The 72,089-nt window shown below is 40.3% G+C and overlaps 2 protein-coding genes across 7 annotated transcripts in view; one reads left to right on the forward strand and one right to left on the reverse strand.

Moving 5' to 3' along the window:
* Positions 1-12,410: 12,410 nt before the first annotated feature.
* Positions 12,411-53,108, reverse strand: ARMC1 (armadillo repeat containing 1). Of its 2 annotated transcripts, none has more exons than XM_082282349.1 (7): positions 52,975-53,108; positions 50,279-50,479; positions 46,052-46,143; positions 18,866-19,055; positions 15,418-15,534; positions 15,261-15,335; positions 12,411-14,714 (listed from the first exon to the last, which is right to left on the reverse strand). In XM_082282349.1, exons 2-7 carry the CDS (start codon positions 50,468-50,470, stop codon positions 14,523-14,525), a joined length of 858 nt encoding a protein of 285 aa, XP_082138475.1. In that variant the 5' UTR covers positions 50,471-50,479; positions 52,975-53,108; the 3' UTR covers positions 12,411-14,522. The 2 variants fall into 2 exon arrangements, with proteins under 2 accessions (XP_082138475.1, XP_082138476.1); XM_082282350.1 differs by having other exon boundaries at positions 50,279-50,482; positions 52,975-53,094.
* A 1,486-nt stretch (positions 53,109-54,594) lies between these two features.
* The window catches only part of MTFR1 (mitochondrial fission regulator 1), a 25,722-nt gene continuing 8,227 nt past the window's right edge, over positions 54,595-72,089 (forward strand). For 2 of the 5 annotated variants that reach the window (XM_082291757.1, XM_082291753.1), the window contains exons 1-4: positions 54,655-54,784; positions 60,959-61,101; positions 64,416-64,514; positions 69,795-69,913. In XM_082291757.1, the coding sequence (XP_082147883.1) occupies positions 61,036-61,101; positions 64,416-64,514; positions 69,795-69,913 (284 nt within the window). In that variant the 5' untranslated portion in view covers positions 54,655-54,784; positions 60,959-61,035. The other 3 variants (XM_082291754.1, XM_082291755.1, XM_082291756.1) reach the window with 3 other exon arrangements.

A 72,089-nucleotide genomic window follows, 5' to 3' on the forward strand; every position in this document is an offset into this window, starting at 1 on the left:
GGAAAGAAGATTAAGACTGATCTGATCCAATTAGCAGGGATTTGAAGAAGAAACAAAAAAAAAGTTGTAGATTAACCTTTAATAAGTCCTCAGACGCACGTCTGAAGAATTGATACAGATTCTGCATAGCTGTACAAGTATGTGTTCATTTTGGTATGTGTGGTCTCAACGGGATCACTGCCGCAAGGGGCTTTGCCCTCCAATAAAGTTTCCCTTTTTGGTGCGTGTACCTGAGTTGAGATGGCACAGAGCATCCAGCTCCCTCTGCAGCTACATCCAGTCCAGAACACTGTCATTAACCACCCAGGGGGAAAACCTGATGCCTTCATTTGCCCAGGTTAGGGCTGAAGGGTGAAGCATTGGATGACTTCCCTAAGTCACACAGGTACAGCAGGGAATATAGCCCTGGCATCACCAAACAAAAATTACTGCCCACAACAGAGAACTTTTCTACCTGGAGATAGAAGAGGCAATGAGAGTTAATCCTAAAGTAGTATCACAAAGACCATCCGGAAATGGGCACAAGTTTCTATTGCACAAAGGTATTTGTAGAAAAAGCATCCCCTATACTTCAGTTTTAAGTGTTGCTGCTAAAATTCCATGAAATCTAACTGTAACACTTAAACTAATGAAGATCCAGCAGATGTTGGATCTGTGATATTTTACAGCATTATTTTAATTGGGGAAAGAATCCAGTTTTGCTAAAATATTAATGAAAGCATGCTCATTTTGCTTCTGGATTCACTAAATGCCTCTGTTCAATAGCTTGTTCCTGTTTCCAGCTCCCACTGTTGCTTCTTCATCTTACTGGTAAGACAGCAGTAGGCAAAACCAAAGAACTAATAGTCTTTGTGCACTGAACTGTTGAATGTATTCTGTGAAGAGGACAATATAGAGGCTGACATGAATATATTTTTCCCTCTATGAGTGCACCTTGGAAACATGTCCAACTGAAGCCAAAGTGAATTCAGACCCCTCAAATTTCCTTTTGATTATGTCCATACTGTGTGAAAAAAAGTCACAGGAGGCTTTCCAAGTCTTGAGCTTCAAACTGCAAATCTCATTTTGGACAAAATACTCCACAGTAAATTGGGAGGTTTTCATATAACAACTATGTTCAACTTACTATGAAAAGATTAAAAAAAGCCTCAAGTTTTGCACTCAGCCTAAGTCACAGGATCACAACCATCTAGGCTTGCCATGAATCCTTGCCACTTGGAACATTTCTAGAGGCCAGGAGTAAATTCTCATTTCTGACTGACTGAAGAGAAGTTCTCTTTTCTGTCCCCACAACAGAAACCTCAAATTCTCTCATTTCCCTAACAAGCAATCCTGTGCCTTTTTTTTTCTGAATCACCCTGCTATACGTGCCTCTCTTGTTATACATCTGCTGTGGCACAAGCTCATTTCCCCACTGTCATTTTCTGAGTCAGTATTTGTACTTCTGTCTCATATTATGAAGAAAACATCTCTAGTGGCACTACATTTTAATTGGTATGAAAATATTTGGTAGCACAGTCAGTAACACCCACAAGTTTCATTTATTGCTTCTCTCTCTATGGAATATTGGTATCATCATCCACTTTTAAATGGCATTACTCTATCCCAATTTTTTGTTTCAGCGATGGGACTCCTGGTTTTGAGCAGTCCATTCTACTCAAATGTCAGCCTCTTTTCAGAGAAGTATCCTAGAGACATGAGAAGGGAATTTAATCACGCCACAAAGATCAATAGACTTTTCACAAACATCTTCAGTTGCACTTAGAACCGGGGCCTGACACAAGGTAAGCTAGGACCATAACACAAACCTGTTCCTGAAATTTCTGTGGGCAGGTCTTCTTGGTCAGTAGCTGTGACCACAGACCAAGCTGACTTCTATTGGAAAGGTCCCATGAGGGAAATAACCATGGTCATGTGTCCTGTGTATTACACACTGCTAGAATATCAGAGCCTTTACACCTGCAGAAATTTTATGAAATTTAACTTTTATATAAAACATAGGTTATGGTAATCAATATGCACTGTGTGTGGCAGTTTATAGAGGAAGTCTATAAACAGACTGTTGTCTGGTCACAAGCATTCAGCTAACAAGAAGAGCCCTTTGAACTAATACGCACAGCATTTCTCTCTCCTACACATACATGCATCCGTATCCACAAAGGCAACTGATCTTCCACTAACCCATTTTAAATATGGCCTACAACAGGAAAAAATGTTTCTGCTTGCTGTCCTTTGGAATAAAGTGCATACAGGGCATTGTGAAAAAGATCTTCTAGGTTCTAAATTAAAATACCTTTTTGTGCCACTTCTGTACTGATTGTCTCAATAACAGTGGCACTGGTTTTCTCTAATTCCACAGTTAATTCCTCTGTTTTTTAGAAGCTAAGCCAAACAGTGTGGAAGGGCATCACTTTCTAAAGAAGAAATTTGGAGTTCAAATTTTGGCTGCATTAACCTGTGCCTAACTTTACATATACCAGCACAGCTAAAGGGTGCAGACCTCTCCTTTGCCCCGCTCAACCTTCCACATACCCATGGACCAACCCCACAGCCACAGCAGCCAGCAGGCACTCGTGGTGCCAGCACCATCCCGGCAGGGGAATCAGCTCTCCCTAGGAAGGGAGGAGCCAGGCTGCCATCCCTGCTTCCAATGATGAATGAGGCACAGCACAGTCCAAAAGAAAAATAAACAGAGACAAAACCTTAGCCACTTCCAGGAAACACTTTTTTGTGCTTCTCACCAATTCTTCATTTAGATGGATGTTCTTTCCTCAGGTATCACCATGAGAAACACCAGAATAGATGCGGAAGAGAGGCACTGCTCACATTCCTGTATTTTAAAGACAGAACCAAGGACAGTGATGGGGCACTGGGTGAAAACCTGTTACAGCAGCCTTAGCCATGTGCTGGGCGGGTCTGAGAGCCGACCACCAGCCTCTGTGACTGTTCACACAAACTAAACCTACAAACTCCTGGGCAATACCTGGGGCCTGGCTCAAACATGAGTCTGGAGATTGAAGCAAAAGGAATGTCCCTTGCTCTGGAACCAAAGCATGACCTAGAAGGGGACATTTATTTGCAAAGAACCTGGGCTGAATTCTGATTTCTGTTACATTCAGGATAAAACTAAGATTAAGTTATCCTGTGTTTGCACTGCTGTCAGGTAGATCAGTTCAGGACTTCTGTCACTCAAGCAGGTGGCACACAGAGCATAAATCTGCAGATTTTTACACACAGATATACAAAACCCACTATCCATTCCATTTCATGGGTCATTAAGATTGTCTGCAGCGCTTTATATGCAGTTATGAATAAATTAATTGCAAAAAATAAACAGTGGTCTTTAGTTAGAGACAAAAACTCACTTCCAGGAGTTTTTCTAAAAACAAACAAACAAACAAACAAAAAACAACAACAACAAACCAACAAAAAAACCCCGCCCCAACAAAATAAAAAATTGAAGAAATGTAAGTGTGAGATCCATATGAGAACAAAGAAAGCGTAATACTCCATCTATGAAAACCACGCAAAGTTCGGCAGAAAAGTGTAAGAATGCCTTTTAAAAGAAACAAAAAACCAAAAAGAGTCAAAGATGGGGAGACATCTACAGCCTCGCACCCCAGCCGGGAAGGCGCCGGGGGCTGGGGTGCCAGCATCCCCCGGCGGGCTCCCCTCTCTCTCGCTCGTTCCCTCCCTCCCTCGCTCCCTCCTGGCTCCCGGCCGCCTCCCGGCCATCGGCACGTCCATGCTGCCATCTAGTGCTGCCGCCCCGCCGCGCACCCGCCGCGCCCGACACCGCCCGGCGCCGCCGCAGCGCCGCAACAGGTGCCCGAGTGACGGGAAGCCGCGGCTCGGGAAGGACACTGGGGAGCTGCAGCGGCTCCAGAGAAGGGAAACGGAGCTGGTGGAGGGTCTGGAGCACAGATGATGAGGAGCGGCTGAGGGAGCTGGGGGTGTTTAGCCTGGAGAAAGGAGGTTCAGGGGTGACGTTATCACTCTCTACAACTCCCTGAGAGGAGGCTGTGGCAAGGTGGGGTTCGGCCTCTTCTCGCAGGCAGCTAGAGAGAGTATGAGAGGTCACAGTCTTAAGCTGCACTAGGGGACCTTCTGGCCAGACATCAGGAAGAATTTCTTCATAGAAAGGGTGATTAGACATTGGAATGGGCTGCCCAGGGAAGTGGTGGAGTCACCATCCCTGGAGGTGTTTAAGGAAAGACTGGATATGGCACTTTGCCATGGTCTAGTTGTCAAGGTGGTGTTCAGTCACAGGTTGGACTCAGTGATCTCAGAGGTCTGTTCCAACCTGTGATTCTGTGACTTCTTAGCTTTCCTTCTTGCTTAATGTGCAGAAGGGGTTTCAACAGGACAACAGAACATCTTCTCAGAGCTGGCAGTACCAACAGCCAGCCAAGGGAAACAACTCTCACTGGCATTTCTGAGGCCCAGGATACAACTCTGGTGTTTGACACAGGTCCAGGCAAACCATAATGGGAATGGGCACAGGCAGCAGCCAAAAGGGATGCAAACACCTGAGATACAATGCAAGTGGAGTTTCTTCCTAAAGTCTCTACCCATGCAGCGGGAGACCAGCATGGCCATGCAGCCCTTTTATGACTTTAGGACTCCAGAGGCTGAATTAGCCTTAGGTGTTGCTGCAAGCATCTGTTTAGATGGGGAGTCAGTCAGTCCCTCCTTCCCACTGCCCCTTCACACAGGAGGTTTAGCATGGTCAGTGAGATCGAGATGGAGCATCAGCCAAGCCAGCACTGTGGGTCCAGAGGCTGGCAGAGGAAGAGGTGGGGAGAGTTTTCGTTTTGCATCAGAACTGCCCTTTAAAAGTCCCTCTTCAGAAGCTCCATAACATTTACACAGTCATCAATCACTAAGTAGCAGCTTGGGGAATAAGGCCAGACCAGCAACTACCAAGAATACCCAAACTGGTGGTAGTAGAAGTGCAGGAGTCTGTCCTGCCAGCACTAGTGGGTTGCACTAGCGGCCACCCAGGATCCTGGCAGGAGGACAGACCAATATTTCAAACTGAGAATAAAGGGGTTTCCTGGTATCCCACATTTTCATTTATACAAGAATCACCTAGGAGGGGAGGTGATACAACTTCTCTTCATAATCTTCACATCTCAGAGACAATTTCTGTGATTTCATAAAATGTGTGGGGTGAGATTTACTAACAGCCCCCTTGTATCTTGGCCCTTACATCCTAGTGCTGCTCAGTCAAGTCTCTCTGACTTGGTTCAAATACTTCACTTTACCAAATCCAAAAGGAGCAGAAACTCTCTGCGCTGTTATCCTGCTTTGCCTGGTTGAAAAGTGAGATGCAGAGTTATGGCAAGCAAAGCAGGCAAAAGAAAATAAAGCAAAACACAATCCAGAAGACAGAATGCTTCAAAACCACCAAGCCAGGGAAACAGGAAAAGGTTGCATAAAACAGTGGAATGAAGCTGAGGCCAGTGAGGAATTCGCAAAGTAAGAAGGGTGGAAAACTGTTTTAACGTTTTAGTTTGTTTTGTTTTTCTGATGCAAAACCCTAATTTGTAAGGAAAAGAGTTCTACAAAGTCACAATTTTCATTAAAAAAACAAGCATCCCTAATCCTCACAGGTGCAGAGATGATGGGAAAAAAACTTGGAACTGCACTCTAGCATTCCCAAACAGCAGGTGAAAACAAGCAAGAAACACAATTATTTGGTTTGAATCCTCAGGGAATTTAAATCCAGTTTCTTGTGGGATCTACATTTCCATATTTAGTATTATAAGGAATGAATGGATGAAAGACTACAAGGATGACAACAGGTGTATTGTAATAAGAGCAAAAGCAAGGAACAAAGTGTGCACTAAAAGAAGCAGGTTTGTACAAAAGAAAAATACTTACTTGCTTAAGGATCTCCCACTCTGTGCTGATAGATGCTGCCCCAAGACTGGAAGTCCAAACATCCTTGGATTTATTTTTTCCTATGAAGGGAACTGTTAAATTTAAGTATTTGGAGTCAAGGTCCTGAAGAGCAAGAAGCTCAGGTCGCAGAACCCAAATCAATTTCCCTGTTTCATGTTGATCAAACCAGCACTTTGCAGGATGGCCCAGCAGGAAGCACTGCACAATTTTGGTGTCTGTCCAGTTTGCTGAACAGCTCTCCCCTTGGCAGGGGACAGATTTGGTTCTTAGTTTTGCCTTTCGATGTCTTATACAGGAACTTTCTTCATGTAACTAGATACCTTCATCCACTTGATATTATTTCATAATTCTCGGGTTTAGAGAGTGGAGGCTCTTGGTTATGCTGCAATTCAGTTAACACTGTAGGACAGTCCTAGTTGTACTGCACTCTACTATAGGAAAAAGGGAAAACTCCTTTATGGAGGCCAGTACTGGTCATTTCTTAAAAGCTGGTGCAAGGAGCAATCACCAGTAACTTTCTTCAGATTTGAAACTTTTGCCTGCCAGGGTCCAGCCTCAGAAAAGTATGAAGGAAATATGTTCCTGCCAAGACACTATTATTAGAAAAGTCTATTCATGGAACAGCTATTGCTTTGGGGTGGCACTGCAAACTGCTACTGGTAATTAATAAGTGGCTTATAAGAGCTTTGTCTTAGAAAAGTGAGACCACATTTACCATGGATGAAATAAAAACATTTTTACATTATTTATTCCTATCAAAGAAAGTTTCCCACAAATAGCAAGGGAAGATGTTGATCAGCTCACAGACTTCTTTAAAATCAGCTTAAGGACAACATTGCAATCACAACAGCATTATGTGGGGGCATTTTTGTCAGCATTGACAATTTTTATCCTGTACAAATGGTGGTGTTTAACAAAGACATATGTTTACACAGATGGAGGAGGGAGGTTGTAGTAATGGTGTGATTGAAAGTAAGTTGGATTGGTTGAGTAGCCGATGCCAGCTGCCGTTTCAATCTAGGAGTAGGTGGGTACTTGAGATGGGCTGTAGTCACTGGGACCAGATATTGGAAGTTTGCTGGGTACCTGTTATCATCCATTTAGATAATCCTAAACCCATCACTGAGCAGCTGAGAGCTGGCTCAGGATTCAGTGAGGCATTTTGGGTTTGGGTGTTCCTATCCTGAAGGAAGGAATGGCATTTAAATACACATCTCTTTAGAAGTGGGCACACAGCACATAGGTGAAGGCTAGACTTAAGTATCCTTACAGCTCTCCAAAAGGAGAATTTATACAAAAACCACCCTGTCTCTCTTCCCCTGTGGTGGCTGACTGCCCAACAAGCCACACACACAGACAACTGTACTGTTGTTTAGCCAAAATAGCAGAACATTGACCTTGCAGAAGAAGCACTGGTGCTAGAGTGCTAATGTTTTGGCTGGTCAGAGGGGTTTCTAAAGACAGAGGCTCATTTTCAGAATTTTGGACTTTATGAGCTACAATTACTGGAATATTGAAGTACCACAGAGCTAATGAGAATGACAACTTTTTCCACTTAGTGCCAGTCTCACATGAGCAAAGGGTCTGCTCCTCCCTACATCTCTGTTTACAGACCCTGCTGCAGTCTGGTGGTGATGGTGCTGGGACAAGGGACAGAAAAGAACCAGGGAGGGCTGGGCTGGGCTTCAAGCTTTCACTTCATTTTGTGGCATTAGGTTTTTTCCTTCTCTTCTTCCTACTCAATTAATTTAAATAATGAAGGAAACTTTTACACACTCAGCATCTTCACAAATAATAGTCAGGTGTAGCTGTCACTGTAGTTAAGCAGATGTCCATCCAGTCTACAAAAAGGTCTGCATCATGCTTCCCTATGTATTTCCTTGTATATTATGAACAGTGTCTCAAAAAAGCATTTTTTAAAATTCAGACACATTACAATTTTTTAAAATTCTAAAGCTATTTTTGGTGCTTTACTCAAGTAACTACCATTTCCTTTTCATAAGTTATGGACCCTTGATTTACCTAATTGCAACAGACTATTTAGCTTTACCTGCATCAGGTTAATTACACTGGGGGTGGTGTGTGTGCAAGGCTGAAGAAAAAGGAAAACAGCACAATATGACATTCTTAACCTCTTTAGCCTGTCACACAAATATGAACTACAAACATAATATTCGAGAGGGCATGACTTCTGAGACATCCCAGGTGAAGAACAAGCCAGCTTTCATTTACAGCTTTGAAGAGGGTAACAAACCCCTATTTGATAATACGCACCATGAAATTATGTTTCAAGAAGCTGTTTTCACAGCGAAAGCTTATACACAAAAAAACTATTTACTTTCTTAGAACAAAATTTTGCAGAATGGCACAGAGAATTTTCATTGTTGAAGCTATTACAGTGAAAAAAGGTTTCAAAGACCAGTCATTATTTATTTTATATTTGCTTAGTCTGTTGAAAGGTTCAGATAAAACTTCATTTACACAGCAGGAGTATCCTTCCAGCACGTGTAATTTACTGTTACAAACAGCAATGCATTTTATACACCAGAACATCTACACATATGGAGAAACAAAACCAGCTACATTGACTGTAACAATAAGATTGCTTCAGCAACCTAAATGACAGAGTTAATGGTCACCTATGTTAAATGGTTGCTATTTCCCTATTATAGTGGGTGATATATCTTCATTGTTTCAGTAATGTAGCCAACATTTGAGAGCTAAGTAGTAGCCACTCTTCACCTTCAGTAAGCTTTACAGGTATTTTATATGCAAAGAAATAGACTCCTTAAAATATGCCATTTACTACATCCCACTGAATTACAGTGTATAAACAATAATGGTTATTTGCTAAAACATTACAGCACATATTTGTAGCAAAGGAGGTAAAGCCATGAAACCCAAGGACAATGTATAAGCTTCTAGTTTTATACCCAGATTGTGAACCTGAATGGCATTGTCAATATTAAGGGTGGGACTTCCATAGGAATAATACAGGGATTTACAATCAAAAATCTATGCGGCAGTTTAAGTTTTTATTCAGAAAAAAACATTAATCTTGCAGTAATACAAATTAAATCCTCAGCTTTAGGCAGTCTCATGTAATGCTAAATTACAGCTGTTCCTCTGGCCAAGAGGAGCAGCCTTTTGCAGATGGAAAGCCTCCTCGTCTGTGAATTGCCTTCCAGCTTCCTTCCACTCCCTCCCAGCCTTCCCAAAACCAGGATTGCCTGTGCTGGATCATCTACCTACCCTTTAAAGTTAAATACAAAACAATGCACCACAGATACTTGCCCAGTGAGGGAAGCAAAAGGGACACAAAAGTTGGTGTGCCATCACTTTCCACCTGTGCTACACACAGGGGCAGGAAGGGAGTTTAACCAAAACATGCTCTTGGCAAGTAATTAAAAATAAACATACTATTTATAAGATATATAATATTGTGTATACAGGGAGTCTAGAAAGGAGACCACACCTCCTTAGAGCAATGTTGAAGATCGAAACCCACTAATAACATTAACTGCTGGAAAGAACACAAATACCATGGTCAGGGTGGTGTTTAACTCCGGTGACAGCAGCAGATGCCTTGGGCACCTTATGCAGGCAGCACTGCTGAAATAGATCATGTTGTGCAAAGCTTTTGAAAGGTAGCATATGCAAAGATAGCCAATTTTTTTTTTCTAAACAATTCAAAAGGGTATTTCTTACTAAAAGGTTTTTGCTACCTAGAACTTCAACAAATCAGTAAGGACTATTTTGAGATGCAAATTGGCTTTTGACCATCCCTTTCAACATCATGATGCAGCCAATGTATAGCTCAATAAGGAAAGTTGCTTGTGACAGGTTTGACTTTCCTACTCCAGCCCAGAGAAGTTGACAGTGCAAAGGTCCCTCTTAAAATGGAAGGTGTTTCAGTTTATTTATGAAGTGAAGCATGAACTAAGAATCAGAGACAGCTCACAAAATTTTGCACTTCCCAGGATTCCTGAGCAATTTAGGTAAACAGACCCAGTTATGCAGTCTGTAAAATGAGGCCAGTAGAAAAACCCTTTTTTAGACCTTGTGTTAAAGTATGTTCACGTGTCTGTGGGATCTTAGGTGTGAACAGTGTGCCAGCTGCTCCCTGCTAGCTCGCCATGGGCTGATGTGGGATTTCACCCTCCCCTTTCACCAGCAAACATCCGGAGGGGCAGTTCCCATGGAGAAGCTGATACAGCAATTCCCTGCACCGGTGGGTTAGCATGCCATGTCCCTGAAGGACCTCAAAGAGAAGAGGTCTGAAACAGCAAAATATCACCTCAAACAGTACCCCCTTACTTTCAGTATTTAAACTTAACTCAGTGCTCCGATAGGGAAATGAAAGCACAATCCTGTCATATGGCAGGTTTGTGGTATTCAGATTTTTGTATCTGCTAGTTAAAAGACCTTTGTTATGCCAGTCAGACATATTGCCATGCACTGCTGGCACAGAAGTGCTTTTGACATAAGAAGTTTGGTTCTGCTTGTGATTTTACTCAGCTCCTTGGAAACGGTGGTCAGACTAGCACAAGCAGCGCTGACTAATCAACCTGAACTGTAGCCACTGGGCAAGTATTAAACACTGCAGAAATTATTCAGCCACCAAGTTCTGTAGCTTGGTAGCCACGAAGAGAGAGAGCTGCTGGGAACTTGATCCAGATAGCAGCCTTCAGATCCTAACATAATAAACAACTTCTACCATGACAACTGGCACAAAAATCTGTTAACAGTGTGCATCTCCTCTGAGATGTGTTTGTATCTTGAGACTTTAACTGCTTTAAGGGATCTTAATTTATTCCACGAAGGAAGCTCTAACTCCTGTAGTCACTAACAAGCGTAGTGCAACATGCACATAAATGAACAGTAACATGAAGAAACTTTAAAATAATGTAATTCTGCTGTGGCACATGCATCAGCTTAGAGATAGACCTTGCTCTCCGTGTGCATATATATATGCAAAGTGCTGCAAATTTAAATCAGCTTTTTTCAACCCGATTCAAAATCCGCAACGCAGGCTAAACAAAGACCATTGCCTGCCCTGTGTAAACTACAAATAGGACAATTTCTTTTTATAACAGCTTTATACTAGGCTTTAGAGCAGGAATCTCAACAGGCAGTCACCCCTGGGCCTAATCAGATGCTGTATCTCACTGAAGAAGTCTCCAGTAACCCCTCCACTCACTCCCTTTTGCCACATCATGTGCTTTCAACTTTTCCCAAAGTATTACAATCAGCATCAGAGATGGGTTGAGAGGTTATTCTCATCTCTATCCATTTTCGAGCCTTAATTTTAACAGACAGGGTTGTTAACATTTTAGGAACTCAGAATAATTAGGTACAGACAAAGAAACAGGAAAGACTATAGCCTTCTGTAAAGGAATACAGCAAGGAATGCTGCTGCTAATTTTTATTAGGTGTGTTTTTAAACTCTGGTAGTTGACAGCTAGAACGTTGTCACAGGCAAAAAGGCGCACCCACATTTTATTTTACATTGCAGGCAGTTACAGGAGTACTTCACACCTGCCAGCTTGCATCTGCCTAGGTACTCAGTGTTTTCTTCCAAATTAGCCCCACACAGTACTCCCCTCACCAGTTTACACAGCCTGTGGCAAAACTCAGCCACATCAGCTATTTTTGTACAGAATAAGCCATAGGTGATGTGGAGTGGGAAAGCCAGAGTATAATGTGTTTCACTGTACTGCAGAATGCTTACAGTGCTTTGACAGCTGCTCACAGAGGCACAACTATGAGCCTCAATTTTGCCTCTACCTATCCCATCAGCATTTACTGTTATTATGAGGAAACATGGTAGTGATTACTCCATTATGCTGTACACAGCCATAACCCTAGGACAATTCAGGAGCTTCCACCATGATGTAAGCTGGGACTTCCTAGGCAACTGAGTTTTGCAACTTTGCAATGCAATACCAGTGCTGGGTCTCCCAGTTCAGCTCCTTTTTAGAAGGCTCTAATTTTGTAGTAATTTTTTTTTTTTGGTCATGTCCTTAGGTCAGAGCAAATAGGTTTTCTTACTCTTCATCTGACCTCTGAAAAAGCACAAGCATAAAATTAATGAGTGTGCTATGAGTTACCCCCCACCCCTAGTTTTTCTCAAATTTCTCCAGAAGTGTTGATTCTTCTTAATTTCCCTAATGAAATATGACCTATATAGCATCAGTTATTAAAAAAAAAAAAGCTAATGTCCAAAAAAGCCCCCTAAGAATGAATTTGAGATAATATCCTCAAATATATTCTGCTTACCCACTTTTTACAAAAACTTTGTTTGAAATGTAAGCATGTTCTACACAAATACAAAAGCCCTGCTGAGATATACAGCAAAGGACTCACTATGATTGGACATCTGCATTCCTCTCCGTTAGATTAAAGATGAATAAATACACTTCTAAAACCACAAATAGCTTAAAAGAATGTCAGAACTTTTAAGAAGGTACCAGGTTTTCTTCAGACAGTTGAAAAGGCACCAGTCATGTTTTGTTTAGTTATATTATCCTTTATTATTTTACAGTGTATTTCAAAAACTTTTACAGATGCCTTAAACTGTTCTACAAGAGCTGCAATACTGTCATAAAAGCACACCTACAGACTGAATGCACAAACAAACTGTAATACCTACTGGTATTGAACCATTAATATCCAAAAGGTGTAGTCTTTTAGCAAATAGATGTGCAGTAATGCAAATGCAAACAGATGTTAATGCAGAAAAACAAAACTCTGCATTCATGGCTATAGAACAGAGGACTTTTCAAACACATTTGGTACTGTAACATTCTAGACAGCAATATGCGTAGTATTACATACTTAAAGCAATACATGCCCTGAAAAGCCTGTATTTTCAATCTGTGCGTGTAAACCTGAATCAAAAATAAACTAGATATATTAAAAAACATGAGATATCTAGTCTGCCAACAGGATTCTGTTTCTTTTTTTTTCCCTAGAATGACAATTAACCTGGGTGGGTGAACTCTGACCTGCATTATTATTTTACATTATCGTATCCTCAGCATTTCTGTAGTATTATGACAGCCTGTGGGGTTTTTTATTTATTCCTTGTGCATAGGCACAGGAGAATAAGTTTGATGCATTAATTTTCTTTTCTGAGTCTCCAAGTGGTAAATATGATTCATATTATAGCAAATACATTACCACAAAAAAGCACTGTATAACGACGTTTATAACATGTTTCAAAGTTCTCAGCTGTATTTCTCTGGTGCAACAAAGCAGGGGCACTGCAGTTTTCAAGCACTGTGTATTGAATCCTCTCACACACAGTGAGCTCAGATATATGTTATTCTCTATCTACAGAAGTTTTGCTCTTATCACTTCTGCTCACAGGAATTACTAAGACATCTTTAAACTTATACTGTCTGTAAGTTACAGGGCAAAGCCAATCGTTTGCATATGTTTTTAAGCCAAGCTGATGTACTTTCATGGGAGTCTCATGAAAGACATTAGGAGGAAACAGTAATTGCATGTAAGAATTGTTAGGGGAAAACAAAGAGTTAAAGTCAAAATTTTTAAGTGTGGCACTGTGGCAAAAGAGGCATTCTGTCCTGCTTTATACTTCAAGTTTAAAGTTTTAGTTACCATTAAATACTTCCTAACAGTAAACACCATTTCTTAATCAAATATAGTCTACATTCCTCTATTTTCTGCGGGCAGAGCTGCAACGGGTCATCACTACATTAGACCACAGCTTCTTCTGCTGGTCTTCCCAGCTAGCCTGAACAGCAGTCAGTGGTATTTATTAGTTATACATTTGTGTGTGTGTATATATATATACACACTGATATATATATATATATATACACATATATATATATATATATGTCAGTCACACCCATCATTACAAATATGTTCTAGTTTATTTACTGTACAATGTATGTATACATATTTGTGTTTATTCAGTCCCTTTTTTCTTATCTTAAGCACTCCAATAGTTAAGGGCAGGCTGGGAAAAAAATCAATATACATAAAAAGGCTACACATTTCAAGTCTGTAGTGATTCTAGTTTAACAGCAAAAGGGGATCCTCATGTTCATGCTGTGAACACAGCTGGTAAAAACAAAGGCAAAAAAGAGGCAGACTGTATTTTTCTCTGGAGTCAAAATCTAGAATTTGAACAAAATAATGTTAGTCCAAAGGGATGTAGAAATGAAAAGGGCATTTCATTTAATGTACAACTGGAGCTATTAAGAATTTTCTTTCACAGAGGCCCTGAGACTTGAGTTGAATGGATTCTCCCTAGCATGTGTTTCACGTGAAGTCAAACTTAACTTAAAGCTCTATATGTATAGCATACACATTTGGTATATAACAGTGGACCCAGTTTTAAAAAGTGAAGCAATAAAATCTACATGAAAAATTAATGAAAGAACAATTTGATTGGAGGCCTCTGTCCTTTGACCCCTGCCCTATCAGGCCAAATGTCCAATAAAATGTAAAATGCAGCATACATTTGCTTAATCTAAAATTTTCGTGATGATTTATTGCAAATTGCACCTGGCAGTTCACCACACCAATGGAAAACTGGCCCCCTTGTTGGTTCATTCACACAGTCTTTTAACACCAAATACAAGTCACCAGTAGAAAGATCTTGATAGAAAGTTTGCTGCTGTGCTGAGCCAGCTTGCTGCACCTTCTGGGTGTGACCCAACACGAGACACTGCTTTGTCCTGTTCCTTAGTAGGGCTCTCATCTTCTGGCAAATACTCAGGTAGATCTGTGTTCTGCTCTACTTCCACTGGAGTATCTTGGAATGGAACTAGCATCTGGTAAAACACAACAGATTAAAATTATGTCAAATCTTGTAACTTAAAAGAATGAATCAAAGTTATAATAGATACATGTTCAGGGTGACAGGCATGCACATTGTGAGACTCCTCCCCATTGCCCTATAGAGCAAGAACATAAATGGACCCTACTATGCTTAGAAGATACACAAGAAAAGCTTTGGCTTAACAGGGAAGAGAAAGTATCAGATAAATACAGACTACCTTTTAGTGTAGCTGTGAAACAAAAGCACAGCAGCAACTCCAACCAAGAAAACCCACCACGTTCATTATGACCCTTTTCATATCACTACGGAGCTAATCAATTACAGCACTTTTGTCCTTCTTCTGAACAATAATTTCTGCATAACTGTTCTATGGATTCATATCCTGACATAGGATACCCTTGATTCCCCCTGTACTGGATGTGTAGCACTCATGCTTAAAAAATTTTGCCTACCATCAGATGTGATGGGCACAGAGGTGCTGATACTAAAGATACAGCTGAGCTGTAACAATTGGTATTTAGGAAGATACAGATCTTACCTCCTCACCACTTTCACTTTTCACAACTTGCTGTGCCTTCATAACTTTGGTTGATGCTATTGCCGTTGCCAGTGCCTACAAGTACACAAAAAAAAGCAAGAGCTCAGTGCAACAGAATGCAATAACATGAGGATCTGGAGGGTTACCAAGCACTTACCTCTGCTTTTAAATCTGAGCGAATTCGGACCACGCACCTTTGAACAGCCATTTGAAAGGTAAAACTAATAACACCTTTAATTTTCAACAAGGCTTCTTCACAAAGATTCCTTCGAGACTGAAAAACAAACAAAAGTCCCACAACTAAAAAACATATCATGTGAAAATGCTCACAATTAATTATTAAGGTGTTCCTGGATGTCTCCAAGCACATGGTTACAAAAGTGTGGTTGAGTAACAGAAAAACTAAGACTTACATTTTAGAGTACAAATATTAGACTCTCTTGCCACAAAAAAAAAAAAAATTGCTTACACTTAAGAAGTCAAAGAAGGATGGAATCAACTGTAAATAATTAGAGAAAAGTGCTGAAAAGCAAAGAATGTTTTTCTCCGTGTGATCAGCTAAACAGTTCCCTCTGGTAAAGTTCTGATTGACTGAAGTGCTCATTGATGAGTAGGTAGTGTTTAAGTTGCTATTTATCAGACACCTTGGCTCCATACTGACTGAATGCATCAAAGCAACTGTTGTATCTTTCAGCTGCTTTATCTGTGGCAGCTCACAGACATCATGGCACAGCATACACTTAATTCTTATTTTAAGAAGAAAATATTTGGTTGATAACCCACAGAATGTTATGTATAAAGCAAGTGACATCACCTACTGTGCTGTAACATTACATTGACCTGTAGTAGTTGCATCTGCTACATTACCTTAGAATGTTCTATTTTTTCCTTTTAATATTTGCACAAGATGATTGTAACAAAAAGAATTAAAGTATACTTCTGCTAGCTCAGAAGGGGATAAAAAGAGATGGACTGTATCAGAAATAAACTGACAGCCTTCACGTAGGTTTAAAACAATGATATACTTAGTTTTTTCCTGTAAAGTTTTAAGTAATTAGTTATTTCAAAGCATATTTACATTAGTTACCAAATAATCACTGGTGAGTATTCACTGTATGCACAACAAGCAAAATAAATTTGTTTAATCTGTGGAAGAACCAACTGAAGCAGTTAGGGGTTTTTTTTTAGCAGTGTAGCATATATATTGAAACAATTCATTTGTGTAAGTTTATGTATTGAAATTGTTAACATTTTTGCATTTTACAAAAAATAGCTTTGTCAGATAGGCTACCTTTACTATACAAAGTATATATAATTGATGCAAAGATGATAGGCTGCCTTACACAAGTGAAAGTTGAAACCTAATTCTGGACACATGAAGCAACACATTCATAGCTTCTTAGCCTAAAGAAATAAATTTATACTTGGGTGTATAGTAAGTCTGTGACAGAATTCGGCTTTTTACTCTTAAGATCCCAGATGAATCACAGACACCTCAGTTTAATTCGAAATGAGGCTTTCAGTGATCAGATAACTGGTAAATCATTTCTTAGAAGACAAAGCTTATCAAGGTCCACATAAACTCCTTAAAAAGCTGGCAGCTCAGCAGCCACCAGCTTTGCTGCACAGACATACTTTGCAAAAGACATTTGACTGGCAGGTAGCCACAAACCCCAGCAATACACAACTAAACGTCTTTCTGCATGGTACTCCTGAAGCATGGGCATAGGCAAGATTTAGGTTATTTCCTTGCACACCAAACCCTGATTACCATGCCCCTCAAAAATACTACTAAAATGTACAGACTGAGAGGCATGCCACAAACTCCTGCATTATTGCCTTGTTTTTTTACCTTTATCACCAAATTTGGTAATTAGATCTTAAAATTAAAACACCCAACACCACATTAAACAACAACCAACCTTTCCCCTCTCTTCCTAAAACAATCAGTATCTACTATTTGAGGTTTTGAAATCCACAAGCATTTGTAGGATCTGCAACCATTCCTAACAGCAGCTTCCATTTACAAATGTATATCACTGAGAACACCATGTCTAAAGATCTGTGCTTACACTCCACACCTTTTCAAACTCATATATGCAATCTAATATTCTCTGCTACTTAAGTCAGGAATAAACTATTGAATGAAACTAAATGGCTTTTGTTGCTCACAAGCTTTATCACCCTCCCAGTCCCAATTTATCACAACATTTAAAACAGCATTACAGGCATGTTTAACTTCTGGTGAGCACCTCCAGTATCACTAACATTTCTTTAATCATCTGATGAAATACAGAGCTACGTACATCAGCTCAGTCTCTGCACAGCCAGATTTTCCTTTAACAATGAGCTAGGAAAACATGCTGCTGTTATCTACCTGCAGTTTTGCTCTCTAGAGATGAATATCTAAATACTCTATGCTTTTTCACAATACCTTTACCTCAGCATTGCAGAGAGAAAACTCCACAAATATTGCTAAGTTCAATTTGTTGAAGAAAACAAAGGCACACTTTTAAGACAGAATTGGACTACAGGCAAAATATCTAAACTCACGAAGTAGAAGTGGATGAAATTTCTTGCTTGGAGATACCTGTGAACAAACACACCAACTACAAGCTTAAAAACAACAACCTATTGGACTGAATTTTAAAAATTTCACAGAGTAGAAAAGCCAATGGTGTTGACAAAGCACTGCCTTTCTAGATAGAGCAAGTGCTGGAAGGACAAAACTGTAAAAAATATTTGTATAAAGTGAGCTAGAGCAGCATGTTATTTCTAAAGGAATTAACTATGGTCTTATGAAAACACAACAGTGGGTATGCTGTTGGTAAACTGGGCCCGTGGACATGCTTACTTGGCAGAATGTAAAGCAACAAAGCAAAGGATCAGGTTTGATCATTTAAAATGGGTACAAAACTGAAAGATACAGAGTCCGGAGGGCACTTGTGGATAACGTGCTTAAACAGCCTACATGCTGTTTGGCAGCCGTAAAAAGGCAAACATGGCCCTGGGGTGTTATCTACAGGAGTATGGTAGATAAATCTGTAGAAGTATTCTGACATTACATAAAGACTCAGTGAGACCTCATTAATTCAAATGCCATTCTAGTCACTACAGTAGAAAAGATCTCACAGACAATGAAAAGATGCAGGAAAACCAACTCAAAGAACATACAGCATTTCTAAATTAAGAATAGTAAAAAAAATCCCTAGTGTCTTAAATCTCTCATAACTAAAAGGAAACTTTTTTTAGATAAACACACTTATATGATCACAAGATATCCTTAAGTGAAAAATGCTGAAGGCACATTGTTCATTCTATTCTTTCTTGAAAAAGGAAAGAAAATTAGGAGAGGTAGAAACAGAATAGTGTTTTTAGAGTAATTAAAAAACCATCAAGAAAACTGCCTTAAAACATCATCTTTAGGTATTCTAAGTAAGCTCAATTTATGCAAGATTTTACACATATTTCATGATTCAAAATACAATTCACAGAAATGGCTGACAATTGATGATGCCACACAAGTAGCTTGACTGGGTTTCTGTGGTTAAAATACACCTCAGTACAGCATGCTTTACTTACACAAACTCTGAAGGTTTCCTTACCGAATCATCAAGGCCATCTATATGCAAAACCACCGTCTTGGCACGCTTATTTGTGCTGCCGAGGAAAAACTGTGCTTTCCGCCGACGATAATTCATCTCATTCACACTGTCCATGTCTGACATGTTGGAAGACTGAAGGACATCATAGACTTCAGAAGCCAGAAGTTTAGTCTCTCCTGGTGTAGTGGTCCTTAAAGAACAAAAGGGACTAAGATTTCCAAGTATTTGTTTTCACATTAGTATTCCAAAGAGCTATTGATTACATCTTGCAACTGGAATACTCCATGTGGTACAGTAAAAACATGGCAAAAATGTTAAGTGGGGAGAGAAGAAATTGGGTAAAACTATTTTCTTTTCCCGACTCCAATTTTTATGTCGATTTGTTGATTCCATGATCATTATAGACAAGTCTGTTCTCAAACAACATGAACAGTTTATACCAGTTTGACAAGTACAAACCAAACACGGTAGTAGATGGTCAGTGCTCCAGGGTTACTTTGTGTTGAGCTTTTTTTTTTTATAATGAAACTTCTCCAATTGCCTTGTGACATGTTTTGTTTCCCACTTTCCTTGCTACACAATAAAAATAATTTCTCTGTAGAACTGGCATCTTTCCAAATGTTTTCTTCTCCAAAGTTACTGAGCATCAGCAGCACAGCAGAAACGCAAATTTTCTTAAAGAATCCAAAGGTTATTCCTGATTAAACTAAAATTTACGGCATGAATTATATGATAGCATTTTTTTAGATAGAAAAAAAAGTAGATAATAGACTCAACATATATTAAATTCTTATGATTAATTAAAACTAATTTTAATAAGGTACTAACATAAATCTGTTGTCCAAATTCAGCCCTGTTCTAATTTTGCCAGTGATTTAAAGCTTTGTGTAGAAACAAAATTATTACTGCATCAACTGGCAATTAATCTTAAAATGATGAATGACAGCTTTGATGCTTTGTTTAGCAACACTAAGCAAGTAACAAGTACCTTTAGATTTATTTTTTTTTTCCATTTGACTTCCTTAATTACCAGACATTAAACACATTTTCCATCCTACCATATGGACAAGAGAGAACACTAAAGCAAGCATGTTAGGAGTTCTCAGCTTGTGGTGGTCTCAGCTAGCCTTTTTTTTTTTTTACTTCTCCGCACCTTGTTTTGAACAGCACCCATTTGGAAAGGAAGATGTCAGTTCGTGTGATAATTCAGTAGGTTAACAACACTCAAAGGAAAAAAAAAAAAAGAGAAAAAGAAAAAAAAAAGAAAAAAGTGGTAATAAGCAAATAATCAAGACCTAAAAAGGGAAAAGCATTCCAACATATGTTCAGTTTTAAATACATGCTTATGTTCTGCTTTCCTATACTGAAAAATCACTTATGTTAATTCACAGAAACAAGTGCTGGGAAATCACAAAGATTTCAACATCATCCTTCCATAATTTATTAGATAAAGTAATAGAACTGATGATAAAGCCATGCAAGTGGATGTCTTGAGGTAGTAATAAATCAGCTTTTGCTAAAGTGACATCTTATCAAGAGACTATTAGTTTTGCCAGTTTCTTTCAATAACAACAATCCTGTCCATATAAAGTGATTTACAATAGAGAAGTTTTATTTTTTGGTAAGTTTAAATACAACTCACTAAGCAAACTATTGAAAATGTCACTATTCCACCTACAGCACCCACTATGCGGTTGGTTAACAGGTTTTGCTTGAAAACAACTGTACTACTGCATCACAGATTAAAAAAAAAGTCAGAAAGACAAATGAGAAATAAAGCATCCTTAATGTTTGCCATAATAGATATGTATATATATATATGCATATATATATACACACACCTACACAAAAGAAAGAGACTTTAAAGCTGTCACTATGTCAGCAAATATAAAATATTCAAGTGCCTAAAAGCAAAAAACCAACAGTGATTCTAAAATATGTTCTATTCTCCCAACATTACAGTTGGCACAGTTCTTGCAAAACTAATGACCTGCTATTAACTGTACTACTGAAACAACCTGTTGACTTTAAAACATAAAAGTAAATTGGGTCTTATTTGACACAGTTATTCCAAGATCTTCCTAAAACAAGTCTATACTGGTAAATTTTATGTGCATACACACATATGCACACACACTCAAACAAGATACTCAGATAATTTCCTGTATTTTTCCAAACAGAGGATTACTACTATATACCACTCAGTTACCCCTATTACCTTTAAAAAAAAAACCCAAATGCAAGACTTTAATCTTTATATAAAGAGAATCTGTAATAAGCAACTGACTGTGTAATAAAAAGCAGCAAGAAACTCAGACACTACACTACAGGGGCAAGGACAATGGCTGCCACATAGAAATATCAGATTGCAAAACAATCCCAAGTAAAGGCATAAATCAGTTTTATTCTGCAGAAACAAAATACTATACTTTCAGCAACTCAGTTAAACAAAGATGCTCAAAATTCCCAACAAAACCTTCTACAGTTTTAAGTGTACTGGTAAAATGAGTGAATGCAAGTTCTTGGCAACCCGTTACTCTTTCACTAAAGCAATTTCTGCAACAGTTGTAAAAATAATAGACCTTTGTAACTTAATATCAGACTAGATGAAAGGAAACTTTTTATGATAAGGGTGGTGAAACACTGGCACAGATCACCCATAGAAACAGTAGATGCCCTATCCCTGGAACCATTCAATGTCAAATTGGACAATACAGTCACAGATATCTCTGCTCATTGCAGGGGGTTTAGACTAGAGGACATTTGAAGGTCCCTCCCAACCCAAACTATTCTATGATTCTATGATTTTTAAGGAAAAAAAGTACCTATCTGGAAACAAGTATAATACACCCTCTTTATTGCAAAACCAAGGTGATGTTCAATGCTGAGTCTGTTTCTTTATGCCCTATATTGCTAATAAAAACAAATACAATGAAACTGCACATAAAATTAAACCACAGAACAGTGTAAGTTTTTTTAGAAAATCTACTTTAACTCACAGGCTGTGGTTTCGTTGCCTAAAATGAAAAAACTTTAGGAGAAGAGTTCTGAGGGCACTGACACCAGCCCTCCCAGCACCTGTGTGTCAGCAGTTTCAGATAACACTGCCCACAGCTGTCTGACCCAGTCTCCTGCCACCACCAGAGCCAGCACAAGGGAACTCTTGCTCTCTCTCCCACTCCAGCAGAGCACTTTAGTCACCACTGAAGGTGCAGGTACATTCTATGAAGTCACTGTGCAGCTAGAGCTTGTTTGAGAACAATCAATCACTGGAACAATCTCACCAAGGCACACGGTACAGCCCCCATTGCTGAAGGTTTTCAAGATACAGTTGGACAGGGCACGAGATAGTCTCATCTAGGCCCCCCTTCCCAGGAAAGGTTGAACCAGATGATCTTTTGAGGTCCCTTCCAACCTGGGCTGTTCTGTGATTCTATGACTAGTGTTCTGCTATCCTGCTACAGAAATGGTAGCATCTACTTAGAGCAGAGCAACAGTTGGCAGGAGTTGGTTACCATCTCTTTCAGAGGCAGTAACATCTTACATTACTTCAGCAAGATTCAGAAGATGCCTGTCAGAAACCCAACCCTTTAGTTTTCACTGTCTTCCTGAATTCCTGTCATCCTAGATTGCTGCCTGTCCTTCCATCATATTCACCCAAGGCTGGCTGTATGAGCAATATGAACACAGAATTCAAGTGACATGTGCTGTATCTGTCAGAAGAGGATACAAGAAATAGTTCTCATTTTCTACACAATTAAAAATAACTTTTTAAACATGGTCCAAGTGCTGCAGAGGTTTTATTAGCATAGCAAGACATTTTAAGTTTTAGCTAACCTTAAAGGACGTGAGAACTAATGGCTATGACTCCAAAGGTGTATGTGATGTGGGCAGAGTACGGATGCTTGGAAAGAATGTGTAAGCAGTGTACTGCATCACAGCTGTACAACTAGCATGTGACTTAAGTACACACACAGCAACATAAATGATAACAGAAGGGCATGACAACCTTCCTAGCATAGCTTCATCTGATGCAAAGGTAACAAAGACTTGGTTTCTTTCTTTAGAAGAAGCACAAAGACTGAGAAAGACTAGTATAGTGGGTTTTCCCCTTTTAGAGAAGGGTAAGACATAAATAAGTTTATAAATATATACATGGAAGGGTGAGCATGTAGAAGATAATATCACCCTTTTTTAAGATACAGTATTTTCTGCATCTTTTTTAAAATAAAGATGTGTACATACATGTACATTACATACAAACTCCAGCATCAGAGGAAACATGCAACTGTAACCCTGCTCAAAGTAGAGCAGACCCTGTGCACTAACACAAGAACTATTACATGCCTTTCCTTAGTGGCACCCATTGTGCTCTAAAGACACATTAGCCAAACATGTAACAAACACTACAACAGCATTTCATTCCCATGTTTCTCCTCAGTTTAACACCTTGACACAAGAGTTTTCCAAATAAAAGAGGGGATTTTCTTTACCCAAGCCTCAATTACATCCCAGACTCTATCAAAAGGAGATTTGTGTCATTTAATTCCAAAACTTTCACTTCTGTAGTAATTCTGCTTTTGGATGTACTTGCTCAGTTGTCCACTACCCAAGATGACAAAGTTAATTGTTCATTCATTAAATGTCAAAGCTCTGATAATCTCTGAACCCCTGGGAAGGTGATGGAACAAATCTGAAGGTGCACAGGAAGGGCAAGCATGGATTCAAAAAGAGAAAGTTGTGCCTGAGCACCCCAGGAGCCTTCTACAATGAAATGACTGTCTTCACTGGGATGGGAGAGCAAATGGGTACTGTCTGTTGACAGTATACAATCCCCACAGAGAAGGTGATAAAGGATGGACTGGCTGACCAGACTGTGATGTGGACTGAAAACTGGCTAGATGGCCAGGCCCAGAAGGTGGTGATTGAGGCCATGAAATCTAGCTGGAGGTCAGTATCTAGCAGTGTACATCAGGGGTCAACACCAGATCCCATTCTGTTCAGTATCCTCATTAAAGATCTGGGGCACAATGGACCCTTACTTAACAAGTCTGCAGATGACACAAAACAGGAAGGAGTGACAGATACATCAGACAGCTGTGCCAGAGAGACCTCAACAGGCTGGAGAAATGGGCTGACAGGCATCTCATTAAGTTTAACAAGGGCAAGTGCAAAGTCTCACACCCAGAGAGGAACAGCCCCAGGCACCAAGCAGATCAGGTGCAATCCCAGAACAACCAGCTGGAAAGCAGCTTTGCAAAGAACCTGCTGGTCACGAAGATCAGCATCAGCCATCAATGTGCCCTTGCAGCAAAGAAGACCACTGGTTATTCTGGGCTGCGTTAGCAGGAGTGCTGCCAGCAGGTAGAGGGAGGTGGTCCTGCCCCTTTCACCAGCGCTGGTGAGGCCTCGCCTGGAGTGCTGTGTCCAGGTCTGAGCTCCCCCATACATAAGACTCTGCATCCTGCAGAGTCCAGCAAAGGGTCAGGAATATGATTACAGGGCTAATGAGAGAAGAGAGAGACAGACCTGGGACTGTTGAGTCCAGAGAAGGCTCAGGGGGAGCTTATCAATGTATAAAAATACCTGAAGAGGGGGCAAAGAGGACAAAACCAGGCTGTTTTCAGTGGAGCCCAGTGCCAGGACCAGAGGCAATGGCCAGAAACTGAAAATCAGAAAACACTTTTCCACTGTGAAGGTGACCGAGCACTGGCAGAAGCTGTCCACACAGGTTGTAGAGTCTCCATCCTTGGAGACACTCAAATGCTGCCTGGACATGGTTCTGGGTAATGTGGTTTAGGTGTCTATGCCTGAGTAGACAGGAGCTGGATCAGATGACCTGCAGAGGTCCTTTCCAACCTCAATCACCCTGTGAGTCTGTGAACACATATTGAGAAGTCATTAAGTAAATTCAAACAGCAATACGCATGGAGCACATCCATTTTTACCTACTTGTGGATCTTTACTTTTTCAGGTTAAGAATATTTTAGAAGATAGACTTTAACGTAAGTAAAACAAAAATTTATTTAGTTTTCCTGCCAACTATTTTCTTTACACATTGTTTTCCAAAGAGTTCTGCATGACAGATTACATAACTCTAATGTATCTGATAATTAGAAATACTGATTTCAGAAATTTCCTGCTTTCATATTTAGATTGACAGTTCACTGCTCAGTCCTAAATTGTTTTATCTTAAGGCATCATGAACTAAAGGCAAGACTAGATGCAAAAAGGAAGGCATTGTTCTCAAAGTCATTAGAACTCGTCAGTTGGTCTTTCAGATGTTTTCACATTCATAGAATCACCCTTGAATGGCTAAGGTTGGAAGAGGACCCTGAAGACCATCTAGTTCCAACCCCCTGCCATGGGCAGCGACATCTTTAACTAGACCAGGTTGCTCAGAGCTGCATCCAGCCTGCCCTTAAACACCTTCAGGGATGGTACATCCACAGCTTCCCTAGGCAACCTGTTCCACTTTAACTTATAGCAAGATCTTATTACACACAGTCATCACAGAAAAACTATTGAGATTATTACACCTTATAATAACAATTCAGTAATTTTTAATACAAAACTTAAAAATCCAATAGTTCATTGGTTCAAACATGACATTGATTTTAGGAGAACACTGCTCCCAGTTTTCTCACTCAAAACATATAATTTCTTTATAATTCTACTTAGAGCAATAACTGTATTTGGTAAATATAGTATAAAGCCAAAGATGAGATCACACAGGCAAACTAAAGAAATATTTTCATCTCAAGTAACTTCACAACATAGATCAAAAAATCAGTGTATATAAACTCACGCAGCAGTTTACATTGTTACTCTCTTATCTGAATCCAATGTAGCTCAAGAGTACTCACTTTGTAATCTACGGACCAATCTCAGCCTTGTACTGACAGACCTTTTTTCTCCAGGGTTACCCACGAGCAAGAGAACCAGACAGACAGAGAGACCATTCCCAACTTCTAGGTTTAGAATCGGGCATCACTTACAACTCAAGGCTGACCTGTGGGGCTGTCCTGTGCAGGGCCAGAGCTGGACCCAATGGTCCTTCTGGATCACTTCCAACTCAGGATATTTTACAATTCTCAGGATACATGGAGAAGAGCTACAGCTCATTTCTCTAAACTGAGAAACCTCTGTGAAAAGAGGGCAACCTAGACTCCATGATAGAACTCATGCCCCAGAACTCTGTCAAGATCTAAGCAAGGAAAACGATACATGAGAATGGTATATTTGCAGTACATCGCTTACATAACAACACTTTCACGCAGGGAGTGTCTGCACCATATATATTTTCAGTTGGCCTGGCGCCATAAGTAAGGGGGCATGACATATAGCCTTACAAATCATGGACACAGGCTGTGGTACAGCCAAACAGAAAAGGTGGATGTGCACTGTATGGTTCATCACTGTGCTCTTGCTCACTAATACTTGGGAAAAAACACAAAGAAAAGAGCAGGTCTGTAAAAGCAAAATAAAAAAGTAGCTAACAGTAGTGAAGGAAAGATAAACTCCTAACACAAAACTAAGGAAACAGATCTTGACGTTTTAAAGTTAGCTCAGGTAAAATTTCCTGTATTGACATCTCAAGGATTTTACATAGAAATGGAAAGTAGTACCTTAAAGCACAGATCTTTAAAAAGAATCCACTACACAATTCAAGTCTAACAAATATGAAGAGTTTGAAGAAGAAAAATGTCTTCATTATCCAAGTTAAGGCTCCAATATTTGGCAAGACGTCGGCTGAATGCCATTCTAAATAACCTACTCATAAATTAAACATAAAAACAATTCTCTGACCTAACTTACAGAAGAATCCTAAATCAGTGAACATAATGAAGGACTGAATGCATAATTTTTCCTTCAAAATACTAGTTTGAGATACTTCATTTACAGAGTGATGCAAGCACCTTTCCAAAATGTTAGAGAAAACCTATCATCACATAGAAGCAGATATTTTCATTTGATCCCAATCCTCTTCATACATGTAAGTACTGTCCCTATAAGGCAGAGATAATATTTTTCCCTAGGATCCTAAGTAGTGATATTTTCAACCAACATTTTATTTCCGTAGTAAACTTCATTCACTGCAATGAACATAGTAGCCCATATGACACAAAAAGCACAAGTAAGAATTCATGTCAATCCATGGAATTCTATCATTCTATTCTACCATTGTTGGGCAAGTGCATGCATATCAGAATGTTTAAAGTATATACACGGTAGAGATTTATCATTTAGTTATGGGTACCAAATGGCTAATCAACATATACTCAGATCACTATGTATTAAGATCACTGATGTATTTGTTTCCAGGTAAACAATTTCTTTTGGAATCCATTCTTCCTATACTTAAAGACAGAAATTATCTCCAGCAACTAAAGGGAGCAGTAAGCTGCAAAGAGTTCTGCAATAGGGAGGGTGCAAAATCACTAATCCTTGATTTTGGAAGTGAGACACAGTGATTGACATGGTTTTGATGAAAACTTTGAGCATGAATGACAAGCCTAAAGAAAGAGCACGGTATTAGAGAAAAAGCAATCTGTTTCAAGACAGTTATCTGATCTAGCTGCTTTTCTGCCTGTTCTGCTCCAGTGCCAGGGCAAGATTCTTTCTTATCTCCAAGAATGCTGCTCTTTCTTGTAAGCTTTTAGTGCATCCTGTGATACAGTGGGCTCACTCACAAGCATGTGACTGCTCTCCTGACTCGTTCCAGGCAACAGGCATGTTATTTGAAAACAACTTGAAGAACAGCATTACTTCAGTGCACACCTTCTCAGAGTCCCAGTATGGTGCTATTACCATGCAACACCTCAGTTCCCTCCAGATCCAAAACACAAAAAAGACCAGACAATATTATAGAGCAGCTGACAAAATGATTACCACCTGCCTTCTGAAAAGAAAAAAGTTAAAATCCTGAAGAATACAGACTGCAGGATCCTTATGTTGGTCAGTAACAATACATTAAGCATAGTAACATTAACAAGAAAAACAATTTGTAGGTGCAGAACAGGAAAAACAAGAGAGCCTGTAGGACTGGGCAAGCCTTAAGTGACAAAAGAAGCAGCAGCACTATGGATCTCCAAACCCCAAAACCGCTTAAGCAGGTGGACCAGTGGTATCAACCATGTGCTCCAAGGCTGCTGCACCATGGAAACAAGGCAAGGTCACACAGATTTTCCTAGAATGCTCTCCAGAACTGCAAGATGCTTGCCACTTGGCAAGCCTTCCAGACTCTACTCATGCAACTAGCTGTGAAATTTGACCAGGAGACACTAAACTAAATAGCTTGCACTGAACGAGGCAACCCGATGTCTTAAAGTTTATTTTGTACTTAACAAGACATACCCCCCTGAAATTAGGAGTGAGGATTGGATTTCCCAATGTGACTTCCAGCTCAATTTACATCATATACCTAGTGATCCTGAAATTGTACAGATACCCCACGTAAATGCTGGGATGTTCTGAAGACTGTTGAAAACAAACAAAAAAGCTTAAATATTAAATGAGTTGTAAATAAGAGTAAAATCACAGTACAATCCCATTAACTGCTGTAAAATAGCGACTGTGATAAAATTTAAACATTTAGCAAATTGATTAATTACCCGTACTTAGAACACTTTCCTGACTCATTCTATTGTCCTCTGATCACAAGAAGAGAATGAACTTTCAAGAACGGGATAACAGAGTTGAACATATGCCATATGTTTAACCCAGCTATTCATCCAATTTTGTTTAACTCATGCTATTTATACACTAAATGGAAAATCAACTTTTGATCTCCCACAGCTTGGTATCTACCATATGGACATACTCTACATTAAAAAAAAAAAAAAAAAAAAAAAAAAAAGGAAAGCAGGGCCTGTTAACTCAACTAAACTCAAAAGGCTCCATAGTAGCATTTGCTAGACAAGAGTCCACCTAACAGACAAACTCCATGTTGAATTTCACAGTTGTTAATTCCAACATCTTGCCTGCTTATGAACAGTAATAATTTCATGGATGGCAGAAATCATGTTTATTATATGCTTTCAGCAAATTCCATCAGGGTTAAAAAAAAAAAAAATCTTAAGGGAAACAACTGTCTCTGGTTCTTTACAATGAAAGATATAAAATGTTGGCATTAAAAAGCCAGTTCTTGATGCTATAGTGATGCAATGATGCTATAGTGACCAGGTAGAAGTATTGGTAGTACTGAAATCAGGCTCAGCACAGAATCATTTTAGAAACATCTTGAAGGAAGCCTTATACCACTTTCTTGTGTTATCAGCGTGCTAACAGCACTAAGTATATAATATAATAATATATGATTATAGTCTATAATTACCTGGAAAATCCATTTATATCTTAAAAATCCCATCATTTATTTTAGTTTTTAAAAGGAAATTCTCTGAAATTTACTGGAGAAAGTTAAAAAAATAGAAGAAAAAAAAAAAAAAGGGTTGGAAAGCTTACAGATACAGGCTTCCCTAAACAAAGCCTGCATGAATAATAAGAATTAAACTATAGCAGCAACCTGTCCCAGAGAAAAAAAAGCAGGTTTAATCTATGTAGGCATATCTGTGTCTAAGCTTTGTATTTGATTAATTTGCTAATATAGTTAATATCAATTCAGCGGAGACTCAAAGTAGGTAACTATTGAAACATCTTGTTTTCCTACTCTTAAACTACTTAGTTATTAGCAAAGATCTATTTTTTTTTTTTTTGCAAGCTAGTATTAGCAGCTTCACTTCTAGACAAAGGGACTGCAGTCCCTATGCAAAACAGGCTGAAGCATACAACAAGGTTTTAAAAAAATGTTGTGGGAATTTGATGATGTACTGTATAAATACAGCATGTGATAACAATTTTAATTTGTTTCAAGTTATTAGATAGGACTTTCTGCTATAAAGTACCATAGAACTCCTGCCGAAAGATATTGTAGCAGGCACTGCAAAACAACAAAGTATCAAAACATATTCCTGGATAGAAATACATGTAATTGAGAATAACATGCTTTTACATTAATTGTTCCAGAATAAAATTCACTTTCTTCTGAAATAACAGCTGAATCTACAAACTACTAATGAAAGCTGTTTCATCATTAGTATCTTTACAGGCATTTCCCTTTGTAGCATTTATTGCCTGTAATACCCATGTGAAACTATGTAAGTTCTAATCACACACCAGCACCGTACCACATTTATTGATCAAGCAGCACTAAAAAAAAAAAAGAGTAATAAAAGGGTAATCCACTTATGGTTTATTAGAAAAATAATCTGCAATTTTTTGGGGATGCTTACTGTGAAGGTCAAAAACCAGGGACAAATACCACCTGTGGACAAGGTCACTGTAAACCAAGTGTAGGTATTTGACACCGGCAGGGGAAGATGAGAAATCTCACAGTGTTAAGTATGTATCAACTTCCTTTTCATAAGTAAATGACTCCAGCCTACAATACTGTCAATCCACACCTGCACTAGTATGCAATACTTCATCACACAGTTTGTTACTTTGATTTCAAAGCATCTTAAGCCTTCTTAGCTCTTAATTTTAGTACGCACCAGTAAAAGCCAGCATATTGAAGAACCTACCTCAGCACTTTTTCTTGTAAACTCAGTAGTAACCAGAGAAGGTCACTGTATTCCTGAAATGCTTTCAACACCAGCAATGACAAGGTTTATCAAGCATTAAAGGCATCCTGTGTTGCCATTACTAATGCTGACTCTTCTGCCAATCCACTTAAATCTCTACCTTTCCACATAGGTACAGAACTGCACCACAAAAAGAAAAGAAGTTGCCTTTTGGCACACCATGTCACGCAGATCTTGAGGCACTAAGTTCAGCATTATAGTATTTGTTTCCTATCCTACAGTCTGCAGTTATTTAAATACCAACTCAGATTCTATTATTTTTTAATGTATCATAACATTGTGTCTCACTCTGTAAACCACTTCATATTTTTTATAGTCAACATTTCTCAGAGTTCCCCATTTGTTTTAATATAAAGTCTGCAAAAAAATAGGAAGTAAAAACATCTTAAGCTTAAATGACATTCTAAAATATTTAACTCCCCATTTCAGCCAATTTCTAAATAAAGAAGAAACTGGCTAAGACATTGAGCACAAAAGGCTTTTAAACAGATGTGGTTTTATTAAAGTTACTTTATACTTTATCACCTTCTCTCAGTATTTCAAAGTTCTCTGCTTTTTTAATTCTGCAATACCCATCACAGTATTTCTTGCCTACAGTGAAAAGCAACTAGCTCATTTTTAACTTCCCAACTGATTTTTTCCCCATTTCAACAGAAAGCACTCAAAGCAATTATGACTGTGGCCCTCCCTCTGTCAGAAAAACATCAGAATAATGCCTGTTTACTCAGTAACAGGTACTAAAAATTCTTTTCCAGGTTTAGGAACCTATGATTTGGTAATTGTACATAAACCACCACTGCAGAACTTACGCACCTCAGCGGATAGGTAACTACTTTCATTGCTTGAAATTAGTATTATCATATTCTTAAGCCAGTAATTGTAAACCAGCCAAAGGCTATGATTTTGAAGAACTTGCAGGTACTCCTTAAATCTTACACTACATAAAAACAGTGCATTAATAACGACTTACTTTGTTACTTCACTATTCGTCAATTAGTTAACATGAAATTCTCAAAATGCCAACAAAATGAAACATTTATATCAAAGAAAAGAGGCAAAAGAAACTGTTGAAATGCAAGCACTGTCGTGTCAGAGAAAGTTTTGCATTAACTGCAAGTGCTGCACAGAAACAAATAACAAAAGTTCTACTGTTTCATGGAGTGTGTGAATGCTCTGACGTAGCACAGTAAAAGCTGGTCTATTGAACCACTATGTACTGAACTGGGACTCTGAAAAGTCAATGGAAGCACAGTACCTGGATTAAACTGAGACAGACATCAGGCAATGTAAAGCTGCACAACCAACAGTCCTGACAGAAATGCCAGACACCAAGTTGAACATTGTGAGGTAAAAGCAGTAGCTTGGAGAACAAAGAGCAAAACTAAACTGTATTTCTGACTGCAGTCAAAAATATTGTAGGAGGAATTACACACACAACAGAATGAAAAATATAATAGCACAATAGCACACAGAAAATCCAAAACCAGAGATTAACAAACACCTAAACTGTTGAGTATAGAAACAGTACTGATCATATAGAACTCACTAAGCAAGTTACATGCAAGTAGAAATAATGACTGTGTAATGTCTCTTGGACTAGAGAGGTCCTGAGATAAACAAAAACCCAAAAAAAACCCCACTAGCATCAAAAAGTCCCTGTTGTAGGGCACAGAGCAGACCTTCCATTGGGTCATGCTTTTGTATTTTTTTGCAATCAATTCTACACACACAAACAGTGAGCTTAACCTAAATTGTACCTCTCATAACAAACCTTTAGAACAGTATTTACATAACTGCTAATTTCTATTACCCAAAATATAAACTCACAGTAGTACTTCAACATGTAAATTACTAGTTACATTTGAATTGCCAATGATCCAGTCTTTGACTAGTATTACAAATGACATCCATCTTTCCAAGACTTCAAACCTTATTTTCTTACCTCACAGCAGCCATAAGATTCTCCCAGAATGCCTATTACATCATGACTAAAGTCTAGGTTAACAGCAATATTATAACACTAGGATTTTAACTAATGCTTTTTGTGTTTTATTTGTTATCATTTGTCCCTGTGCCTGCACCTCTATGTTGAGATCATAACTTCCTATATATGGTTACTAACACTGAAATACACTAGAGGAACCAAAGACTGCTGAACCAAAGTCTGAAATTCTGTTGGTTTGCCATGATCCATAAAGAAAAAGAGAAGGAACTTGTACTGAGAACATGCCTAACTAACTGAGGTAGCTCACTACATCAAACCCTCTCCCCCAGATAACCTCCTTCAACTACCAGAAAGCCTTTGACAGACAAAAGGAGCTTTCAGTTATTTAGAATAAATAATGTGGTGTATTTAAAGAGGACATACAGGTGTCTCCTACATTTCGTAATATTTCATTGTTTTGTTTGGGGGGAAGAGGGCAGAGGAGTCTTTCTCAAAAATAACTTCAAGAAACAATCTATTTCCAATACCTGTAACATTTAGAAAATATACAATAAAAACATTCTTTGAAGAAACTCAGGGTATCTAGGAGAGAGGGGCATATTAAGCTACTTTGCTTAACAATGCTGAATAGAACAGCCTGCAGGCGTCTCCCTGCTGTGACCTTCTATTATTAACAAGCACATTGCTTCAGCAATAAATACACTGGATCCCCACAGCCCACAGATACACCAGCAACCAAGGGTGTCATTTTCTCAGGAAAAATAACAGGAAAGCAAAGGCCGGGAAAGTTAACATGGAGCAGACAGATATGTTTGTACTACTCTTCCTCCAGGTGATACACTACAATTTGGAAATAATACCTAAAACCAAAGTTTTTGAAACCTACTGCTCACATGAAAATCTATGACCTAGGATAATCATATTTTTCTCCAAAAACACTTCTCAGTGCAGAATCATAAGTACTGTAGAGTTCAAAAACAATCATGCAACAGAATCATGCTTCCCATTACCCAATCTCAACTGTTTCTCAATTCTGACGTGTTAAAAAACCATGCCAGGATTACAAAAGCAGCATTACTAAGTGATTCAGGTAGAGAAAAATAAAATCTCTATAGTCTATAAAAAGCTGTTTCCTTCTCCTTTGCAGATCAGAATTTAAGTATTGCAATTAATAATATAAATGCATTAAATGTAAGATGTTTACAGAGTGTTTTAGCTGTAATTTCTCCCAAAGTATTATCTTGAAGCTAGTTATATGGCAACATGCCTTTAATCATCAGATATCCCTTGAAATACATAGCTTGCCTTCTTGCTAATTAATATATGGCCTTTGCCCTGTCTTTCCCCAACCATTCATCCTCTCACAAAGAAGAAAAAAATAGTATGCCACACAACAAAAAAAAAGATAAAACTATTGTGATGCTATATCCCTATTTTAATTTCAACAAATACTATCTGAGATACTTGGCTTTTGCCTTTTTTTTTTTTTGGTCATAATAAATCATAAATTTAAACTTTGCTGGTTTCGACAAATAATTAAATATTCAAAAAGTGCAGGTAATTAAGACTACCAAAAATTAGAATTGAGTAAGAAGTCAGCAATTATAGACTGCATGTATTTTACCAGATCTGCAATGGACTCTAATTAAACACATATTAATTGCCCTAATCTTCTTAGGCAAGTAATAAATTGGAAGAGCTGATTAATGCACTGGATTTAGTTCAGCTTGTTAAATCTGACAACCTGGCAAAGGAAGGCTATCTTGAAAAGCTCTTTTAGCTAAGTAATTGGAATTTTACTCTCAGTAATTTGTCGTTCCATAATAAGAGCTATTTAGTATATTGACTCTTCATCAGTGTTTTTTTAAATACATACTAGTTACATTGAAACAGTACCATTATGCTGCTCATAAAGATTATGAAAAATTATGAACTTTGACCTTTATTGTCCATCAAAAGACACTTTCACTCTGAACACAAATTAGTGTATTTCCTTGTAGGCAATAAATCCTAATTAATTTTAATTCTAGAAGCTGCTAATAACATTTTAGAAAGTCCATATGGACCCATTAAGTTCTCTATACAACTCATAAAGCCAGCAACTAAACCAGTTTTTTCTGCTGATGACTCCTGGAATACAACGAAACATCAGTATCCAAAGAGCTTCAATCTCTCCTCTCTTTTTTACCTATTTATGCAAACACTTCTCCACATACACATGACAAGGGAGTGTAACATCTTTGTAGTATCAGCCATTAAAAAAACCAGAGAAGTTTAGAAACCTGCAGGTAGAGATTTTAAAGGTCTGATATCTCTCCAGCATAGTTGCTTACTCCTAGCTTATAACATGGAAAAATGCATCAAGTTTTGCTTAAAAATAAGCAGATGTAGATGAACATAAGAAAAAAAAATCTTCCTTGCTGAAGAAAAAAGCAGCAAGTAAAGAACAGAGAACCAGAAATTTTTATACTTGAAAAATGTTTTGAAGTATTTCATGAAAGTTGAAACAGCTTTTCATATGTCCTAGAAAATGTGAAGGTATATAAAGCCTTTCACATGAAGAAGCTTAGAAAGTCATGTGTTCCAAATCAAGTTCAGTCAGAAAAAAAAAAATCCTAAATATAAAAACATCTCACTGCCTTCCAATTTTTATTCCGTACTCCTCAGAACTGACATTCCATACTTCTCCCAAGAACCTCTAACTTCCAGGATCTACATTTAAAATTTGTTACTCTTCTGTTAGCAAAAATCTAGTGTTCATACACCTTGAAAATCAGTCACAGTGAACCTGAAATCTATCCTTTATTCCTTAAGTATAGTATCAACTAAGGAGTCAGCCAGACATCAGTTTTGAGCAGCAACATGATTTTCATAACTGAGCTTTGACACTTATAATAAGCAAAATACCAAAAAGTTAATCAGATAATACTAGAGTACCAATAAGCCATGGAAGGAGACATGAAAGTACCTCAAAGAACTGTCAAACTCAGATGTCTCAAATATTTCCTACCCATTCTTCATGATACAGTGCAATTTACTGCTTATCATTGAGGTCCCTAGCACAGGAGAAATTCTTTACTGTGAGGGTGGTGAGGCACTGGAGCAGGTTGCCTATAGAAGCTGTGGATGCCCCATCCCTCGAAGTGCTCTGAGCAACCTGGTCTAGTGGAAGATGTCCTTGCCCAGAGTAGTGGGGCTGGAAGTAGATGCTCTGTAAGGTCCCTACCAACCCAGACCATTCTATGATTCTATGATTGGATAAACAGGTGGTACTCAATTTCAACTCTCATCCTCAGTAGTCTTCATGAAGGAAACAGTACTTTACCATCATGATACTGAGTTTTAGTAAGTGGTATATTCTTTTTCCATTGGTTGTGTATTACTTGCAACAAAAGGGTTGGGGCTTGTGCCTGAGGCTCCCGTGTACTACTACAAGAAGTCCTCAGTAGAAAACCAATTCCAACTACTTTCCAGTTGATGGCATTGATCATTTAAAGATGTGTTACACTTGTTAGCTGCACATACGTTATGAGAAGAAATTCCATATGTGAAATTGAGGTCTCTAACAGAGAGACCTCCAAGGCTTATAAAAATACACATGATGAGAAAAGCCCTCAAATTTCAGGATTTGCATAACTGAAAGCAAAAGAGAAATGGAATTCTAAAAAACCTCAACTTCCTAGCACAGTATCAGTTCAGCACTGCTGAACATAAACTTACATTTGAAATATGACAAATATCCAGTTTGTGATTTGCCTGTGCTCCATTCATTGCTTCAAGAAGACATACCGCAGCTTTATCAGTGGCAGAATATCATTTGTTATAAATCAGTACTGAACAGGGAAAGCCACTCAATGTTACTTAGTTAAGTAAGAAAATGAAGTGGACAATGAGAGTTGAAAAATTCTTGGTGAAAAAGAACTACTCAGATGACAGGATGTGCCTCATCTGTCAGGAGCAAAAAGCCAGTGACTACAACTTCTGGTCCAGAAGGTGCTGAGTTCTGTCTCGCTTGAAAGAAAGAAACAGTAACTGGAAAAGCAGAATTCTGACAGAAGTTCCTATCTTTTTTTGCATGATTTGTTTGCATTTTTGTAACACATTACCAAAAACAAAATTAATCCCAAATTAAATTCTGAAAATAATAAAAAAGTATTTTAGGTAGAGCAATGAGTTAAACACACAGATTCTGGAAAGTACACAGGAACAGAGAGCATGAAGTCATTTAGACCAAAGCATCTATAAACATTTCATTTCAGTTCAACAGACTACAATATCTTCTGGTAAACTGAAATCAATTAAAAGCTAGAATCTGCATTTTGTAAAGCAAATCAAAGACACTAGGAGACCTTGTTTTCTGCCCTACAGACTTTCTAACAAAAAAACCCACAGTCCAAAACCATTGGGTTATGTGATTAAAAAAAGTCTACACTTATCTTCTCAGCACTTTTCTACCATCTTTCTCCATATTTATGCAGGCAGTACAAAACTTAACTTCAGCATTTCCTGTCAACATTAAAACCTAAAATCCTGACAAGCACATGACAAAGTCTTGTGGTTGAAGATGCTATGTATTTAAATTTTCATGATATCACACTTTCCAAATGTTACAAGCATACAAATCAAACGTATGTTCTTATTGTTGCCAAAGAGCTTTCTAGAAAAAGAAAAAAAAGAAACACCTACAAGATTTCCAGTTTTCATTGACTTATCTCTCATTTTCTGCACATATCTGAACTTCGCTCTTTTGGCCCTTGCAATTGAAACCTACAAAAAAACGTTGTTGAAGAGATTTTCATAAAATTCTTTAATGTTTCCCAAGTAATATTTGCAAGCTACAGAGACTGATAACGAACTACCAGTCCCCTCTCAACAACTTCTTCAGGATATCTCTGCACTCTAAATAGACATGTTATCTATACTAAAAGTGAGTTCTTTTGAAATACATGCTTCTGTAATTACCTAAGTGTTTCAGGTCTTACTGTTATTATAAAAGCAGCAAGCAAAGACTTCTGTATATTATACTTAATTATGCTTGTCCTTAGAAAAGGTGAACATTTTAAAACTTAATTCCATTTTTCTCCCCCTACATCATATTAGAACACTTATAATTTTAAAGGTTATAATTATTTCATTATTTTTTTAAAATTGACACCTCTTCTGAATTTTAGTAATTTCATTCCTTTTTCTTTTTAAGACGTGTTTTAAATCCTTGTGTTTTGCGTAACTGGTGAACCACAAGATGATATTCAGGCATAGTGCTGAATTCCATGCCAATACATAATCATCTTTAGCTTCAGCACAGTTAATGAAGTACTTAAAGGTAAACAGTAGTAATATTTCCTAGATCACACAGAACTTGAGCACAGACCATAATTTCCCCTCCTTCAGGTTCACATGTACAGGCAAGTAGTGTCAGACAGAGGGAAATACAACAACAATCCTGTAATATCCAATAATAATCCTGATCATGGGCTGCATCAAAAGGAGCATGGCCAGCAGGTCAAAGGAGGTGACTCTCCCCCTCTACTCTGCTCTTGTGAGACCCCACCTGAACTGCTGAGCACAGTTCCAGTGCCCCCAACACAAGAAGAACACAGAAATGTTGGTGCAAGTCCAGAGGAGGGCCACAAAGTCGGTAAGAGGACTGGAGCACCTCCCTTACACAGACAGGCTGAGGGAGTTGGGGCTGTTCAGCCTGGAGAAGAGAAGGTTGCATGGAGGCCTCAATGCAAACCCTTCGGTATCTGAAGGGGCCCACAGGGAAGCCAGAGAGGGACTCTTCATCAGGAGCTGTAGCGATAGGACAAGGAGCAGTGGGTTCAAATTGAAAGAGGTTAGATAGTAGGGAGAAACTCTTTATGTGAGGGTGGTTAGGCACAGGAACAGGTTGCCCAGGGAGGTCATGGGTGCCCAATCCTGGGAGTGTTCAAAGTCAGGCTGGATAAGGCCTTGAGCCACCTGGTCTAGCGGGTAGGGACTAGATGATCCTTAAGGTCCATTCCAACCCCTAAATATTCCATGCTAAGACACACTGTCAGGAACTGGCAGGGCTGTGGGATGAAGGAACTAGCAAAGTCTGGCCTTGGGTTTTTTCTAAAAGAAACTTGTAAACCTACAGCACAAGTGACAGAGGTTCAACTAACATACTAAAAAATTCAAAACCTTTCCACTTGAATATTTAATACACAATTTCACTTGTTTTACCCTTTTCTAAATATTTGTTTTAAACATTCATCTGAGACATCTCAATGCAACAACATGACTTTTCTCCTCCCCCATGGAACAGCTCCTCACATCTGCAAAGTCCAGAGCTCCAACAGAGCACTAACAAACTGTGTGTAAAATAATCACCTTCAGACAGTTTGATGGCAAGTTAATTTTTGCTATGACAGACTAATCTTTGAAGGAGGCTGTTTGGTTTTTTTTTTTTAATAGTGATTCACCTTAGTTCATCCCATCAATTTCTATTGATTAAGTGCACATGTGCATCATCTCCAGTGTGCATGTACACAGACATCTTCCAGTATTCAAGACTCAACAGTTAGAAATCCTGACAAATCCAACAACCACAAATTTTAAGAGACGTAGCCCATTTGACACATTGTACAAAGATATCAGAGACCACTACAAACCTCATTAATTTCTACTCCATCTGCAAGATGTTTTCTCAACACAGAACTACAGATACTTCTAAAACTACATTGAAACAAATTCCCTACCCAAAGGTGGGTTCAAAGAATAAATGTAGCAGATGCCAAGTGTCCTGGGTTGCAGTGTATTCTATTACCATCCCCATCAGCCGTTGAAATCAGGTGGGGCAGTGTTTCCTTGCCTCCTCCCCCCAGACCATCTTGCTGTTGATGGCCCATCATTGTCCTGCCGCCTGACTCATAGATAACTCCCTCTGGACTATCATCTGTTAATGAGCCCAATCAACACCTGGCCTTATGACTCATTACCCCATTGTGAGATGCTCCACCCAGAGGGAGGAACCAAGCATCCCAGCGTGGATATAAGCTGAGGTTGAAAACCAGAGAGGAGACCTTTCCACTGGATTTCCAGAGGACAGGAGCTACACAGTCACCATTGGACCTTCTGAGGAGGAGCAGACCCTTCCTTTTCCTACAGGATTGCCACTTCGGGAGGACTGCAGCCACCATTCTACCAGACCACCACCACCACCCTGACTAACAGGGTGCCAGGTTGTATCTTAACTCTGTCAGTTTAACCCAGTGTTATCCGCTTCTATTGGGTTTTTTTGTTTTTCTTTCCCCCTCCTTTTATTTCCCTATTAAATTGTTATTCTGACTTGGTGTCTCCCACTAGTTTGTTTTCAAACTAGTACAGAATTTGGCGCCCAACGTGGGGCTGGCTGCTGAGAAAAGTCAGAATTACAATTTCGTATTGTAGAAGCCACCTACTCACTATGATGTTCAACATTCTTACATGGGTCTTGTACCTGGCTCTCTATATTTTTCCGCACATGGGGAGCTATCTGCCGATTGCAATGCTCCTGTGTAGACCAGGGTATGGTATAAAATTTGCTTTATTAGTCTATTATGCCTACTGCATGATAACCTCCGAGACAATGAACATAATTCGGAATATATACTCAACTTTGTCTGCTTGTCCTACTTTAGGCTGCTACATCTGGGGCTTCAACAATCATACCCAGCCCCTGGGGGGAGGATTAAAGAATGCTTTTTTCCAGCCTTTCAGACCGGACACAGCAGTTTTTGAAAATATTGAGTTCCCTGTGGATGTTAAGGATGGCATAATCTTCTTGTCAGTTCTCTTCTCTTTTTTCTCTATGACCTGCACTGTGTACACCATGCTTAGGATCAGAGCTATGGCACAGCATCCCCAGGATGAGAGGAAAAAAAAGAGCCGAGCAACAAGCACAATGTCTACACAGATTGTCGCAAAGAAGAAAGGAACCAAAAGCATAGTGACAGCATCCATCCCTACGCAGACTGACGCAGAGGAGAAAGAACCCAGACGCAAGACTGCAGCATCCATGTCTACGCAGACTGACGCAGAGGAGAAAGAACCCAGACACAAGACCACAGCGTCCATGTCCACGCAGACTGACGCAGAGGAGAAAGAACCCAGACGCAAGACTGCAGCGTCTATGTCCACGCAGACTGACGCAGAGGAGGAAAAAACCAAAGGCGCTGTCAGCATCTCCACACAAACTGTTACTGAACCAGAACAGCCTAAACCGATTGCAGTTGCCCCCGTTCAGAAGAAGAAATCAAAAAGCAAATCAGTCCGCATAGTGACTGACGAGGATGCAGCAGGACCTTCGCACCCAGCAGAAGAGGCAGAGCCAGAGATCATCACTCGGTCGCTATCCCTGGGTGAGCTGCGAGACCTGCGGAGGGAATTCACCCGCCAGACAAACGAGTCTATCCTGACCTGGCTGCTCCGCATCTGGGACGCTGCAGCCAATGACACCATTCTGGACGGAAGTGAGGCCAGGCAGCTGGGATCTCTGTCCCGGGATGTGGTCATTGACCAGGGGATCGGGAGAACCCAAGAAACTCTCAGCCTCTGGCGGCGACTGCTTACAAGTGTAAGGGACAGGTACCTTTGTAAAGAAGACCTCCAGGTGCACCAAGGGAAATGGAGCACAATGGAACAAGGTATCCGGTGCCTGAGGGAATTGGCTGTGCTGGAGATAATTTTCTCAGAAGATGAGAGATTTCCGAAGAGCCCAGATGGTGTCCAGTGCACATCACAGATGTGGTTGAGGTTCGCACGCCTTGGACCAGAGATATACTCCCGTTACCTGGCAACACTGCAATGGAGGGAAGGTGAGGACAGGGTGGGTGTCTTGGTGAACAAACTGAGGATTTACGAGGACACCGTCACAGCCCCATTTCGCACTCATGTCTCATCTGTGGAAACAAGGCTGGCTGAGCAAGTCCGGAGCTTGATCGAAGAAGGCCATCAGAAACTGAAAAAGGAACTTAAGGAAGAGATTTACCCGATCTCGCCAGAACCAACAAGAGTCTCTGCCATTAGGAGCCGGCGTCCCCCAACCAGGGAGAGAGGATACACCCCACGAGGTAACCTCTGGTTTTTCCTTCAGGAACATGGAGAAGACATGAGTAAGTGGGATGGAAAACCCACCTCCTCCTTAGCAGCTCGGGTACGTGAACTAAAAAGAGGGACAACTACCACAAGAAGCGCATCTAGAGTCAATATTGCTCCGGTCTCTCGCACACAGAACTCCAGACGGTACCGGAATGATAATATGACCGATCCTCTTGAAGGGACCTCAGGAACGTATTCACCGGAAGGGAGCAACATGCAACATGACCAGGAATAGAGGGGCCCTGCCTCTAGCCAGGTAGAGGAAAGGGAGAATCGGGTCTTTTGGACTGTGTGGGTCCGATGGCCTGGCACATCTGACCCACAAAAATACACGGCTTTGGTTGACACCGGTGCTCAATGTACTCTGATGCCATCAAGGTATGTGGGAGCAGAACCCATTTCTATTTCTGGGGTGACAGGAGGATCCCAGCAGCTGACTGTACTGGAAGCTGAAGTGAGTTTAACTGGGAACGAGTGGCAGAAACACCCCATCGTGACGGGCCCGGAGGCCCCGTGCATTCTCGGCATAGACTATCTCAGAAATGGGTATTTCAAGGACCCAAAAGGACATCGTTGGGCTTTTGGGATAGCTGCTGTGGAGACAGAAGATATCAGACAACTGAGTACATTGCCTGGCCTCTCAGATGACCCCTCTGCTGTGGGACTGCTGAGAGTTGAAGAACAACAGGTGCCAATCGCCACAGCAACAGTGCACCGTCGGCAATATCGCACCGACAGAGACTCTGTGGTTCCCATCCATGAGATGATTCGCAAACTGGAGAGCCAAGGGGTGGTCAGCAAGGCCCATTCACCTTTCAACAGCCCTATATGGCCAGTGCGTAAGTCCAGTGGAGAATGGAGGCTGACGGTGGACTACCGTGGCCTGAATGAGGTCACGCCACCATTGAGCGCCGCTGTGCCGGACATGTTGGAACTTCAGTACGAGCTGGAGTCCAAAGCAGCGAAGTGGTACTCTACTATTGACATTGCCAATGCCTTTTTCTCCATTCCTTTGGCAGCAGAATGCAGGCCCCAGTTTGCTTTTACCTGGAAGGGTGTGCAATACACCTGGAATCGACTGCCCCAGGGGTGGAAGCACAGTCCCACCATTTGCCACGGACTGATCCAGACTGCATTGGAAAAGGGTGAGGCTCCAGAACATCTGCAATACATCGATGACATCATTGTGTGGGGAAACACAGCAAAGGAAGTGTTTGAGAAAGGAGAGAAAATCATCCAGATTCTCCTGGAAGCTGGCTTTGCCATCAAAAGGAGCAAAGTCAAGGGACCTGCTCAAGAGATCCAGTTCCTGGGAGTAAAGTGGCAAGATGGACGGCGTCAGATTCCCACTGAGGTCATCAATAAGATCACTGCGATGTCTCCACCGACCAACAAGAAGGAAACACAAGCTTTCCTAGGCGCCATAGGTTTCTGGAGGATGCACATTCCCGAGTACAGCCAGATCGTGAGTCCTCTCTACCTGGTTACCCGCAAGAAGAATGATTTCCACTGGGGCCCTGAACAGCAGCAAGCCTTCGCCCAGATCAAGCAGGAAATCGCTCATGCGGTAGCCCTTGGCCCAGTCAGAACAGGACCAGAGGTGAAGAACGTGCTCTACTCTGCAGCCGGGAACAATGGTCTGTCCTGGAGCCTCTGGCAGAAGGTGCCTGGTGAGACTCGTGGCCGACCACTGGGATTCTGGAGCCGAAGCTACAGAGGGTCTGAAGCCAACTACACTCCCACAGAGAAGGAAATCTTGGCAGCCTATGAAGGAGTCCAAGCTGCCTCTGAGGTAATTGGCACTGAAGCACAGTTGCTTCTGGCACCCCGACTACCGGTGCTGGGTTGGATGTTCAAGGGAAAGGTTCCTTCCACGCATCACGCCACCGACACCACATGGAGCAAATGGATCGCCCTCATCACACAGCGTGCCCGTATTGGAAACCCGAATCGCCCTGGGATTCTAGAAATTATAACAAACTGGCCTGAAGGTGAGACTTTTGGATTATCTTCTGAAGAAGAGGAAGAGCAAGTGACTCGTGCTGAGGAAGCCCCACCATATAATGAGCTACCGGAGACTGAAAGACGTTATGCCCTCTTCACTGATGGCTCCTGCCGAATTGTAGGCGCTAACCGAAAGTGGAAAGCTGCAGTATGGAGCCCCACACGACGAGTTGCACAAGCTACCGAGGGACAAGGTGGATCGAGTCAGGTTGCAGAGCTTAAAGCCGTCCAGCTGGCTTTGGATATTGCTGAACGAGAGAAGTGGCCGAGGCTCTATCTCTACACCGACTCGTGGATGGTAGCTAATGCTCTGTGGGGATGGCTGGATCGCTGGAGAAAGGCCAACTGGCAGCGCAGAGGGAAACCCATCTGGGCCGCTGAGATTTGGCAGGACATCGCCACCCGAGTAGAGAAGCTGACCGTGAAGGTTCGACACGTGGATGCGCACGTACCCAAGAGTCGGGCTAATGAAGAGCATCGCAACAACGAGCAGGTGGACCGAGCTGCCAAGGTGAAAGTATCTCAGGTGGATCTGGACTGGCAGCACAAGGGAGAATTATTCCTAGCTCGTTGGGCCCATGATGCCTCTGGTCATCAGGGGAGAGATGCAACATACCGATGGGCCCGTGACCGAGGGGTGGACCTTTCCATGGACAGCATCTCACAGGTCATCCACAGTTGTGAGACCTGTGCTGCAATCAAACAGGCCAAGCGGGTGAAGCCTCTGTGGTACGGTGGACGATGGTCAAAGTACAGGTATGGGGAAGCCTGGCAGGTTGATTACATCACCCTTCCCCAAACCCGCCAAGGCAAGCGCTACGTGTTGACCATGGTTGAAGCGACAACTGGATGGCTGGAGACCTACCCTGTACCTCATGCTACAGCCCGGAACACCATCCTGGGCCTGGAAAAGCAAGTCCTGTGGAGACATGGCACCCCTGACAGGATCGAGTCGGACAACGGGACTCATTTTAAGAACAGCCTCATCAACACCTGGGCCAGAGAACACGGTATTGAATGGATATATCATATTCCTTATCATGCACCAGCTGCCGGAAAAGTTGAACGCTGCAATGGACTACTTAAAACCACCCTGAAGGCACTTGGTGGGGGGACCTTCAGAAATTGGGAAGTGAACTTAGCAAAGGCCACCTGGATGGTCAATACCCGAGGGTCCATCAATCGAGCTGGTCCCGCCGAGTCTGAACCCTTGCACACAGTGGATGGAGATAGAGTCCCTGCGGTACACCTGAGGGGTATTTTAGGAAAGACTGTTTGGATCAATCCCGCCTCAGGCAAAGGCAAACCCATCCGTGGGATTGTCTTTGCTCAAGGACCTGGTTGCACTTGGTGGGTAATGCAAAAAGATGGGGAAACCCATTGTGTACCGCAAGGAGACCTAATCTTAGGTGAGAACGGTGCGTAGGGTTTCATTGTATATATATATATATATATATATACATATGTGTGTGTAGAGTTTAAAGAAGGTATTGATTTGGGATGATGTAGATGGTAATAGAATAAGGGGTGGATAATGTCCTGGGTTGCAGTGTATTCTATTACCATCCCCATCAGCCGTTGAAATCAGGTGGGGCAGTGTTTCCTTGCCTCCTCCCCCCAGACCATCTTGCTGTTGATGGCCCATCATTGTCCTGCCGCCTGACTCATAGATAACTCCCTCTGGACTATCATCTGTTAATGAGCCCAATCAACACCTGGCCTTATGACTCATTACCCCATTGTGAGATGCTCCACCCAGAGGGAGGAACCAAGCATCCCAGCGTGGATATAAGCTGAGGTTGAAAACCAGAGAGGAGACCTTTCCACTGGATTTCCAGAGGACAGGAGCTACACAGTCACCATTGGACCTTCTGAGGAGGAGCAGACCCTTCCTTTTCCTACAGGATTGCCACTTCGGGAGGACTGCAGCCACCATTCTACCAGACCACCACCACCACCCTGACTAACAGGGTGCCAGGTTGTATCTTAACTCTGTCAGTTTAACCCAGTGTTATCCGCTTCTATTGGGTTTTTTTGTTTTTCTTTCCCCCTCCTTTTATTTCCCTATTAAATTGTTATTCTGACTTGGTGTCTCCCACTAGTTTGTTTTCAAACTAGTACACCAAGCCATTTCTTTAAATGCACTACTGAAAGGCAACCTTACACAATGATGAGAAGGATTGTAAGAGAGCCTAAAGGAAAGGAACAAAATTAGTTATCTTGTAACAAGGCAAAGAAAAGTTGTTTGGCAAATGACCTACAAATTAATATTTCTTGCAGGCCTTAATATTTCTTGTAGGCTTTAATATTTCTTGTAGGCTACGGTCTGACTACTTTGAAATAGTATAAAATAAAAATCATTAATTGCTTGCAGCCACATGATTGCAACAAGGAAATATTAGAAACTCAGCATTCAAATTCAGTCAAAATTTTACTTTGTATCACAATGATACGTCTACACTGTTTGGATCCAACAGCCCATTGTAAACTTACTTTTGTATTACATTCTGTAAGCTGAGCATCATACCCAATTCACTTTTCATCTTTTCTCTGTTGACACGGCACTCAGCCAAATATCGGAGAGCCTAAAAGAAAGAGAACCATAGCAGATCAGCAATACATCCAGTATGTTATCATTCATTTCTGCCAGTGCACATCTGCAAAACAGTCACAGAGGCAGTTCTAGTAGGAAGAGAAAGAATTACCACCTACTATGAACATCAAAAAATTATTTTATTCTTACAAATACACAGAAAGCACAGAATATCTAAGCTATGAGAAAAGGTTGAGAGACCGGGTTTGCTTATACCAGCTGAGAGCCTAAGGGACAATCTAACAGCTGTCTACAGCTATGCAAGAAGCCTTTATAAAGATGGTAAAGCCCAACTTTCCTCTACAGCAACAGACAAAGGGGAGCAGCCACAAACTGTAGCTTGTGTTCAAATCAGGTATTACAAAAAGCTTTTTTCCTCTGAAGGTAGTATAACACTGGAACAGATGACCTAGTGGAACTGCAGAATGAATGAGACAAAGCTACAACTGACCTGATTGAGTGCTGGTGACAGTCCCAATTCAAACAGGAGACTGAAGTGAATGACTTCCAGAAGTCCCTTCCAATAAACATTTATGTGACCTGTGATCTAACGTAATTTTTATACATGATGCTTCCAGAATGATTTCCATCAATTCTGTGGACTTCTCCAGTATTAGAAACCTCACCACCACCAAGTTCCTACTGTCCACAGAAAGAGGTCTAGCACACATATAAGCTTTTGAAGACTAATTGAAATTTCACCATTCCACGCAGAAATAAGAATACAAGCAGCAGCAAGCTTCTTAGCTTACTGTGACCTAAATTGGGAATTTATACTTATTTGTTGCCCAAAGTTTTGTCTACTTGACTTTCAAGGTAGATTCCTTGCACAATTTTACACTGTTGACCCAGTCAGTAACTGTATATTCATATGATCCTCCTAACATAACATTCCTCCAATCAAAATGTCAGTCCTCCTTTCCATGAGACATTTTGTTTGTGCTGAGAAAGTTTGCATAGAAGGAGACTCCAAAGGTGTTTTACTGATGTAGGTACAAGAACTGCACTTGAAAAATCCTGCAACACACAAATGCAATGATTTATAAAATGGGGTTTGTGACACAAGGTTTAGTATAGTCATGTAGTAGTTACACTGCTCCGTAACTGCTTTAAAAATAACATGCTCCTTAATTCCTTCAGAAATAGAGGACTAATCTTCGGGGTTTGTTTTTTCCAAGTCATCTTCAGCACATTTTAGGTAAAATTAACAAGACCATTTTATTGCCTTTCAAGAAACTCTGGCTGCTGTCTGGCATGATAAGAACTTTAGATGTGATTTTTGTTATTTCCTGATGTGGGCCAGTATCAAAAGTTGCAGCTTATAAATGTTCTAAATCCATTTATTATCAGACTTTTCAACGATGAGGAAATACCTGAATGATAGCTCTCAACTAACCTGCATGCTACGAAATGTATCCTTGCCGGTGTAACAAGTTTCTCATTTTTATTACTCTCTGTTCCGGCAATTTAGTAAGGGTGCAACTCAGCTGGATAAAGAAAAACCTATTCTCTTAACAGCTAATTTTTTGAATCACAACGCAGGCAGTCTCCATCTGTTACATACTCTTACCACACAAATGAAACTTTCACCAAAATAAGACTAAAGTCATGAGATCAACTTAATTGACCCAACTTTTCAACACCAGGAAGTTCCCATTCCTCCTGCCTCTCATGGGAGATACAAAGGTCTGAACCTTCAGTAAAGTGAGATAATTTACACCTATTAAATCCAGTATACTGAAAGTATAGGAAAGGTTATTTTTATGAACTTTGGCTCAGCTTCTGTTCAGCTAAACACTTATCTATGTTAGCTTTAAGGCTCACAAGTTAGATCATCATAATCAAGAGGACTACCTTCATACTTTAATACAAAATACACTGTTGCCAATCTTAATAAAAAGATATCTTTGATGGGTTTTATGTAAAATTTTGAAGTAGTTCCTTAACGTCAGGTTTCTATTCTATAAAATTTTAGTCCAAATTCAAGAGGGGGAAAAAAAAAAGTAGTATTGCCTGCATTACTTCTAATTTTTAAAATTTAAATCATTCAAAACTTTTAGCATTTGAAGAGTATCATAAAGAATTCCTGAAATCAAGACTAGAGAAAACTAGAAATATATATATAAAATATATATCACTTCTTCATCAGATACAAAAAAATAACTGAGCTGAAACTGCACATGGGGAGAAAAACACCCTCCCTGAGAAGTTCTACAACACATCAAGAAATTTAAATATGGAACTATTACGATTCATATAGATCATTACAATTTCAAATACAGGAACCACTGAGTAGTACGAGAAGAAATTTAAAGTCAGTGCAGCACACTCCTTTATTAGGTACACATTTAATGGAAGATCATTACGTTTAATGATCCCCATTCAAATGGAAGCACTTTTTGACCAACAGGATGACTACAAAAACAAAAAGACTTTTCAGAATGGAAAAATACAAAACAGGAAGTCTAAAAAGTTGTCAGCAAAGATATTTAAACCTTCAGAACCTAAGCAGTTCAAGAACTCATGAGCACAAGGAGTCTGAGTAGCAGACCAGAACGTGTTTTTACAGTAAACTGATCAATTTCTCATTGCAGCCACATCCTGGTCTCCTCTAAATGCTGATTCTTAATCCATTCTTAACTGTTAGGTTATCACTACACGGAACAACCCATCTGCCTCCCATCCTCACCCAAGGAGATTTCCTTTCAACACAACTTGAGTACTATCAGGGGCTGTGGAACCACACTGCAAACTGAATTAGTCCTCATCACTCTTGACAAAGCCAGTCCTTTTATGTAGAACTAATTTTTGTAACATGATGAGAGACTGATTTCTGAATCTCATGCAGGGCAGTGAGAATACAAAGTCCAACATAATAAAGGAAGGAAAAAGACAGTGGGACATCCAGACAAGACCTTCTGTTAAGATCACAGCCTAAGGAAACTACACTGGGAAGAAAACCAATGCAACACACTCCCAAGAACAATAAACTCAACTCTAAGTTCTCCCACTGAAGAAAATTATATTCTGCCAAATGCTATGGCAAGGCTAACCTAAAAGAAAATTAGCAAGACACAGGTTTCTTGGCTTATGGGACCTCCTTCCCCTAACCCAGAAGAAATCAGAGTCACTAAAGTCATTTCAAGAAGTCCACCAACACCCACTATGAAAGCAAAACAAATGAAAAAAAAAGAACTATGGTACAGAGAGGTCCCAGTGATATAAAGAATAATGTACAACTTTCATGTAAAAGCCAGAGCTTTTTGTTCTTTCACATTCTTTACAATTCAATAATGACATAATTGAAAAAAAAGAGCACCACATAAATTTCAGTAACTTAAAATCTTAGAAGTCTAATTCAGCTCCTGAAATTACTAAATTCTGACTTTCATTTCTCCCATTTCTAAGCAAGAAATACATTTTTTAAGTTAATACTACAATTGAGGATAAGAAATCAGGACTTCAGCATTTATGATTTAGAATGAGAAGAAATGGGCAAAAGCTGAAACAAGTTCTGTTAGATATTGATGGATTTTGGGTTGGTTGGTTCTTTTGGTTTTGAGAGGGGTTTGTTTGTTTTTAATAACACAAACACTGGAACAGCGTGCCAGAGAGGTTATGGAATCTCCATCCTTCAAGGTGCTTAAGATCAAGTGGACACAATCAACCATGAACTGTGATATGAGTGCACCTAATTTTGGGCATGGGATTGGACTACATCACCTCAGGAGGTTGTTTCTAATCTAAGTTATCCTATGATTGGATTTTGTTTTTATGAGTATCAAATCACTATCCATATTTACCAAGCTCTATGACCTCATCTTAAGAAAGAGATTTAAGGGTCCTTACCTCCCTCCACACAAAAAGTGAAATAGCTATATTAGGGAAAAAATGCAAAGTAAATTAATATCTTTAAAAAATCCCCTGGAACAATGTGTCATTTTTGAAATACATGGTTTTTAAAAAAACACATGTAATGACTATCAACATAACATAAAACCAGGCATCATTTTTCACATTTTTACTTGTTTAAACAGCTTTGTTTGTAAACTGCTTCTTTAAACAACTTATTTAACAAAGTTCAAAAATGCCCTACCAACACAGAAATTTATCTCCAGAATACTTACTAGTAAAGCTGAATGAACAACTGGAGGGTTGGGATGGTCCAAAAACAGAATAAGACCTGGCAAGCATCCTTGATCCTGAACAATGGCCCGTCTGTTCAATGGATCAGCTGCTAGATCTCGGAGTTGGTTAACCACAGATAGTGCATCAGGCTCCTCACTCATAGCAGAATTCATCTTTTCTGCACCATTCATACAAAATATCTGCTGAAAAAAAATTTATTACTACTACCATAACATTTATCATCAATTAAAACATAGACAAGAAAAAGCACAAAGGCACTGATTTGTTCTAAACAAAATTATATAAAAAACCCAAGGACTTGAATTCATGGAAGGTGGATGGAATTGGTAAGGATGTGGGCCTTGAAATTTATAAACTGGAAATCTAAACTTCCTATGCAGACAACAGGTATATTTGGTTATTAGGATTTTTATTTGTTTTCTATATGTCATTTCAGACCAGTCAATCTTCATGGGAGTATTGTGTGTTGGTTTTTTTTTCATTACACTAGTGACAAATTTTTTCAATAAATCCAGTTTTCTCACAAGGCACCCTAGAAGTCTATAAACATCCCTCTGTGTAAACGTGTAAAATCTAAGTATTTTCAGAGTAGCTTTGGCAATCAAAAAATTTTACAGAAAAACGAACCACAAAAATCAACAAAATATTAACAGTGCATCAAGAACAGCAAACATTAAGCTTTTTTCTTCATCTGTATATCAAACAACTAGTGTAAAGCCATACATTCAAAGGCAGAAAGGGCTTCAGAGGCTGGGTTTGAGCTGTTTTTCCTCCTTTTCACGAGTATCCCTCGATAAAAAGAGGGCAAGCAGGTCACGCCTTGCTCCAGTCGAAGTCCAAGCCACCAGATCAATTTCAAAGGAGACACGTGTCAGCTTGAGAATATCAGATTTCAGAGTTGTTTAATAATAACTACTTAACAGGCAACAAAAGCATAGGTTTGCTCAGAGGAAATGCTAAAATCTTGGTGCAAAAAAAATAGCTTCTTTGTGCCTCTGAAACTACTAAATGCTAACTGTAGTCCTGGTTGTTGCCAGTACCAACTCAGCCAAGTGATTTAAGGCACAAAAGTGGGAGTGAATACATATTGTTAATTTGTTAAATCACTCATTTTCCCCAAAAAAAAATTTTTAAGTGATCACATTCTTTTAACATCATTTGCCAACATTACATAATTTTTCCTCACTGAAGGTCGGCCTCTGAGGAACATAAATCGTCAAAAACAATGAACCAGAAACATGCATTTGGATTATGATAATTTCTGACATTTTCACAGAGAAAATGCTGTTAACCTCTAAGTCAACACTTCCTACTTCAGGAAAGAGAGTGCTAGAATGAAAAGTACAAGGCCAAAGATTATTGGCCAGACTATTTTTGTTGACTATCAGAAATCAAAAAGATATCAACTGGGAGATACAGCAGCTCAACCAATACAAGTTTGTGTTGCCAAAGGCAAAAACTCTAAACAAACCAAAAAAACCCACAAAAAACCCACAAACCTCAGCAAACAAAGCCACCAAACAAACAAACCCAAAGCAACTCTGTTGAGTGTTATTTACTATTTTCCATAGTACACAAAGGAACTTATTCAAAACTTAAAAATCAAGTCAGGTGTGGAACTGATGCTAATCAGTCTCTGACTTCCAGGTCTGTGTCCCAAGCACCCTATCATTCCTACAACTCTCTCCATCCTGATCACATTTTGCCTTTTTCCTTCTAATCCTCTGAAACCACCCCCCACAAAATCAAGTTGTTCTACCCTCTCCTATTCCATTAGGCCACACTCATCTGAAAGGAGCTACAAAAAAGATGGAGAGGCACATTTTACAAAGGCATATAGTGACAGGACAAGGGGTAATGCCTTTAACCTGAAAGGGGGTAGGTTTGGATTAGATATTGGAAGAAATTGCTGTAAGGGTGGTGATGAACTGGAACAGGTTGCCCAGAGAAGCTGTGGATGCCCCATTCCTAGAAGTGTTCAAGGCCAGGTTGGATGGAGCTCTGAGCAACCTGGTCCAGTGGAAGGTGTCCCTGACCAGATGAGAGGGGCTGGAACCAGATGCTCTTTAAGGCCCCTTCCAACCCAAACCATGACGTGATTCTGTGTTATCCCCAGACCCTTCTCCATCTCTCCTAAACCTCAGCTCCACGGACCCCTGAAATCCTCACCCCTCTCCATGACCTGCAACAACGACTTCCATCAAAACTCGCGCCCCTGCCCTCCTCCCGGAGTTTTTTAATTAAAAACATAAGGTGGTCTAAAAATTTATAGTAAGTTATCTAGCATACAGGAGTCCGGCAGAGCAGCGAGCCAGGTGCCTGCTCCTGTCTCCTCTTCGTAGCTTTGAGATCACAGCCTGACCCAGGCACCGCAGCTCTAGCTCTCTGCCGCTCTCCCCCTCCGCTCTGTGCCCTCGTCGGGGCGGCCCTGGAGAGGAACCTCCACAGCCCCGCTACCAGCCCTCCCCAGGCGGCCGAGGCCTCAGCCCGGCTGGGACCAGGCCCCGGGACTCAGCTTTCAGGCCCCGTGGTCGGCGGAGACTCAGCCCCGCAGCCACCGGGCAACGCGAGCTCCGGGATGTATGTGGAAAGCAGAGGGGATCTCGGGCCGCACACGCCGCCTCTTCACGGCCCTTCCCGGCGCGGCCTGTTCCCCTCCCCGGCAGAGCCGTACCGTCGCAGAAGCCGTCCCCGGGCGGGCTAGCAGCTCAGCCCCGCGCCCCCATGTCCCGCGGGGCGGCGCGGCCTGCGGAGAGCGGCGGGGGGAGCACCAGGACGAGCGCGGCCGCACCACCCACCGGAGCCCGCTCTGACCCGGCACCGCGCAACACCGCGCAGCGCGATTGGCGCCTGCCGAGCGAGACTCTCCGCCAACCGCGGAGTGCTTTGTTCCTGGGGGGGCGCGGTACAGGCTGGGAGGTGTAGTCCGAGGGCTGTAGTCCAGAAACACACCGCCCCGCGCAGCTCCATTTGGTTTGGATTTTTTTTTTTTTCTCCAAAGACGGTTACCGCCAGAAATTGAATTTACTGCTGAAATAAAGTGTGGCGTGTACTGTAAAACACTGTAGTGTGAACCACACCTGATGCTGCATGGACAGAGAGTACCTATCCCCTCGTTTGGAACCCGAAGTGGGTATTCCCCACTCCATGAGACACCGACAATCAAATTTGGTTTAATATAGGACCAAGACATTTTTAAGGCTGAAAAAAACCTCTAACAGCACCAGGTTCAACATCTTGATCCTTTAGAACGGTTTGGGTCCCCATACCCTCCAAGTCACAAAGGTTTTCCGCTTCCTCCACGTCACCCTCGCACCCTATTTTGAAATGCTTGAGTAAAGTTTTCAGTGAAGTTTCTAAAGCTAAAAACACCCGCTAAGTAAACCTTAAATCAATTCAGCACGAAGAAACTGTCCCCGAGTTCCCCTCTTTCCCGCAGCCCCCTCTGCCCCACAGCGATCCCGACTTCCCACCCGGTTCCCGCAGCGGTCCTGGCCGTCCTTTCCACAATGTTTTAATGGGATACAGCCGACACCACCCAAGGAGCCACCGGCGCTGCCGCAGCCGACAGTCGCACCCCAGGGAGCCGCAAGCCGCCAGCAGCCGCCGGGCAGCGCCAGCAGCCACCGCTGGGACTGCAGATCCTAGGAACAGCCCCCCAGCCACCGCTCGGGCGCTGCTCCAGGCGGACACGGCAGCGCTGGCTCGGCAGTGACAAAGGAGGGCAGCTGCCGTTCCCCACCGCCTCAGAATCACGGAATCAGTGGGGCTGGAAACGACCGCTGAGATCATGGAGTCCAGCCTGTGACCGAACACCACCTTGTCAACTAGACCACGGCAATGAGTGCCACATCCAGTCTTTCTTAAACACCTCCAAGGATGGTGACTCCACCACCTCCCTGGGCAGCCCATTCCAACGTTTCATCACCCTTTTTGTGAACAAATGCCTCCTGATGTTCAACCTGAACCTCCCCTGGCACAGCTTGAGGCTGTGTCCCTGCTCGCTAGCTGCCTGGCCCATGAGACCGACACCCACGTGTCCGTGGCACCGGGACCGGAACTCCCCACCCCCAGCAGCGCTCCCGGGGTCCCGCCCCTATTGGAGGGCACGGGTCACGTGACCACGGGGGGCGGGGCGGGGCGGCTCCCCCGCCCGCTGCCGGCTCGGCGCCTGCCGGGTAGCGCCTCACCCCGCAGCGCGCGCCATGTCCCGCCTCCCGCGCCCGCCGCCGCGCCTGCGATTGGCCCGGGCGGCGCCGAGCCGGCCGCGGATTGGCTGTCGGAGCAAGGTCGCGAGCGGCCGCGCGAGCAGGGGGCGAGGCAGCGCGGCGGCCGTGGCGGTGGGTGAGGCGAGGCGAGGCGAGGGCGGCGGCCCGCGGTGCTCCCCTTCCCCCTGGGCAGCCCTTTACGTCTGGGCAGCTTCTCTTGGTGCGACCGATCCCGGGCGGGGGGCGATGCGCGAGGGGAAGCTTGGCTGAAAGCAGGTACAGGCCGCTCGGGGTGGCCCCGCTCTCCCCTGGCAGGGCCGTCTCCTTTCCCGGGCCTGTCCGGGCAGGGCAGGTGCCGGGCAGGACTGTGGAAGCGCCTCGGGGTGCTGAGCCGAAGCTGTTGTTCCTGGAGGCGAGCTGCTGCGATGGGAGGGTGGCACGTCACGGGAAATAGTGTAAATAAAAGATCATCTGGAGATAATATGGAGGAGTTTGAGGGAAGTTTTTTAAAGAGGCTTTAAAATACAGAGTTGGCGTATAAGAGGAAAAATGAGCTTTAAGGAGCATGGTGCTTTTATTTCTCTGTAAGCTTACGTTTGTGCACCTTTAGTGATCCTGCTGCCGTGCTCAGGTTCTTCTGTAGTGATCATAAATAAATAACTTACTGGGTGCGTGTTTTCATTTTGTTTAACGAGCTGTTGAAAATCCAGATATTGAGGGTGAGTAGAGTTTGAATGCTGAAATCAGTCGTAGTGCATTGATCTCTGCCTGGCAGCGTCAGTAGTACTTCATTAATATTAACGTGCTGTCCTCAGAGTGCTCTGCAGCTCTTGTGAAGGCAAGACTTACAGAGATTAAATGAATAGGAATTATGTCTTCTGATCCCCGCTGACTTTTACCTAGGTGATAAAAATGAGGCAGCTGAGTTTTCTGCACATCAGCTCTAGAAGTTCTGGTTAGTTGTTGCTGAATCCAAATAATGTGCTTCGTAGGAGTCGCGAGTTAAAATACGGTTGCTGTGTGTAGGAACTCGACATTTTTACGGAGAGATATCTGGGGGGAATATTGGACGTTTTAAATGCTTTTTCAGACAAACACACTCTTTTGTTAATGAGACAGCTGCTGTTGTCTCTCAAAGCTGTAGCAGAAAGACGGGCATTCACAGCAGCTGGTGGAGAGGTCTATCTGCCTGGCAGGGAAGTGTAGGTGTTTGGTTGTGTCTGTATCATATAATACCTTGTGGTTTATCGGTGTTGAAGGGTTTCACTTACCTCTCAGTTGGTATCATAGTGCACTGTGCAGGTATAATCATTGCTGAGCAAAGGCTTTTGATTAAACTAGTGCTGAAACATGGGGTTTTTATTTTCTCTGCCCTTAGTTGGGAAGATAGGATAACATGAATGAAATCTGATTAATAGGGTTTTGCATGTTCCGGTAAATATGATGGAGCTATATTTTTAAGAAAGCTTTAGCCACTTCTGTTGCAAGTATGTATGATTTTCAATTCCTGCTTTAAATTTTATACCAGTACTAGCTTAGATTGTCCCTGTAGTATTCACTGACTTTTATCTCTCTCTTCACATCTTTCCGAACAGGTCTTTCTGTAAGTACTGGGGTGCTTCATTATTTGTAGCTTCCACACCAGAAAATAGACCTCTGTTGCTGGCTATGTGACCTCTGCCAAATGCATACTTACTTTACTTGTAGCTGGTCTGTGTCAGTTTGGAACAGAGTCTGGTCCTCCATCAGAATATTCTTTCTGCCCATTTGGCTGTTGTGATAATAGGTTTTTTTGGCTTTATCTTCCTTTATTACTTTTTTAATAATGTTTCCTTGTGGATGTAATTTTATTAGTGAACTTGGGTCATGTATCAGTCTAAAAGACTGAGGAGATATGCTTGCCCTACTTCTTGCTAAAATAAGGAGGAGCCTGGTCTTTTTGTATTTGATTTTTTAATGTGGTTGGTATTCCTTTGAACTCAATGCTTCTTAGAAAATTTTATACTTCTTAATGCCACGCTTTTTTAATTTAGAGACTGAACCTTTCATTTTTCGGATTTCGTGCCTTTATTCTTTGTTAAGGTTAATCTGCTCCATCAATCCCATTAAGTCGTTCTCTTTTATGTTTGTATGGGTCTTAAGTGAAGGAGAGAAACCTACTTCAGTAAGAAAACTATGAATATCAAATTTCCTTTAAAGATCAAGAATTCATGCTTTGAAAAGGACTTGGATAAATACAACACTGGAAAAAACACACAGAGGAATTTCAATTTGAAAGCAGTTGCATCTGATTTCTCTTTCTTTTAATCTTTCATGTGTAGGACTCACTAGAAAACCTGGCAAAGGGCTCCTATTCATATTTACTGCATATTATGCCTTATGTGTACAGACTCCAGAGCTTTTATATTTATTTAATGAACTTTTTGTCATTTATAAGTAATGTTATCTCTCAGCTTTGTAGACTTAATACTTGATAGGAAAGTATTGGATGGAGCCTGCAAAAGTGGTTGGGAAAAGTAGGGGCAAACAAGCTCAAGGGGGCTTGGAAACATAGATCTCCTCATTTCTAAACCAAGGAATTCCTCTATATTTCCATATCAGTAAGAAAGTTCTTCAGCATTGCTAATTTTTGGGTTTCATTGAAATGAACCTGTGAAATTCCAATCCCTTCATGCTTTATGCAGTGAAATGTAATTTGTTATGTTACTGCTCTTCAGACATCTTGGTAGTCTTGTCTATGACTGCTGCTTATCCTTGTAATAGTTTTGCTGAGGCAGAGCAGAAGGACCATTTTTTATGGCAATATTACTATAACTGAGGGCTCTTCATTGTATAAATAGAGCTGTGGAAATGTTTGGGGAATTAAACTATATTTGCTGTAGGTAGCACCAAGAAGACAGAGGATAAATACCACAAAGATCAATATTTTAGAAGAGGTATTATTCTGTTTACTAAAAGCAATAAACATTTAACTCCTGCTTCTGAAACTGGCATGTATATGGAGCATGAGAGAAGAATTTGCTAATGCTTTCATTCGTGCTGTCCAGCAGTTTCTTTTGGAATGAACCCTGTCTGTTCTTGGCACATAAACCAGTTGTGAAAGAGCTGAGTTCTGTGAAGAAAGGTATAGTGCAATGTAGTCTGAAAGAAATAAGTGTGAAGTTTGCCTGGAGATAATTCTGTAAAGTTTATAATCATATAAAAATATCAATCTGATATGCTTAGAAGCATTTGCGTTTTAGATAACAGGTTAGCTGGAGGTTGTTCAAACATGGTGGTTTTCCATAGTGCCACAAACTAAGGAAACTAATCCCGGAACAGAGTGGTACTCTGCACTCTTACAGATTGATTTCAGCCATTTCTGCTGCAAAAGCAGACAGGTCATTGACAAGAGCAAGGCGTTGATGACCCCAGTCTCAGGTACTTTAAGTATTTATGCTGCAGAGGAAACAATTACTTACAAAGTGAACTATAAATATTAATTTTACTGAAGTAGTTGTTTTGTTGAAGGAATTCTCTTTTATGTTCAGCCATCAAAGTCTTGGAACCTGGAATTATAAAATCTTCTCCATCAATCCCATTGGAATTATAAAAGATTACCTTAATGTTTTAGGGCAGGATAAATGTTTTGGACTATTCCTAATGCTTTGTATCATCATGCTCCTTCTTTTATTCTTGGGTCTTTTGAATCCCATTTAAAAAGTCTCTGAAATGAATTACCAGTATTTCAGAAATTGCCTTGACAAGTTCTGAACTTTTCGAGGTGAAATTCACCAGATATTGTTGTCCTGCATGCTTATAACTTTTCAGTATTGACTGTAATCCATTCTAACACCTGTCTGTCTTATCTACCATTGTCAGGTGAAAACACTGAATACATACAGATTATCCATATCACTCATTGCTTTCTTTCCTCTCCTGTTACATCATGGTTGTCTCTCCTGTCTCTTACTGCTAATATGTGCAGGACTTTTTTATGCCTGTAAGATGGAACCTGTTTTGTACCTTGTCTTTTTTAGCTTACTACTTCATATCTATACTATTCTGTCATCCTTGTATTATGCTACTTTTTTTCTACATCTGGTTTTGTGCCTTTAATTGGTTATCTTCTGAGTTTTTGTATTGTTCTTTTACCTGTTTGCCTTTAAGTTTCTTAAATTCATGGAAGTTTTCTGGACCTACTCTGATTTTCTCAGAGGAAGTTCTAACATTCACTTTTCACTTCTGTCCAAATTGTCTCTGGTTTTGAAGACTCAGGCCTCTCAGTTGATCAGAAACAAAATCATACATTTTCTTCTCTGCCTGAAGGAAAACATGACTGACTACTTTCAAACTTAGGAGCTGGCTGAAAGACCAATGTATCAGGATACAGTCATTCCTTTTAGTCCTATCACTTGCCTTTCTCAGCCAGCCCTGTCTTTGCAGTTGCTCAGCAATACTCTACCTTTTTTCTCTTTTGTTTGAATTTGTCTTGATACAGCTTTCATTTTTCTTCCTTTGATTTCCACACTGCTTGTTGAACAAGTCTGGACTTTGGAATGAGGTGGAGTGTATCACATGTAATCACACCTTTGGAACAGGTTTCCCCTTTTAAAGGAGCATTCCTCTCTCTTTTATGTCACTGCAGGTCTGCGGTGACAGATATGATGCCAAATCCAATGTGGGGCATGTAGAAGGTTTGTGTTCTTCCTGTTTTAAGAACACAGCAGATGCAATGAGATCCAAGATCCATACAGTCTGTACAATAGGTTGTGTAAGGGAAGAATAACAGATGCCTAAAGGAATAATAGATCAAGTAGATGGTAATACTTCCCTAATAGCCTTCTCCATCATTCCATAAAGAAGTCCATGACTTATTTCTTTATTATGAATGACTGTAGCTTGTATTCATGGCTGTTTGATAGCTACCCCATTATTCTTCTCTGTTGTTTTTCTTATAACAGTTGCAGTTTCCATTGTGATCTCGTAGTGTAGATTAATACTTTCTTCCGAGTTTAGTCACAAACAAAAGAAAATCCTGTGATGATGAGAAACTAATACCAACTTTTTTTTTAAAGCCTGTCTAAAAAAAGATAACTGTAGAATTGTACTGTTTCTGCCAAGTCTCTGCAAGAAGTACGTTATTACTAAGGAACTGTAAACTGATGAAAAAAGTTTGTAATGGAAACAATGATGGTTTAACTGTAGGGCTTGTAGGCACTTCCAAACAGCATGGCTTTTCCATCTCCTGACTTTGAAACTTCCCGAGTGCCAGTTCCTTGCTGCTACATTGCTTTAGTTGTCCCTGTCTGTGTATAGACTGGCTTCGGCAACACTCTTGTTCATACTACAAATACATTCCTCAGGGTGGACCAAGAGAGTGTTGTTTCCAGCCTAATACACAAAACAAACGTAAACCTGAATCTGTGACTTCCTTTCCTGGTTTTGCTGGCATACACTTCTCAGCGGTGTCCAAGTTACGACTGGTGTAGAACACAGGTAAAGAAAAACTACACTATTTTCACTAGAGGAGCAACAAAACCATCGTGATTTAAGTGAATGGAAGTGTATATAAACAGACTAAATTTGAAATCTGTCTAATTTTGTAAACTGCTTGAATATTTTTATGTCCTACACCTACAGTTTTTCCTGTCATTTTCCTCCATTAGTCATTTTTCCATGTTTCCTTTTTCTCCTTGGTTGTAGGAAAAAGGAAGGAACAACAAAGCTGTCAGAGAATGTGAATCAAGAGAGGTGATCAGCTTTCAGCAGTCTGTTAGAAAGGAGTTTTAGATATGAGTATGGCACTTCAATCTTAGTGCTAATCCCCATCTGCAGGCGTTCCATAGGGCTTGATGCTCAGTTAGAGTTGTTGAATGCCATCATCTGTCCAAGCTCAAGTGAGGAGTCTTTTCCCCAACTTTTTAATTGTTGACTTTACAACGGCTTGGATTTCTTTCCAGTACCTGAAGGAGTCTACAAGAGAGCTGGAGAGGGACTTTTTACAAGGGCATGTGGTGACAGGACAAAGGGCAATGGCTTTAAACTGAGAGAGGATAGGTTTGGATTAGGTATGTAACACCATGAGGGTGCTGATGTACTGAAACAGGTTGCCCAAAAAAATTGCAGATGCCCCATTCCTGGGAGTTTTCATGGCCGGGCTGGATGGGGCCCTGTGCAGCCTGATCTATGGAAGGTGTCCCTGCCCATGGAAAGAAAGTTGGAACTGGATGATTTTTCAGGTCCCTTCCAACTCAAACCATCCTGTGATTCTATAAAAATGACACTACTAAAGAGTCTTTGTTACCTGTATTAAGTACATTCCCTCTGAACGCCTTTGCTTTGCAGCATGAGGTATAGTTGTCATCTAATATGTCTTGTATCTAAAGCTTGTTTTGTTAGGAATGTAGCAGTTTACTTCTGTACATGTTCCACAACATGTATTTAAAATTCTTATGTGTCTCATTTCAGATCTACTATGGAACCTTGGCAGCCTTGTAGGTTTGGAAGGCTTAAATCCAATTCCGGAAAGGCCTTTTCCAGTCCAGATGATTTGCTGGCTGAAGCGCTTAATTAGGATGGCTTTTGAACAAATTGGATTGAACATGGAATCAGTAAGTGTTTCAAACTTCCTTTATGTTTTCAGAAAACAAGGTATAGAAAGCACTTCATGTATTTTAGTTTGTGCTTATCTAGCAGAGCATTTGAAGTATACTCAATACTGGGATGATTCTGCGTTGCTGAAAAGTCATCAAGTTTATGACTTGGATACTGAAATATTGAGTAATAAATGTGTTAAAAGTACTATGCAGTTCCTCCTGGCTCTAATAAACTGTTTATTTTGTAAACACTGCTTTTCATGCTGCACTTCCGTGTGTCTTTTGAAGCTGAAGGAGAATTTCATCTCATTTTTAACAGTGTTAAAAAAATAATCTTATTTCTTGTTCTTACCTTGGAGACATAAAAAATCCCATGAAATTGAGATTATTATAACTGTGCTATATTGATCTCTTCTGTGCTATAGTTACCTCTTCTGGAGGTGTTACAGTGCATGAGAGCAATACAGCTGTGTTCTTACTGGGTAAACAGAGGAATAGGCCTGCATAGCTCTCCTCTTGGAGGAGACTATATAGAGAGTTTCCTTTGCATGCTTAGCAGAGAGAGACAGAGAGCTGCTACATATCAACTGCTTGTCACTGGGACCTTTAGGAAGCTATTTTGAGTACAAATGTTAACCTCAGTGCAATAATCCCTGTAATTTGAAATATTAAATGAAATATTAAAATGAAATATTTTAGTGTTTTAAGAATGGGGAAATCCTTACCAGCTATGTGCACTATTTAATTAGTATTATTGTGGTAGAACCTTTTATCAGTCTTGGGAATCTATGGAGAGCAAATTGTTTCTACAGTGTAAATTAAAATTGACAACAAGAATCTGTATTTTAGGGTTTTATTTGAATTTTGAGCTGAGATTTCATGTAACTTTGAAAATTCAAAGTACAAGAATATGTTGCATTATAACACTGTGATAATTCAGCAATTTCAGCCTAAATAGGAGGAGGAACAATTTTTTAATCTGTTTCTCCCCATTCTCTACTTGTATCAAGCTTGCGATAATGCAGTTACATTTCCAAGTGTCAGCTGTTCTGGACAACACCAAAACACTGATGCAATAGAAGTGTATGACTAAGTAACATTTTGCAGACTAGCTCAGCCAGTGCTTCAAGTCAACAAGAAGTTGTATGATCTTGGTTAGAGCAGTGCTGAGACCTCAGCTCAGCTGAGCGGGGAGCTGACTTTATTTGCATCCCTTGTGGCACAGTTTGCATGCAGTTTTCTGAAATAACGTCCTGGCACATCTTGTATTACCAAAACTGAGTCAGTCAGAGTTTTGGTGCACCAAGCCACTGTTGTTGAAGAGCTCCAAGGGCATTTGGAAACCAAGTATTTTTGAGTGCTAGTCAGCAACTTGTCTGTGGTCTGTGCAATATCTAAACAAGTTTTGCTGCTTGTTTAAAATGCATTGCACTTACGTTGGTAATAGAGCGTGTAGTCTAGACTCTCTTGCTGCTGTGGAAATACTTCTGCAACTAATTAAGCCTTCCTTTGACTGGTATTATTTGTTTCAATGCCCCATCACTTTGAGTCTCTTGCCAACAGTTTGCTTTAAACATCAGAATCAATTGTGAATAATGAGACTGTCTTACTGTAGTGCTGTTTGTCTGTGACTTTTTCTTGAAGGCCACTGATCTACTTGCTGTTTGCTTAGACATGTAAACAAACAGTAAGGTGATAGGCAGAAATGTGAGGTTTTTGTTGAGGCAACCAAAATGCAGCATCAATAGACTACTCTGCATTGAAAAATTTGTGTTCAATTTAGCAGTGTATTAAGCAAGAGAATATATTTTTTATAGAATGGAAAAAAAAATAGATCTGGGTGGATTCATAGCAAAGTTGCAGCTCTGATGTGAAGATGTAGCATAGCATATGTGCAGTGCACATTTATTTTGTCAAAATTTTTACATTCCAGTAAAACCAGAGGAAAGAAGGATAGAAACTAGAAATAGGCAAAATGTTTGTGTGAAGTTTGTGAAATAATCTGGAGGTCAATACCATGGAACATAAACTTTTCTTTTTAATAGAGTCTTCAAATCTAAGGGTAGTGATCTTTGCTTACTATATCAAAATATTCAGCTGTGTGTTATGAAACTCCCACAGCACCGCTACAGTCATCATACAGGCTATATTGCCATTGCCAATCCAGAATAGCCTGGATTTTTTCTGTTTTCTTTGTTGGGCAAACTTCTAACAGGATGTCAAGTTTGCTTGAAGCTATGATCTTTTAAAAACTAAGGTCTGACTAGTAAATTCATATTTACAGCCATAATTAAACACTGGCCAAGTTTTTGAAATTACCGTACAATGTTCTAATTGTTTACTAACAATGTACCCTGTGTTAGAGTCTTCTCATTATTCTTTTTCTTGTTGTTTGCATTGTTTTTGTTGCCTTTGCCTGTGCTGAAATCTTTCCTACTTCTTTCTGGGGCTTTTCCTTCTGTTCTGGCTCATTTTGTGGTTATCTCCTAGGATTAAACTCCCATTTTATTTAATTTCATAAGGCTGTGGTAAATATTAAATACAACAAAAAACCAGCGTAATCGAATCCCTGTTGAAACAGCATAGAGGAGATCTAAATTGCAGTAGAAACAGTTCTAATGAAACCTGGTGTGTTGAGCTGCTGTGGGGAGTTTTCTCTAGGTGAATCTATTTTTTGGGGCAGGGGACAAAAGTTCCTTTCTTACAAAAATTTCCTCTTATTTTGTCCTTTTAACTTTTCCTTTGCTCTTTAATTTCACAATTACATTTTCATATTTATTGTAGCCGATACTTATTTCTATTAAGAATGGTAGACACTATTCCTGTTTTAGAAGAGTTCTTAGCTCTTAATTAAAAAAGAAAAAAGATATTTTGAGAAATGAAGAATTATATAACTTTATGGGTTTTTAAAGATTGAGTGGCTTTTCTTGAAACCCTGTAAAAAGAGGTGGTTGACTGAATGTAGGTTCTTTATTATCTTGAAAATTGGAATATTGTGTTTTTGAAGATACTTTTCAGCTCCTGAAGTCTTCTGCATTACCTGATTTATTGCTTTGAATTTAGATTTAGTGCAAAGGCTGTCTTGACCTTAAGCAGCCCTAGCTATATTGTAATGATGGTGTATAATGTATGTGCGCCAGTTCGTGTGTAGAATGTAAGGAGTTCACTGAGACAGAATTCAGTGTATAAACATTATATCATACTATAGCATGAAAGGATTGACTAAATACATTTAGCACAAGCATAGTGTGAAAGATAAGGGAGAACTATTACAGTATGATACAAAAATCAGTTCCCTAACAGCTGGCTTCTTTATTCTTCCCATCCAGGTGCTTTGGTCAAGCAAGCCTTATGGTTCATCTCGAAGTATTGTAAGAAAAATTGGTACTAACCTCTCTCTTATACAGTGTCCAAGAGTTCACTTTCAGGTAGGTGTTCTCAACAGTTTAGAATCTGTGTTTCACTATACTGATGAAGGGATTTGCTCATGACTAGAGGGTTTGTAAAAGTAGAATATGATAAACTAGACATAGGAGAATTAGCCTACTGAAGTTCTTTCTACTTCCAGTTCAGATTTTTTCCAAATAAGAAAGTTGAAAAAAAATATATTTGTAAAAGAGAAAAATGATTGAAACTTACTTCTATAAACAGTACTTATAAGCTAGGCTTAAGAGGCATTTAAAGATGAACAGTGTTAAAAATACTTGGGAAAATAAACAACTTTATCAGAAATCAAAAAATTAGTAACAAGATAACATAAGTACACTGTTAGCTTTTGTTTAAAATACAAGGTTGACACTGTGTAGGTGAAAGGGTAGGGTAAAGAGCAAGTGTAAAAGCTTAAGGAGGAGAAAATCCGTGCTTTTTGTAATGAGTCTTTCAAGAACAGATGGGAAAGCGGAAGCTATTACACATAATCTCTTCAACTCTGGTGTTAGAGGTAGGGGGTGGGTATAGAATTGGAGAAATTTAGTGTTTGAAATTCAAGCTGAGAGAGGAATGTTTCGTGGGCTGAGCAAGGGCGGAGAGTGTAAAGATGAATGAGGGAATCAGCTGCCACACTAAGATAAAGTAATTTCCACACTGCTAGATGTTTCAATGTTTAAATTTATTTCTTTGTCACAAATGAAATTTATGAACAATATTTAGACTTGAAATTACAGTAGCAAAACCAGATCATTCAGGTTACCATAGAAGCCTTGTTGGTATGATAGTAAAAGCCATGCTAACATTTTGCCTCTCAAAAAGTTACATTGAGAAACCCGGGGGCAACATTTCTAGTGGCTTGCTGAAAAAAAAATAAAGGGATGTGGGGTTTTGTGCAGGTGAGGACAACAAATGACATGCTGGATTTAAACCTTTGAGTATATAATTAGGTTGTTTACTAGCAGTAAGGCTCCCTGTGCTTCAGATTTAAAAGGTAGTGAAGTCCTCCTGTGTGTCTGATTTTCTATACTGTACAGGCCATACAGGGAAAGATGATGCTCACTTGCAGATAGTTAGCCTAATACTGACTTCTCTTAATATGGTACATAAAGGAAGACATTTCTAGTTTATGTTCTTGCAAGGAATGGTAAGATATATCTGGAAAATCTGTTCCTGATTTTTTTTAGTGTTTAAGCAAATAAATAAATAAATACATAAATAAGGTTTTGGTGTGAATTCTGTTAATAAAAATATAACATTTGCCTTTTATTCCTGTTAAAGAGACATTCATTCAGCTTTGTGTGTACACTAAGTGTAAACATTCACCTTCTATTAGATGAAAGGAAAGGATTCTAAAAATAGAAGTACAGCTGTGGGAGTTGATTTAATTAGAAATAGGAATTTCAAAATTTGAGCCTTCAAACACATTAAAATTTATTTGGTTTGTGCAGACGCGAAACTATTTTAATATATAAACTGCTGAACATGTTAGGTGTGATGCTAACATCTGGTTTTTGTGTCTTTACTTCAGCATTAAGAGTCTATAGTGAAGTTCAATGCTGATCTCGATCGTTTTTGTGCTGTTGCAGCTGACGCTTTCCTGTAGCTGTCTCTTCCTCTTTCTTTCTTGCCAGCTTTAGCTCTGTTATGAAAGGACCATGAACTGAACCTTGCTGTAAGTCACTCTATTTAAAAAAAAACGGATCAAATCTTACTTGCATCATCTGAGGGTGCATGTTTGTAATCAGTGTTTCTAACCCCAGAGCAGCAGACTTTCCACAGTCTTCATTTTCCTTGTGATAAATGGATGAGACACATTGAAAGAATATCTCTGTAATGTTCATACTTACCTTCTAGCATGCTTTTGTTCAGCTAGTCTGGAAAAAAGAATAGTAGCCAAACATTTTGATGTTTGAGGTCTACTGATTGTTGTGTCTGTCTCTGTGGATTTTGCTATAGTCAACATTTAAATTAACTGTTAAATGCTAAAATGCTGCTTACATATTCAGTAAGACGTGGCAGAGCTTATGTACGTTATGTACTCTATATGGCATGAACCAGTGCAAATAGTTCTTATAGATCTTTTGTGTGTCATATTTTTTAGACTTACTGTAGTCTTTAGGAGAAAATGAAATTAAACTTACCAGTATAGCCTAGATAGATTCAACCAAACCTCCAGTAGTGTCTCTCAAGATAGCATCCTTCAGCTACAGCTTCTCTGGTTTTTTTGTCCCATGCTTCTCCTGTTGGTCTGCTAGATACCTGATAACTCAGTAAAAGTCTCCTAATAAATTGGTGTGCATGTAACAAACATCTAAATTTACTGGGCTAATTTGAAAAATCATAGCAAGTTTGTCTTACTTGAAGTATTTCCAAACGTTTAATACATAACTCTATTAGTAATTTGAAACAAGAGGTTTTTATTCTGTCCTCAAGTGTATAAAAATATCTGTTCTACTTCCCACTTCCTGGAGCAAACAAAAGAGCAGGGAACCTGCCCTGCCTCATTGCCGAGCAGCGTTTCCGTAGTGTAGTGGTTATCACGTTCGCCTAACACGCGAAAGGTCCCCGGTTCGAAACCGGGCGGAAACACTGGCGAGGCTGACTCTTTTTTTGGGAGTTGGACTCGATGACTCTTTATGTGTCCCTTCCAACTCGAGGTGCCAAAACACTGCAGTGTGTGTAGTCTTCAGAAATCCGTGATGGGTCTGCAGCCCTCAGGCGTGTCTGTGTGTCTGCGTGTGCAGCATACATGCGTGCTAAGATGGGCAAAAAACCTGTGAAGGAGGAAGTGGGGGAAGCAACTACACAGGTTCCAGAGAAAGAAAAGCAGGCTACAGCTACTGATTCATTCAGTTCCTGCCATCCAGTAGAACTTGGGCCTCTGTTTTCAGTACTCAATTCTCCATTTTAGGTGCTGGCAGGGCAGTTGTTCAGGTTTTCTTCAGCTGGGATTGACTGGAGGAATAGGGTAGTCACAGAGGTGTTTACAGGCCAGTGAAGGTTTTGAGAGATAGTTGTTGGCTTTTCACCTTAAAGTAAAAATCTTGCATTAACTTGAAATTCAAATTCCACTGCTGAGGAAGGCATTGTTGTTTTTAGGGATAGAGAAAAGAAACATCTGTATATGGGGTAACAAGCAGATTCTGTTTATATATAAATAAGAATTAAAATTAAGAAGAAACTTGTATCACAATATAACAGAAGGCTTACTACTAAATCTTGGATTAGAAGTTATTTATCTCATGATGCAGGAATCCTGGCAGTGGTAAATATATTCCTTACTGTTGATTTAGAAAATTATTTTTGATTCAAGTGTGTGTAGTGCCTTTATTTAACACTGGTTTCAATCTTTTAATGGTAATATTACTGCCAGAAAAATCTGTATCACCTGCAAGAAGTGGCTGATGTAGTATGGATTTTTTCAAATTGCCATTAACATTAATACAAACGCTGTGGTCCTGAAAATTTCTATTTACTTTTAAAAAGAAAAATGCCACGGAAACCTCAAACAGCAAAAATCTAACATGCAATATAGTATTCTCTAGACTGCTTTAAAGAGAGGCAGACTGTAATGGTATTAGGCACAACTGTTAATGTGATAAACATATTACCATCTGTGCTGATGCTACCTGGAAAAAACCCTGTTGTTTCCAAATGATCTGATGGTGCCAATACACACTCCTGGGAGCTGTGATAAAGACTCTCATACAACTGAGAGTGTGAGGTGAAGACAACTAATCTCAATTTCTAAGGCTGTTTGCAACAGTACCCAGGGAAAAAACAGCCCCAAGCCCAAAACTTCTCTTTTCCTGAGACTTGTGTATCAGAGGCTACTACTACTGAATTATGTGTGGATGTTCTTCTGAAATGGTTTCACCTTGTCCAGACTGCAGTCCTGCTGTGATAGGTCTGCTCCAAATTCAGATTAATGCTAACATTTCATAGCAGTTTGCTCTTGCAGTGTGGGGTTGCCTTGAAAACTGATCTACCTGCTAATGGGCTGGATGCTGGCTTTCCTGGCAGACTGGCACCTACTAGCACCATCTTTGTCAGTATTCCCAGCTTCTTGGTCACTGCTGGCCACAGGCAGCACTTAAACAGCTGCAAGGACTCATGCAGATTTGGCTGTGGTTTTGTTTGTAGCGTTGGGTTGACAGCTGGACTCAGTGATCTTAGAGGGCTTTTCTCACCTTAACGGTTCTGTGATTCTATGGAATACAAGCAGAAGAGGGGGCATATATGCATAGGAGATATGTAACCCAAAGTGAAAGACTGAGCAGAGGAAATTACTGAAAATTGTTTCAGTAGCTTTTGTCTGCTGAGACACTGAGCCCAGGCTGCTCAGGAGTCCAGTGACTGACCACATGCCCTCGTCTGACCTGGGGAAGCAGCATTCCAATCTATTTCGAAATAGATTTGAAACCATTTTGTTGAGTTGTGACTATGGAGCAAGTATTGATGGTCCAAACAATTTTTCAGATCATCATTCAGGTCACTTAACTAGAAATGGAAGAAAGGTTCCAGTCTCTGGAGCCTTGGTCACCTTTGGCTTCAAACAGCTGTAAAGCTAATGGCCAGAACCATGCTGGAAGATGGTCCATTTGTTTGGCATGTTGTAAATAAGATTGTTAGCACATAGTGTATGATGTTATGATTGTATCCTACCTCTCACTCAAAGTCTTTGTGATTATTGAGCTGGTAGAATTGGCTTTCTGCCTAGTTTTGGGGTTGCTTTGCTTGTTTGCTTTTCTTTTCCCCCTGTGTGATGTACATACGTCTTGTACAGAAATTCAGAAGTTGTAGAGAAAAGGAAACTTTGGCAGAATTTCTCTGTAAAAATAATACTGAATCAGAGCAAAAGACTCAAGAAGTATTGGCAGCCTTAATGTCTTTTTTAACTACTGGTCATGAATATAATTTGAAAACATACTATTTGAGTTAATATAGAAAACTGTGTGAGGATGTTGATGTTTGTTTGTCTTTAACGTAACAATTTGCATTGGACTTTTAGTGTTCATTAGCATCATGTGATAGTGTATGTAGTCAGCCATGAACTTCTGCAAAGTGTTCAGCAGCATGGATTGAATAGTTTGAAGTCAGTGAAATGGTTCTGGACTGAGCACAGGACAGAAATAAGTGTTTCAAGTCTACAGATATGTTTTTGTGCATGTATGTGTTAATAGTTACATGTAGCCTCAGCAGAAGTATTGGGTAACATGAATGTGACTTGACCTGGGAATGTTGACTCTAAAACCTTCAATCTTGCCCTTAAAATATAGCTTATTTCTCATGTCACGGAAGGAAACAGTCCGGTTCAACTCAGAGAAGATGCAGTGGCCTCCTTTGCAGATGTGGGATGGATTGCTGAAGAAGAAGGTGAAGTCTCTACAAGGCTCAGGTATGTTTCTGAAATCTTCTCTCTGAATTTCCGAACTGAGAGGAAGAAACCTCACTTCTCTCCAGTGAGAATCTGCTGTGCATTACTATTAACAGAGAGCATTTGAATGCTGGGAGAAGAGACAAAGGTAGGGTCTGGAAAATAAGTAGTAGAGGTTTGACTAACAGGATTATGAAACCAAGACTGGTTGGAAAACATACAGGAGGTTGGCATTATACAAGGAAGACTCTGGATTTTATTTATTTGTGTATTGCAAAGAACTGCACACAATAGCTTCAAGCAACAGAAATGTCTGGTGTGCTATGGCACAGTTGCTAACCATGATTCTCCAGTTCTCCTGCGATTGTCATTACCATGGGGCAGTGAACTGTACAGCTTCCTCATTAGCAGCAATGGTCATTCTGGCAATCCAGTATTTGGCACGTTGTTTTTCACCTTTCTGGTTAAGGCTCCGCAGTCTGCTAAGTACAACGAAAAAATTGTGATTTGTGTTTCATCTTTAATCTTCATAACAAAAACTGTCAGGGAAGCATGTGAGCACCTGTGTCCAGAGTGAAGGCAAAAGGTACTGTTGTGTTGGACCAAGGGTTCTACACAGCACTGTCACTACATGAAACAGGTCGGCTGAAGGGATGAAGTTCTCTATTCCATCGTATTCAGATTGCTGCTCAGACTATCCAGAAACAAAAGTACAGTTCTGTAGTGCAGACGAGGTTTTTCTTCCAAACAAACTAACCTGTCAGAGAAGGGCACAGATTGTTGGCTTCAGAGATTACAGGAGGATACTGTTCTTAATTTGAAAGCATAAAATAGGTTAGTAATGACCGAGATGCCCTCCAACATGATTTGCTACAGTGAAGCTTTGCATAACACATTCTGGCACCACGACATTAATTTCACCAACTCAGAGGGGAGTCACAGAAATCAGCACTTGTTTGGGAAACACTGTTCCGGAAGTCTGTTTGATACATAGGAAATTAACTGTCCGATAGCACTTTGTTTGCACAGAAGTATTTTGTTTAAGGATTGAACTGTAAAGCAATTACATTTATGGAGACAACAGGGAGAATGGCTCTTTGGTGCTTCAAAGAACCTATTATGAAAGATGTAGGACTGCATATTTGCTGAAATGTCTGCATGGGAAGGGGGGAGCGGGGACAGATGGATGTGGGATGGGACTAAAATAATCCTGCAGATACATTGTGACCTTAAGGCAAACAGCTTATGATGGAGCACAGTAAGTGAATTACTTTGCAAATATGAGTATTTCAGTGTGCACTGTTTATTACGTCTGTGCACAGTATTAGTAGTGGAGCTGGTATGCATTAGGTGTTTTCCAGGCATTTGAAATTCTCTGTTTCGACAGGATCACATAGGTGTTACTGTTAAATATTTATCCACTGTATAATTCAGTAAACAGTCTTGCAGACATAGTTTTTTTCTGTTAATACAGTTTTATAGAAGAAGCAACTAAATGACAAATCATTTTTCCTCTACCCCTAATCAGAGCAGTAGTGACAACTCAGGCACAATATTTTTCCACAGTGTTAGATTACAATCAAGACGTCTCCTTAAAATGGTATGACTGCTCTGAGCAAAAAATACCCTTTGTTACTTAGCTATTCTGCTCCTTTAAAGAGTTTCTGGAAGGCAGGTTTTAAGGAGTGAAGTGACCACTGGCTCTTTCCCCCTTACTTAGGGAGAGCAGGAAGGTGGCTGCTATAGAAGGTATCCTGTTCTCAGCTTTAGTTGCTCTCTATTCATGTCTAGGTAGCAACACCCAAATGTTACCATCCTTGATAGTATTCAGTTCTCCTTGATCAAATTTCTGCAAGTTGTGCTGATGGTTTTTGGCAGTGTCATGGAAGACTTAAATGTGTATGTAATCCTGGTTTAAGGTGGTCAGAGCACAGGGCTTGTTCTAGCTTTAAATCTTGCTTTAGGTCTAGCGCAACTGCAGATCTAACATGGTGAGCACCCACAGTAGCTTAATCCATGCATCCAGAGTGATGGGGCACTTGGGCTGTGTTAGTCTGGAGCCATTCTACCCATTTCCAAAAGCCCTTCTACTAGCTCCTGTTCTCACTCTCGTGTTTAAATAAACAATGGAATCCTGGCATGCCTGAGAAGTTTTGGAATTGATGTTAAGGAGGATTGAGGAGTTAAGTATGTGGTC

The sequence above is a fragment of the Coloeus monedula genome (assembly GCF_965178545.1).
Source record: "Coloeus monedula genome assembly, chromosome: 1".
In the NCBI taxonomy this organism is placed as follows: Eukaryota; Metazoa; Chordata; class Aves; order Passeriformes; family Corvidae; genus Coloeus; species Coloeus monedula.

What these genes read in the sequence shown, in the direction of transcription:
- ARMC1 (XM_082282349.1), bottom strand. Translation starts at nt 50,470, where the DNA reads ATGAATGGTGCAGAAAAGATGAATTCTGCTATGAGTGAGGAGCCTGAT. An exon ending in TTGTTCATTCAGCTTTACTA is followed by an intron (nt 46,144 to 50,278) that starts GTAAGTATTCTG and finishes TCTTTCTTTTAG; the next exon opens with GCTCTCCGATATTTGGCTGA. An exon ending in AAAGTGAAAGTGGTGAGGAG is followed by an intron (nt 14,715 to 15,260) that starts GTAAGATCTGTA and finishes GTGTTTTACCAG; the next exon opens with ATGCTAGTTCCATTCCAAGA.